The sequence below is a fragment of the Oryzias latipes genome, chromosome 7 (genome assembly GCF_053564925.1).
Source record: "Oryzias latipes strain Hd-rR chromosome 7, Olatipes_Hd-rR_3.1".
NCBI lineage: Eukaryota > Metazoa > Chordata > Actinopteri > Beloniformes > Adrianichthyidae > Oryzias > Oryzias latipes.
Window position 1 is genome coordinate 5208060 of NC_136243.1, and position 60948 is coordinate 5269007.

The 60948-nt window shown below is 41.0% G+C and overlaps 1 protein-coding gene across 3 annotated transcripts; it reads right to left on the reverse strand.

Annotated features, from left to right (window-relative positions):
• Positions 1 to 5066: 5066 nt before the first annotated feature.
• myt1a (myelin transcription factor 1a) lies at positions 5067 to 47315 on the reverse strand. 3 transcript variants are annotated; one of them, XM_011473018.4, is made up of 22 exons: positions 47023 to 47315; positions 42775 to 42859; positions 39642 to 39684; positions 36357 to 36422; positions 33260 to 33468; positions 32062 to 33051; positions 27106 to 27225; positions 25960 to 26050; positions 22951 to 23064; positions 22663 to 22880; positions 18554 to 18753; positions 18193 to 18405; positions 17912 to 18060; positions 15832 to 15894; positions 12083 to 12151; positions 11821 to 11883; positions 11238 to 11321; positions 10428 to 10649; positions 9914 to 10005; positions 9096 to 9199; positions 7296 to 7439; positions 5067 to 6035 (listed from the first exon to the last, which is right to left on the reverse strand). In XM_011473018.4, the coding sequence occupies exons 2-22, from the start codon at positions 42827 to 42829 to the stop codon at positions 5895 to 5897; spliced, it is 3450 nt and encodes a 1149-aa protein (XP_011471320.1). In that variant the 5' UTR covers positions 42830 to 42859; positions 47023 to 47315; the 3' UTR covers positions 5067 to 5894. The 3 variants fall into 3 exon arrangements, with proteins under 3 accessions (XP_011471320.1, XP_011471319.1, XP_011471321.1); XM_011473017.4 differs by having other exon boundaries at positions 5067 to 6038; XM_011473019.4 differs by lacking the exon at positions 12083 to 12151 and having other exon boundaries at positions 5067 to 6038.
• Positions 47316 to 60948: the final 13633 nt, after the last annotated feature.

Below are 60948 nucleotides of genomic sequence, written 5' to 3' on the forward strand. Positions count from 1 at the left end.
GTCAGGTAATAAGGTTGACCCAACAAACCAACGTGCCGCCCTGTTTTTATATATTCGCATTCAAAATCTCTGTGTACTTAGCTTCTGAAACCCTTAAACTAACCCAGGGTTTAGTGTGGTGACATGTATCTGTACCTAACAAGATATTCAGTGAATCCAAAGCTAAATGTCAGGTCAGATAATGCTTTAAGGACCTTGAAAGATCCACACCATCTATTTAAGTGAATTTGGATAAGTGGGGGGAAACCGAAGCCCTCGGAGAAAACCCACACAGACACGGGTCTGTCAGGACACAAAGTCGACCCAACAAACCAACGTGCCGCCCTGTTTTTTTCAACCACCCCCCCACCCCCAAAGTGAACAGTCTTTTTTTTTCTTTCCCCCCCGCAGTTTTATCATATATAATATTCTAAAAAGTGATCCAGAGGACCAGGATGGAGCAGGACTGATTTACAGTATTTTCAAAGTACACACCTTTCTTTGCAGCCCTAAAAGTCTCAAACCCTAACCAATCGTTGGGTTGTAACCATGACAACCCAACTATTTACATCAAAATGACCTACTGTCATTTTCAACGCTAATACCCCTGTAACCATGACAACCCAACTATTTACATCCCAATGACATACTGTCATTTTCAACGCTAATACCCCTGTAACCATGACAACCCAACTATTTATATCCCAATGACTTCCCACCTCCTTCTCTCAGTCTCTGCTGTTGAGCTTCTTTAGCAGGAAAACTCAGCCTAAGCTGAAACCATCCAGATGTTTGCTGAGCTCAGTTACTTGCTCTTGTAGCAATTTTGTTTCCTTTTCCTGCAGCTTCAACTTGGTTTTCAGGTCCAGATTGGATATCACCAACTCATCAAGTTGTGATTTTAGATTCTTTAATTCTTCAACTTCCCCAAAGTCATCAAGCTCATTCAAACACAGAATTTTCTGTCCTTTCTTGAGTTTGGATTGAGTAGGTTGAACTTCTTTAGTAAATTCAACCTCATGACTCTGGAAATCACCAATGACCTGTTTATGTTTGGAGATTTCCTTATCCAAAACCTGCCCACGTTCATGCTCCACCTGGAACTCTTTTTCCATCTGTGCCAATACTGGAATGTACAGGTCCAAATCTGTCTGAGCTGAACTTCTCCTCTGTTCTTCCAGATCCAGAAACATTTCCTTCTTCTGCAGTTTTTCTTTCAATGTCTCGATCTGTTTTAGGAGGTCACTTTCTGTTTCCATTTTCTTCTGAGGCTGATGTACCTCTTTTTTGGTCCAATAATCCACATATTTAGTGTTGTTTTTGGTGTAGTGATTGCTCCTCTCTGGGGCTGTCCTGAGCAAGTTCCTGTCCTCAGATGTTGACATGAAACTATACACTACTTTATTGGCGTTATTGAAGACCTTTTTCTTCTTTTTGACCTCTCCGTTATTGACCTGGGTTGGAACATTGGCGTCTGTCTTTTTTGGAGACCAATTTTCCACTCGTTCAGTCTTTTGAACGGACACCTTAGGTTTCACCTTTTTGAAATCTGTGTTCACAGACATTGTTTGTGATTGATATGGTGTCTTAAAGTGGGTGTTGATGAAGACCAGACTCTGTATTGCCTCTCCGTTTTTGGAAAGTTGGCGGCTGTCTATGTTGTGTGGTTGGAAATCTTTGTGCTCTCGTCCAGCTTTTTCAACGTGCGCGTTCAGAACAGTTAGAAGCTTGAAAGCACACGTATACAAGAGTTTTCTTGGAAGCCTTCTGACTTCAAATGATGTCATTGTGTGATGTCAAATGACATCATGACATCTGATGACATCAGATGCCATCAGATGTCATGATGTCAAATGAAATCATGACATCGGATGACATCATGACATCATGATGACATCATTCATGTTAACAGAGTCCACTGGTTTATTTTCTGGGAGCAATGACATCATTCACCAGTTCAGCTCACTAGTCATGACATCATTTAATAATGCTTATTTTTTTAAATTAAGCCTATTTTAAATGTTATTCTTGGTTTATACATTGTTCTTATATTTTTTCTATATCCTAACATGTATATATATATACCATAATTTCCTGACTTTAAGCCGCTACTTTTGTCATGCGCTTACAGCCCTGTGGCTTATTCAGTAACGCGGCTAATTTATGGATTTATTTGCAGGCCGCCTTGAGGGTTCTATTGCTCTCGGAGTGGAGACTGGATGCGTGATTCAACTTCGAGCAGCAATCTAAATTGTTTTCAACATACCTATAAGCAGCCAAACAGCATGGACTTGACTTCAGGTCTTAGACACTTCACTCATGGTTCAACAAAAAGAAACACCCATGCCCAGCCGCATCCCACAATCCTTAGGTGCCATTAGACCCAACGTGCACGTGATCGCCACTACAATATGACACGGCTTTCAAGCTAAAAGCAACGTGAAAAAATCCACCATCACTAACGGGTTTGGAAAAGCCGGTCTGCTGCGTGACGGAGAGAACAGCGCATGCTCAGGAGTGAATTTACCTCTGAGTCACAGTGACACTAGCCCATCTTTTTAGCAGCTCCGTAATATTCGAGATGATCTTTTAAACGTGCTTTTATTATTGTTATGGTTTTTATGAAGCGCCTGTTCGCTCATCATTTTATTTTTAATCGGTGTGGTCAGTGCTTTTTTGTGGCACATGAAGCCGGAAGAAGGGTTAATTAGGAGGTGAAGGCTAACATGCGCTGACAAACAACATTTAGCCTTTAATGAACATAAATCGATACGGGAAATGCCGTAATCTGCAGCTTGGCTGCACGTAAATATGTGGGAATAACATCAGCTTTTATTTTGTCGGGACACGACTGGAAACACAGATCCATGTGATCGTTTGAACAGTTTCTAAGGACTGAGCGGAACTTTGCTTTGAAAAGCAAAGCTCCTCCCTGGCGCCCCCTTCACGAGGGGTGTCGGAGAAGATAGGAAGGGAGAGACAAGTAGCCCGCGGGGCAAGGGCGGAGCGCAGAGGCGTCCGCGGAGCAACAGTGTGTCACTGTTGTGGAAGGAAACTTCTGGCGCACGCGCTGCGCAGAGGCGTGCATATCGTGCTGAGGCGCCCCCTTTTCAGTCGCCGCTGCTTTCTTTTACTGGTATGTTTTTTTAACCAGCCCTGTTACTACCATATTGCCGACACGACACAAGCGGAAGGAGAGGAGACCTGCTCCCCTGTTCTCCCCTCTATCCACCGCTGCTCCTTGCTCATTCTTAAACACGCACAACAGTGTGGCGACCCGGGGGTTAGCCTCGCCTTAAGGCCCTAAGACTCATAGGAAATGGGGAATCGCGGGTGTAAATTTCCTCATCATAACTGAGGGATGTAATGTTGATTTTATGGTTACTGTTTGTAATTTTATGCATGATACCTCAATTGTCAATAAGTTAAAAAAAAAAAAAAAAAAAAAAAAAACATAACTGAGGAACTTGTGAACAGAAGTCAGTTGCATGCTGTTTGGCAGATGTGGGTACGTTCATATGCATGGGCTGACGCAATGCTGACTCCTCCGACAGTGAGAACGAAACTGTCTCAAGACTGTGAGTCAGGATATTCAGTGTCAGGCTGATCGTGTTGGTCTACAACATGCAGCTCTTAGAATGGTGCGGTTTATGTATGAAAGACGTACACATTTTACTTGAAGTCAAGTGGGTGCGGCTTGTAATCAGGTGCGCTCTATAACCCGGAAATTACGGTATATATATATCTTAAATAACATGCATTAAATGAATCAGAACTTTTTAGAGAAATTGAATGTTTGTTTTTAAAAATCAACTGTAAAGAAGATATTGCCTTTGAATTTTTAGCTGGAGGCCACAAAGACAGACTCCAATAAAAATGGTGTTTTGGTGTTTTAACATGTTTTAGGAGCCTTTTACTCCTGATGGAGGACATATATAAAAGGATTTTAGATGAAAACTATATTTCTGAGTATTTCTTTATTCATGACGGAACAGGAGATGATGAAAAACCTGCGGTTAGAAAAAGCTCGGGCTTGTGACACATTAACTGCCACAGGCGGGCCAAAGTTTCCCTTCTCTGCTCCATTCCAAGGCATCCACTTGCAGACAAATAGATCCATCAACGCTTTTGTTTTCCTCGTCTGAGCTGGAATTTACGGTGGCCCAGAAGGGTCACAACACAACACAATAACTCACAACACAACACATTAACTTACCCCACAACACATTAACTCACAACACAACACAATAACTCACAACACAACACATTAACTCACAACACAGCACAATAACTCACAACACAACACAATAACTCACAACACAACACATTAACTCACAACGGAAGTAAAGCTGCAATGGAAGTGCTTTTATTCTGAAATTTTAACTGGCTGAGCGGCTAACTGCTTAACAGAAAGTAACGTCACAGCTCACTGTGACGTCTACAAAGGAAGCTAGCAGCAGTGTTGCCAGTTTGGGCGGTTTTGGGTCTAAATTTGCGGTCAAAATGCATAATTTGGGCTGTGTGCTCTCACCTCCCGTGGATCAAAGATGATCTCCTTGGTCTTTTTCTGAATAAATACAAGACGATAGTTATCACACCAGATTTTAACCCTTGTGCTATCCTATGGGGTCAAGATGACCATTGACGTGTTCTACCATGACAAAGGTGGATAAAGGTGGAAAGATTTCATGTAATCCATGGACACCAGTGAAGATCACAAATCATTGAAGAAAAAAAAGGTTCAGAGCACTGTCTAGTGGGTCTAGATGACCCAACTCCCAATGTTAAAGTGCCTAGGATAGCACAAGGGATAATGGAGGAGATTTCATCTATGTAGAGAGAAGGAGGGTCATCTCTGAGCAAGAATCACAGGATCATCTGAGAAATTGTTATGTAATTGTTAGGCTCACTACTCCTACAGTTGTTTGTGTACAATGTGTAAAGAAAGGGAGAGCTAACACAGCCCTGAGGAATACCAGCACTACAGAACTTGACCTTGAAATGTTGTTAACTTTGACCTGCTGAGGCCTGCAAAGGCTAATCCTGGGGACACACAAGTCACATGTACCAAAAGAGAAAAACAACGGTTCTTGTGGGTTAACCTTTATTTTAAGTCTAATGTGTTCACAACCATTGTAATACAGAAACAATGCAAAAGTAATATCTAAGCCAAATAAGTACCATGTACATGCAGAAAGTTTTTCGCATGGTGTAAAATTGTACTTAAGGGGGAAGGGAAGCAAAATCCTGTAAAACAAATGTCACAAAAAATCTTTACAAAATTATTTAAAAATTTGTGTTACAAAACATTTGCGCATAAAAAGATTCCAGTACTTTAAATAAACAATAAATATATAAAATAATTTTTAGCTGATATCCTAAAATATTTAGTCTTGCTCAACAGTGCAGAGGAAATTATTTTTTGTTGATTATCCAAAATCTGAAGTAGAATTATTCAGTAATACTTAAACAAGAAAATAACCAATAATAAATAGTTCACATAATATAATAAGACAGACATAAATAAGTTAGTTATTAAAGTAACAATTGCACTTTACTGAAAATATTACACATCAATTATAAGAACCTACAAGCTAATGAAGGTGCAACAACAAGATGCTCATGTGCACTAATGACATTTATGGGTGAAAATGGGATATGCTCCTTTACTAAGAATCTATTTAGTCCAGGCTCAGAACTGCACTCCATGCTTTTGTCAGTATTTACTCCTCACAGTGAGTCTGCACACACTCCACTTTTAAAAATGACAAAAGTAACATGCAAACAGAAAAAAAGAATCCAAATAACAGGACAAAGCTCCAGCATCGAGGAATTCATTGTAGCATCTAAAAGGTTTGGATCAAAAAACAAAGGGCTGTCATCTAGAGGTGGTCCCAGGACTTGTTAGTCCGTCATCACACTTCAATGCCCTTTACTGCCTGGTTGATGGACTCCAGCAGCGCCCGGTTTTCAGGGTTCTGGTAGCAGTCTTTGTTGGTGAACATCTGGGTCAGCGTGTCCACGTAGCTGTCAAAGTTCTGCTCTGTCATTGGCTCCTGCTGAACAGACAGGTTTGCAGCCATCAGATGCCATAGAACTCACATCTGTGCAAAGATCTTGTGTTTACGCCTTCCTTTCATGAGGTGTACCACAATACATTAGCACATTCATTGCATCATGAGTCCACACATCTTCATGACTGGAAAGGAGCAGTGACAAGAAAGAAATTCTTCCTTTATTTTTGCCCCTAAATAAAACCTCACCTTCACCGTCTGACACACTAAGTCTACAGAACAGATTCCTCAAGTTTTCTTTTTAACAAACATCTAAAGGTTGCAGGATAGCAATTATGGAATGGTGTTTTTTTCTCTTGGGCAGATTAGGTTAACATTTTGATAACCTGAAAGTCTGCAGTGATGAGACCTGAAAAGATTACAATATTTAGGTTTTGTCTTCTTTAAAGTCCCACTCCGATCATCTTTTGATCAATTGTAAAAGTTTACCCAGTGGTCTTTTAATTATACTGTAATTATATATTTGTAGCCAAAATAAAAAAATGAAGTTTTGTTCTCTTAACCCTTGCGCTATCTTAAATGACCCCCCCCCTTCCATTGACGTGTTCTCCCTGCCATGACAAAGGTGGATAAAGGTGGAAAGATTTCATGTAATCCATGGACACCAGTGAAGATCACAAATCATTGAAGAAAAAAGGTTCAGAGCACTGTTTAGTGGGTCTAGATGACCCAACTCCCAACGTTAAAGCGCCTAGGATAGCACAAGGGTTATACATAATTTCTGCAGAGCAGGACTTCGTCAGAAATTCACCTCTGAATTGTGGGCGGGACTGTTGGCGCAGAGTTAGCCCTCCCCCATTTCCCATCACCCATCTGTCAAGACCTTCTCCTGCTAGCTAACAGCCCCTCACACCCCCAACCTAACATTACTGGTGAAACAAAAATGGTGAGTAACATTGGACTTTATGTGATTTTTCATGTACAGAAATTGTTTAGAAATGGCAAATTTTTGGCAATTTTGAAAAAATTATTTAAAATATTTTTGACTGCACAATAAGAAATGCTTTTTCCTTTTTTTTCTAATGTTTATGATAACATGATTTTGTCTTTTTAAGGAGAAAGTTAGGCAAAAGTGCAGACCTTTTAAATTCAAGTTTTTATTCATTTCAAGTATTTGAATTGACATCTTTGTAAAGTGATGGTTTTACTGTAATTCAAAACATTTCTTTTAAACAGGTTCAGACGGCGAAAAGGTAGAAACAGTTGTTATCAAAAACAGAAAATCCTCAAAACAGAACTTACCATGGTGGGCAGGTGAATATTAGCCAAGCTGTGGATCAAAGCCTGACTAAGGCCAGATAGTTCCAGGAACAAGGCCTCATTTTTCTCCTCCATCTGTTCGTTCTCTTCCTCAAGACTCTTTAGGTTCTTCTCCATTGAAGATATCTGAAGCAGAAAAAAACCCAGGGTCCAGTAGCTCAAAGAAAACAGAATCAGTCACTGATTTCAACAGAAATGTTTCAGAAGAAGGTAGTCAACATATTTACTTTGCACTTCATCTTAAAGTTTAGAACTGTGTCACGAAGCTATAGAACTGTCTTAAATCGTGGATTTTTTTTTTTAGGTATAGTGAAGCTTTTCATTTGGAAGATCAACAGCCTTAAATTCTGTCACTTTCACTTTATGACGTTCATCCAAAAATGTTCCCTCTGCTCTGGGTCGTTTGGATCTCGTTTGTCTTTTAAAATGTCCTTCATCTGTAACACAAACTATTGTCTGTTCGTCCTCCTCCAGGCTGCCTTGCACAGCTCTATCGACACGTCACCAACCTTTTAGCCAAAGTTATCAGCTCCACAGCCTTAGCGACCTCTACCACTCTAGACCACTGGGTCTTTTCTTCAGCTATCAGGGGATCAATTGGACCTTTCCCCTGCTGATGCCTGGGATGAGGGACCGAAGACTGAATTTATCCTCAAAGATAGATTTTCCATGTCCTCTGACTTATCCGGGAGTTGGTTTATTTGCATAATTAGGAAAAATAAGGACATTTCTAGAATTTGGATAAAGTTTTGCGCATATGTGTGATGGAACCCCAACTATTGAGACATTTGAAGGACAGAGATATTTTCTACCACCTTGCTGTGGTGATGAATTACGTCTGTCCATCTATGTTCCAAGTTTCTGTTGTTTCGATTATCAACTGCTATTTAGGCCAGTGCAATAATCTAGAACTTTCCGGCAGCATTCTGTATGTGACTGGAACTTGTGTTGTAGGTGTCCATCATCACTTTTTAACGGACACCCTCGGCCAGTGAGAATGGAGTATTTACCCAGACCTTGATATAAAATATGGTACTGTAGCCCATATATAGTAATAGTCAGTGTTTTATTCTCACTAAGTTTTAAAGACACTTTCAGACACTTCTTCTGTCTGTTGTCTGACCGGCACACATTCTAATCAATTCAGCTAATTCCTGTCTGTTCTCTGCCTTAATCTGCTGTCATTGTGTTCATTTCCTGTTGCTGAAATGACTCGATCACAGTGTGTTGATTTTAAATGAGCTAGCATAAAACTGAAATGCATAAAGCCCTCATTAGTATTGGACGAGAAAACTTCTATTAATTGTTTCCTTGGAAGCATTTTTGTTGTTGCTCCTGTAATGCAGCCGTGTTTGCAGCAGCACTTTGTTGTGAAGTAGTTTTGGCACATCCTCCATGTTTGACCACAGTTAGTGAGAGCTCACATACTGTAGTTTCACAGCCACAAGAGATTATCGCAATCAGCTCTAATAAGAGACCATTCATGTTTGTGTAGCTTAAAGTGTTAACATGTACCAAAAGGTTGTGTTTGACATGCTTTTATACTTTTGCTATGGGTTTTAATACAGTTTCTGTTTGTGGAAATGCTAAGTACAGCGGTTTAGGTAAGGTTCTTCCCATCATTTTGGCGTGCTGTACATTAGGATTGGACAAAAGGAGCCCGCACACAGTTTTTTTTTCCAAATGCAACAAAATTCATAGTTTCCTTTCGATGTGGTTGCAGAAAATGTCGAAACACTCTAAGCGGATGAAAGCTCCCCTTTCTTGTGGAGCCGAACTCACCTGAGTGTGCAGATGCAGCATGTCAGCCTCCATTTCTGAGTTGGACTCGTTTAACTCACTGATCTCCTTGTTGAGCTGCTTGATGTCTTCATCGTTGTCCAGAACTGAGTGACAGTAAAAGCAGTGAGATATCTGTCTACCCTGACATTGTCTTCCATAGCTTCCCAAGCTAGCAAAGTTAACAAAAAAGAGTTCCTTTTGGCAGAAAAGAGCCAATGAGGAAACAGAAGAAGAGTCGTCGATTACACAATACATGAATACAAGAAATACAAGAAATCAGACAAAAACCAGGAGTCTTTAGACAGTTGGTCCCACAGATCATAAGAAAAATGCAAAATATTCATTAACCAGCTGTCCAATGTTACGAGGATGCTGCTAATAAAGTCGTTCAAATTTCACGTTTATGATTATTTTTAGAAAATGGCAGATTTTGGGGCTTTTTTTTTGTTTTTATCCATTGCACCTTTAAAGTAAGCGTCTGATTTTTCCACTTTGACAGTTATGGTTTGGGAGGAAATCTACGTTACCTTTTAACGGTTCCTAGATGAAATGTAGTGTACATATAACGTTTAAAGTAGCTGGAGATACTTTACAGAGGACGAAGATAAACATTACCCTCAAAAGGAAAGGGAAACTGGAAGCTAAATAAAAAACGTCCACTTTAGCCTCGTACAGCCAGTCGGTGAAAAAATGTCTGAAAAATAAACCGGTCTGTGACCTGAAAAAGTTTGCAGACCTCTGCTCTAGAGTCTCTGCAGGTTCATGAACTCAGCTTCCTTGAGTACACAAACTACACTGGACACAATCCCATTACTTACCATCACTTGCTCTGAATTTTGCAGTAATATACTCATCTCCAGGGAGTTTTGTCTTCTTTTTATTGGCCGATGCCCTGGGACATCCTGACAGACTGTAATCCCACAGAACAGAACAGAAAAATAAATCCTTGAAGAACCATCATCAACATGAAACATTTTAGTTATAAATTGCAGTCATCATTTAGGTTCTAATGTTTTTGTTTTTTTCTCCTCATGCCCACCTTAACCCCAAATGATCAGAGCAGATGGTCACCCTCATCAAGTTTAGTTCTGTTATAAATTTGTATTTCTACTCTCTGTTCATGGAGTTTCTCACTACAGGGGACTACGTCAACAAATATGTAATGTAATTATTGGAATGGTCTCAACTAAAATTAATTACTAGCATTATTGAATTAATTTCATTTAGTGTCTTATATTTTGTTCATCCATGTTAGAGCATGTCTTAATGGTCTTCAGTAGGAACAGGATAAAAGTCCTGCAGCCTTACAGATGTATTTATAAAGATCTTCACCTGCGGTGTGTCAGGAAACTGCCATTAGCATGGCCAGAGCCGTCACAACCTGGTGTTGGGCAAGTTGGGCCCTCCGTCTTGAAGGCCTTCCAAGAAAAAGGAGTGCCATTAAGGAGTCCTTCCTTTTGCCGACGAGCTGCCAGTGGACAGCCGTAGGCACTGCGGTGGGTAGCATACTTCCCACTGATGTGGCCCAGACTATCACAGCCAGGAACAGGACACCTGAAGAGAAGCAGACAATGGCGTGATCTGCTGGTTTGGTTCGCATGTTACAGTTATCACCACCGTGCATCCCTTAACATCTACAGGCGAAGGGGATAGTGTTAAACCCGAAGCAACTTGTTGCCCTTTCTGTTTGTAACCTTCCTCTATTCTAAGTCTTTCTGTTTCCGCCTCCATCTACTTCATCCTCTGTTCCTCACGTTACCCTACCTCACCCACCTCCCTCTTATTCTCTTTTCTGCAGGGTCCAAAATGAAATACACACAAACATAATATGAATAAAGTTTAGCCTAAAATACAAAAGGGGTTTATCTAAATATACACCACATGTGTCTGAAGCTACATAACTCCCTATTGTAACTGTAAAACCGATCCAACAGAAGAGACCCTCAGCTCTTTTTGCTCAGTGGCTGAACAGGACAAGTAACAAAAATTATTTTTATTAGCTTTGTCCAATCTCAATGTGTCTCCTAAAGTTTATTTTCTTCTTAGGTTGTTTTTTTTTCTTTTGGTAGCAAAAAAAAAGTTACATAATGAAAAGCACTATATAAGCTACTAAGATGTTTGTCAAAACAGACACAGACTCACTTCAGTAGCTCTGAGTCATCTTTGTCATCCTTGGTTGGTGTTGTTTTCACTCCACCTTTCTTTGCTCTTGGACATCCAGAAAGACTGGCAAAGAAATACAGTGCAAAATCAGCACCCATTATCTGGGAAACAGTACTCAAAGACTATGGCAATGAGAAGTGAAACTTCTCTACTTTGTTTTCAAATCAAGATGGCTCATCCTGCTTTTCAAAAGATCCCTTTGTGTTAAAATGTCAGCCAACCTTCCAGTTCAAGCTCTCCTACACATCACATGTAGTTTTTATTATTTACAATTCCTGTCATTTAACCCTTGTGCTATCTTAGATGACCCCACCCTTCCATTGACGTGTTCTCCCTACCATGACAAATGTGGATAAAGGTGGAAAGATTTCATGTAATCCATGGACACCAGTGAAGATCACAAATCATTGAAGAAAAAAGGTTCAGAGCACTGTCTAGTGGGTCTAGATGACCCAACTCCCAACGTTAAAGACTCTAGGATAGCACAAGGGTTAAGTAGACTGTGGATATGACACAAACTAAAAATGGAGCTTGACAAGCAAGACTAGACAAAGGCTCCCACCTTCTGTGTGAGGCGTAGTTCCCAGTAATGTGGCCTGATCCATCACAACCTGGAGTTGGACATCTGAGGCAAATACAGACAACCGCACATCACTTGCAAAGTGTTGCATGTTATGTGCTTTTGCTTTGATGTGGACAAAACACGTTTTAGCATATTTATTTATTATATGTTGACATATTTGAAATGTTTAACATGGACAGAGTTGAAGCTGCAGATTAGTCAGAGATCAGGTAGAAGATAAGATTCACCAGAAAACACATACTTTAGTTCAGCGGAATGGGCAGCCATGAGGGTCCGCAGAGATTTATCAGCAAGAGGACAGCCTGACAGACTGGAAGATTAGAAAGGGAATGTCAGAAAACCAGAGGGAATTCAGAGTGTCATGTCAAGTATTTGACATGAAATGGGTGTTTTACTGAAAGACGGAGAGAAATTGAACAAAAAGCAGACAAGAAGAAGAGCTGTGAGAGCATTTGATGTCATTTTGACATACAGTGGTTCCTCGCTAAATCGCGGTTCACCTTTCACGGTCTCACTGTTTTGCAGATTTTTTCGCTGCAATTTTTCTTTTTTTTAAACAGACAATGGATCTGCGTGTTCTGCGTCCTGATTGGCTGTAAATCTTGTCAATCAATCTCCTCCGTGCCGTGTCTCCTGTACAGAATGTGTTCAGCTTTCCAGATCCTCATAAATCTCTGATCGTGATCAGATCTTTGTTTTCATTCTCAAATATTGGACGTATTGTTTTATGAAGGTTGGAACTTTGAGAGTTTAAACAAGAGAGAAAAGTCTGAAAATGTTCACGTCTGTTTGAGAAAAGTGGATAATGTATGTGGTGAAGTGTTTTGCAGCCTAAAACATCTGCTATCTCACTTCACAGATTTCACCTATTGCAGGTTATTCAGAAAGTAACTTTTGTGATAACCACTGTATTTACCTTTTCAGAAGTGGAAAGTGTGAGCATTATTGATCTTTGAGAAATTACAGTACTCATAATATATGATTGTGCGTATTGTCTGCAGACCAGGGAGTGTCCTAGTTGTCAGTCATGGCTTCTACTGAAGGTAAGAAGAATTCCCTGATTTTATCTGATTGACTATTATTTAGGTGTTCAAAGAGCTCTAATTTCTGCAATTTCCTACTCTTCCTCTGCTGTTCTTTCATTTTTAGGAGCTTTTCCTCCTGACTCTTTTCTAGTAAAGTATCTTATTGACTTTTGCATCTTAGTTCTTACTTCCATGTGTAGAGACTAATGAAGTAATTTAGTTTGAATGTGGACCCCTGATTGGATAGGTATTATAGGAATAAATAAGTACAGAACAGATATGGAAAAAGTCCAGAAAAAAAAGTTTCACTTCATATCTTCTCTGGATCAGGAAATAAGAAAAGCCACAGCACATTTGGCCTTTTGAATGTAAGCAAAAGGTCCTTGAAGATAGATGCACATCGGACTTGATCATGTGTGTTCAAGAACCCGCGTTTAGCACAAGGTGTGCAGACAGGACTGTTGTTACACATGTGCTCACAGTTGGAAGGAGCTTGGTGTTCATTTCCAACATTTACACTTTAAAAAACATGTTCCAGTTAACTAACAAGACATTTTGCTCTTCTGAGGACTGTGTAGAGCCTTGTCTTGTTCACCCTAAAGAGGCATGAATTCTTTTCCTAAACTGTTGCAGCTCTCATCCAGAAGGACAAACTGACCTACAGAGAAGAGGAAAGTGGGTGTTGGACTTCACTGTTGGCTTCTTAAAATCAACATCAAGGCAGTTGAGATGGTAAGTCTTGGTATCCAAGCATCCATTAAAGACATCACAAGGTTATCCTACCAAACTGTTCCCAGCCGCAATAGAATTACAGCTCACCGCTCCCTCAGGAAATGGTCAAATGTCAAGAGCAAGTTTCCTGAGTGACAACTGGTGAGTGACAACTAATTAGAATTTAAAGACACAGAAGCAACTGTGCAGGACTGTGTAGGATGAGACCCTCCACTAAACCTGACCACAGAGGCAATATGGAGATAATTCTAAAAGTTGCATCGCAATGTAATGTGGAGGCAACTCTGGCTCTACATCAGGGGTCGGGAACCTATGGCTCGCGAGCCATATATGGCTCTTTTGATGGTCACATGTGGCTCGCAGACAAATCTTTAATTATACTTTTTTTTTTTCATTAGACCAGTCCTTCTCGGGCGCGATGCGATGCCAGAGGCGCGCAGTAGTAGCGGTGCTTGGAGAGAAAAATCTGCGCCAGCGCTATAAGTTTACAATTATCTATAATTTCACAGAGTTTGTACCATCTGGAAACCTGTGAACTGCCGTGCCTAAAACTGCGCGCTCCCGTCTCTGAGAAAGAGCGCGGAGTTGCGGGGACGGGATGTGTGAGGGAGAAAGCAGAGGGTGGGGCTGAGGTGTTGTGGGGACAGGCAGCAGGTGAATCGCGCAGGGATTGTAAAAACGTAAAACCCGCTTCCCGTCACTCACTGCAGCGTGTGAGTGTGTGTTTGGCTCCAGGTCTGCATGTGAGCAGTCTGTCTCACATCTAAAGAACATTCAGACCTACGATCACGTTTAAAGTCTCAACGCCTGCATGAAGCAGAAACTCACCACGGATCAACCAGACTAGACCATCAGCAAAACTACCACGAGAAATACTCATTTATCAGCAACAGAATAACAATGTTACTAAAAAAGAATCCACAGACTTATTGTACTTTAAAAATGTTGAAATTACATCAAATGCACACATTCACTTGTATATTTAGTTTTAAACATATTGTCGCGGACTGAGTTGGATGGCTGTTGGGCCGCGTTAAAAGTTCTGGAGTTCATTGACCGCATCAAGCAGAGATCTGATTGGCTCTCAGTTCTGTCGCTCAGGTGGTTGTTAGGTAGTTTGGACCAATGGGGTTCAGCTATGGGCCGAATAAGGGAAATGGGAGGGCTGGAGCGGGAGCAGGGGAATATAAAGTTGGTAGAAGCGCTCTCTCTCGTCTCGTGTAGACAGGAGAGATTCAGGAGTTGCTGAATTAATTGTACGGCGTTCGTTGCGGTCTGCTGTAACCAGAATAAAGAACCTTAAAAGAGGTTAAGTCTCCGTGCCTCAGTGTGGGAAAGGGACGCTACATTATTGTATGGCTCTTTCGAAATTACATTTAAAAATATGTGGCGTTTATGGCTCTCTTGGCCAAAAAGGTTCCCGACCCCTGATCTACATTGAAATATTTGAATAAAGTAGTCTCTGGTTGTGTCCGAATTCCTTCCCTACTGACTACATAGTGCACTATATAGCGCGTTCGCCATTTTGTGGGGCTGTCCGAATCTACAATTCCAAAATCGAGTGCCCTGGAAATTTCCCATAAGTCTCTGTGAAAAACCAGAGTGCATCAATGCTCACTAGATCGGTGAATTAACCCACAATGCATTGCGTCGAAACAATTTTTGCCAAAAAAAATGTATTTAAATGGTGTTTTTTTTATAAACCATCAACGTTTTCCTCTTCAGAAGACAATGAACTCATAAATAATCATCATAAAACGCTCATATCAATTAGATTTTAACTTTAAATTGATGCCGTCATCTCCGCTGTTAGGGGTTAGGGTAGGAATTCAGACATAGCATTTGAAACATATCATCAGAATCTGGACACTGCTCGCCAACACTGTGTATCTAATGCTAAGAATAGCAATAAGGATTCCGTACTCACCAACTGTAACCTGTTCAACATAAAAGAGATTCTGCAGCAATTGGAGCAGGGCCACCAGATTCTGGTAACTATTTCTTACCAGATTTTAATATTTCAATTACAGTGTATTTCTTTGCTAGATAAATTGTCATCCATGTCTGTCCATAGTGCACACTGTTTTATTTAACTCCTTTGTAATCACGCGCTTTTTGTGCTACATATAGGTTGTGTTTATCAAAAAGGGACGCCAAACACTTTTGTGATGCCAAATGCTGGTAAGCCTGAAAGTATCTGCCATAAAGTTTTCCTCTTCTGTGGAAACCTTACCTTCGATGTGATGCATAGTTGCCAGTAATGTGTCCACTACCATCACAGCCCGGGGTTGGGCACCTGGGACAAGGAATGCACCCATAGATTAATGTGAAGCAAAACATAATTTCCAAACATGTTTTTTAATCAAAGCATTCAGTTGTCATAGGAGGCCTACTGTCTCCATTGTGGCCCCTAAATTCCCCCTGTGGTTTCCTACTTGCACACCTGCTGCAAGGTTGTAATAGTCTGGCACTAGATATTAAATGAAAACTCTCTTAAACAATGAGGTTGGTTAATGAAACCTGTCAGGATGCTGTTGGCAACAACAGCCTCATACCTGGAGCATTGTTCTCCTCCATTAGAGGATGCCTCCCCTTGTAGGTTTTAGGGGTTTCTACCTAGGAGTGTGGTTCACTGACGGTTGCCCTGATCAACTTTCCTTCAGTCAGTCCTTTGCTCGTTTCTAATTAAATCCTAAAATTCACCTTCTGGTTCCAAACTGGATGAGGCAGCAATAGCAAAGGCACAGTTTAAGTTATTTAAAAAGTCGCTCTGCTTCCCTTGACATCACATGGCTTTCTGCAACTCATTGCTTTCTTCTTTCAGCATGTCAAATTCCCAGGCACACAACATGTCACTGCTGACTCCTTTCCGTTTGAACTTCAGGCTGTCAAGAACCTTTGTCAGGAAAGTGTGCTATTGTTGGCTTCCAAAGAAGTGAGGGCACCCTCAAGTCATAGGAAGAACTGATTCCCATTTTTGTCCCTATGCTGCCATGCTAAATATCTATAAATATGAAACTCCAACTCACCTCTGTCCCCACTTTATCTCATCCTCCACCAAGTTATGTTTTTTATGACACATAAAACTAATTCTCATTAGCATCAGCCTGATTCTGAGAATTATTAAGCCCATTCATTTCCTATAGAAGCAGCTACGTCTAAAACCATACAAGACATTTCTTCAGCCTCTCTCTCAGCTGCCTACACCTCTGACATCCAAACCAACACTCATCTTTGCTGCTCAAAACTCCCTGAAACCGTGATAACTTGTGATAAATTTCATATAGCTGATGGTGGTTGTGCATTTCATGTGTCTCCCATGGTCAGGCTGTGTCTGCTCATTATATCATCATAAGCATTGTTGTTTTGTGATTTGCTTCATGATCCAGACTTATCAGAAAGGTTCCAACTGCTGCCAATTATGGCTCATATCAAATTGTCGGCGTGGGTCCATTTGGCTGCTGGGTAACGCTATGCTTATCGCTTTCATTACATCGTATTGTGAATCTGTAAGACCATGGCTCCCAAAAACCCAAATGTAGGTTTGTTTGGCTCCTGGGCACTGCTAAAGCGTGGATCGATCCCCTACACAATGCCAGATCTACTTATGTTCATTCTCTGTTCCTGCCTACCTTGCTACCCACACTCTCAGTTACAGTCCAGGTCTTCAATCTGAATCTCCAGTCCTGATCTCCAGCTTTCCTTTCCAGCGCCTGAAATTACAAGCCAGCCTGTGCTCCTGCCAGTCAGCCCCTGCCCAGTCCAGCCTCTTCACCTGATTAGGACTTCTGGTCTCAATAAACAGTCCAAACCCCCGTCTGCTGCCTGCTACTTTGATCCACCAGTCCCTCACAACAATCCCTCTGCATTCCAGTTGGTCTTGCCAGCAGTCCTCCATCCCATTCCCCATAAGTGGTAAAGCCTTTGCATGATCTGTGCCTTACCAATAATTAGCTTCTTGGCTCTGGGGTTTATTTATCTCTTTATCTTTTGGCTCCAACCAAATGAAGTCAATTCAGTTGCCATTTTTTTGTGATACAGACGTCGCCATGTCGGAGCTTATCCCAAGTGCACAAGACATCATTGCCCCAGAACCTAACCACCAATAATATATGGACATTTTGGGTCTGCACATCTTTCTGTATCACAAAAATTATTACTCATATTCCCAAGATCTCTTCTAACTGAAATCTGTAGTCTATCCTCAGCTATCCCCCAAAGAAATACAAACTTTTTGAAAAACAAATCAGCAATAAATCGATATCTTGACCAAAGTTCCTCAAGTGAAGAGGAATTCAAGAACAGTGACTTACACAATAATGTCTTTTTTGCTGTCTTTGGGCTGAAACTTAACTTTGAAGTTAGTGGTTGTAACTTCACCAGGGTACTTCCTGTCCCCCAGGCTCTCCTGATCATCTTCCTCACCTTCAGATGAGGAATACGAAAGAGCAGTGTAGTCCATCTGAAGAGAGTTGGTAACAGAACACACTTTAAGCCAGCTACAAAATTGTAAGATGTACACCACATCGATGTGCTGATTACACTGATCTGTTCTAATGGAGATGCATGGTGTCCATGTGGGTGTGTTCACCACCTCTTCTTCATCTTCTTCCTTGACTTCAGTTGATTTTGTGAAATCTAGAGGCCCCTCCCAGTCATCATGAGTATGTTCCTGAGATGTCACTCCCACTGGTTGAGAGGAAGTGTATGAGGATGATGAAGGTTCCGGAGACGGTGTGTCATCTGTCTTAGCCTTCTTCATGCTGAGGTCTAAGGTGCCATTCTCGTCTACCTCAATGTCTGACTCCTGCAAGATTTTAATCCGGTTAGGCTGTTCCATCCACAGATAAGCCACTCTCTGCTGGGTGTTGCTGTTGGTGCAGTCTACTAATGTAGTAAATAATGTTTTAATGATGTTATAATGTTCTTTTGAGTGCAGGGAGAGGCTGGATCACCTTGGCGTAGGGATTCTGGGGTTTGGTGCTGAGCGTCTCTGGCCTCTCCCAACAGCGTGTTGATAAGTTGAGGATAGCAGTTGCTGCCATGTGGGCTGCCTCTGCCTCTTGGCTGTAGTCATAACCACTGGAGGACAGGGCGGTCTTAGGAAAACTCTCTGAGACAGCATGAGTCGGTGAGGAAGCCTTGGGAAGTGAAGCTGTGTAAAGAATAAAACAGTTTCATTTTAAATTGAACAATGTGAAAGAAACAGAGCTGAAATATGAAAAGACTAAGGCCCCATTTACACTGCATGGTTCAAGTGACCCAATTCCGATTTTTTCCTCTCATGTGGCTCAGATCAAATATGACCGGTGAACGTGTAAGCAGGACAAAAGCGCATGGATTCCGATTTTCTCAGATCGGATTCAGGCCTCACTCATATGTGGAAATAAATCAGATGTGAATCGGATACGTGCATTTGCGTGTGTCATGTAAGCAGACAAATCGGATATTCCCCAGTAAATGCGAGTCGTACGTCAGTGACGTCAACGCAGGACACCACCAACTGAGATCACATGACTTATTAAGGTGCTTTTGTGCGCTTATTTTGATGTTCGAGTACAGCTGGAGCCCCATCAGCGTGTTACCTTTCAGCCTCAGGCTTCAGACCATAGTCGGAAACCGCTGTTATTTCCGGTCCGGTCCCGGTCGGGACGCAAACGGTAACTAATGAAGCGGGACACCGTTGCTATGGAACAGGCCAGAAGCCGTTTATTTCTTTGCTTGGATCAAACTGTTAGCACAACGTCTGCAAACACTTCCTCATTCAAAACTCAGAGAGAGCACATAAGCCGGCCTCCTTTTTCCTCTCATCCAGGGGCATCCAGGCTACCTCCTTCCGTCGCTGTGTTGCCTCCATGACAACCGCAGTCACACAAAAGAAACACAACTAAAAGGGGCGGGGGGAGCTTTGCTTGTTTCTTTTTCGCCATGCTAAACGTTTGCCGTTTGGACCAACATGCATCTTCTAAATGTGCTTTTATTACTGTTATGATTATTATTGAGAGCCTGCTCGCTCATAATTTTTTTAATCCGTGCGGTCAGTGCTTTGTACTTGGCTGCAAGGACCGCGAAGAAGGATTATCATTAGGCTAATAATACATGCTAAAAACATTAGCCTTGGAGGTACTTAAAACTCTGTGCGGGCAATGCCGCAATGAGCATCTTGGATGTAATCATGTGGGAATTACATCAGCCTTTGTTTTGTCTGGACACCACTGGAAACAAATATTCTTACAATGGTTTAGAGTTTCTCAGATCTATGTAGCAGCACTTCTGCCTTCAGCTATCCGGCTGCCGGTCTGACGACAAAGCTAGTCCCGGGGAAAGTTTCGACGAACTGCTGTGCGTCCGAAGGAGGACCGCAGAAGGCGGAAATGCTGCTACCTAGTCCTCAGAACGTCTACGTTCTGAGGACTAGGGCGGCCATGGTGCAGCGGTAGGGCGGTCGACCCATGATCGTAAGATTGCAGGTTCGATACCCGCCTTGCACGCCCATGAGTCGAAGTGTCCTTGGGCAAGACACTGAACCCCACCTTGCCTCTGGTGGGAGTTTGGCGCCAGTGTTCGGCAGCGGAGCCGCCGCCAGTGTGTGAATGTGTGTGTGAATGTGTGTGTGCATGGGTGAATGGGACTGTGACTAAAGCGCTTTGGGCCTTCGTAAGAAGGTAGAAAGCGCTATATAGGTATACGCCATTTACCATTTACGTTTGATGGTTTCAGCATTGTATGGTGTAAATGCAAAGATAGGATACGGGTCACTTTTAAAAGATGATGTAAGCGGGTCGTCAAAAAAATCGGATATAGTCAGAAAATCGGATATGGGCATCAAGACCTGCAGTGTAAATGCAGCCTAAAAGATTAAAATAGAAATTAGTTTCCATTGAAAATTTCCCCCAAAAAACAACTTCCTATCTGTGCTCAGATAAAAATAAAGTGGAACTCTTTGATATAAATGCTATTCGCTGTGTTTGGAGGGACAGGAGCTGCATCCCAAGAACACCAGATGCACTGTGAAGCATGGGGGTGGAAACATCATGCTTTGGGGCAGATTCTCTTTAAAGGGGACAGGAGGACTGATCGGTTTTAAGCAAAGGATGAATAGATCCCAGGTAAGGTTTTAGATAAAAACCTCCTTCCATCACAGAGAGTGTTGAAGATGAAACACGTCTGGATCTTCCAGCTTGACAATGATCCTAAACACACTGTCCAGTCAATGAAGGTGGGCCTTCGTGTCAGTGTCTAGCTAGTTTCTCGACTTCAACAGAGAATCTGTGGGGGGAGTTTGACAGTCTGTGTTGCTCAGCAACAGCCACAAAACATTAAAACTTCAGTTACATTATAAAGTATTGAGATGAATCTTTGCTGGTTGCTGCTAAATATTACATCACTTATTTGTGAGACTGGGAATTTCTGGATTCTTCTTTACATTCTGTCAGAACAGACCAAACTCAGCATTTGAAGTGGAAAAACTTCAAACTTTGATGTGACTGTACAATACTTACTTGCCACACATACAGTATGCCTGTACATTCACGGTCACCACAGGATCACTGAATTGCTCCAATGCATCCGTCTGAGTGTTATTATTTGATTACGTAATGAAAATAACTTTTTTGTAGAGACGTTTTAAATCACATTAGGTTTACACTACTGTCTGCAGTTTTAATAGTGCAGTTAAATTGAACATGGTCAGGTACAAGGTCCAATGTAATCAAGTTCAAATTCACAGCATTTATGTAATTTATGTGCTATCCTAGGCACTTTACCATTGGGAGTTGGGTCATCTAGACCCACTAGACAGTGCCCTGAACCTTTTTTCTTCAATGATTTGTGATCTTCACTGGTGTCCATGGATTACATGAAATCTTTCCACCTTTATCCACCTTTGTCATGGTAGGGAGAACACGTCAATGGAAGGGTGGGGTCATCTAAGATAGCACAAGGGTTACATGTGTGTTTACTGCATTTAATTGACTTTTGCAGTGATTTTGATGCTTGTGATGCTTTATGTACACACTTTTTATTGTTTGGTCTTCTTTATCTGGACAGTTACATTTAGTGACCTGAAAGGCACTTTAAATGTAAGTTATTATTATTATTATGACACAAATTTTTTTTTAAAAGGTCAGATTTCTATGCTCTAATGTTAAACTATTGCCCTCAGATTAAAATTTTTTATTTTTTTATTTTTTAAATGGCTTGATTAAAGGTTTTTTTGTCTGTTTAAAGTAAACATAATCTGTTCAAGAAGGGGGATTGAGTATTGAGGATTGAGTAGCCATGTTGTCATCACCATTGGTGGTCCTAACTGCATTACATGTCACTTTGGTGAGTTTGACCATAAATGCAGCCGATCCCGCCCTTCTAGGATGGCAGCACAGCCTAAGTTCCGTCTCAGTACACTGGTTATAAAAAGCCAAATTTCATAGGTTTACAAAAACAGGAGTTTGCTAGTGACAATTCACAACAGAACATTGTCAACGGACCACTGCAAGCAAGAAAACCACATCATGGAGTGGGAAAAGGCCAAAGTCCTCCACACTAAAGACAGCAGACATCGCAGATGGATCATGGAGATCCGAAAGCGAGCCCACACTTCCATGAACCGGGATGAGGGGGCCTTCCTGCTCTCTCACACCTGGAGCAAGATCCTCCAGCAGCAAACAGACAACAAGGGACAGGTGACTCCGCCTCAGTCACAATTATCTGTTTTTATATACGTCACATCACTACTATCTGATGAGGAAATCTGATGAAGACGGAAGACGTCCGCCGAAACATGACAGGTGTGTGAAAAAACACAACCGTGTCTGATAACAGAAGAACCAAGAAGTCAGAACGTTGTCAATTTGTGGAGTGTGTTAAAAAAAAGTATAAATGTGAAAGAATCCTACCCTGCAGAACATAGTCATCCCAGTTGAAGAGTTGATGAGTTTTATAGCACGTGCAGAAAATCTGCATCAACTATTGAGCTACTGTGAAGCTTCCATGACAAGGTATCAGCAGAAAGACGATTTCTCATGCTTAACTCAGAGTGAAAGGATAGTGAGTCTGTAGCCCTTACCCTTTGAGGCTTTGGCTGAGGTGTCAGTGATACCAACTGTTTTCGGAATAATCATACGCTTCCCAAATACTTGGACATCAAAGCTTGCATAGTCAAAGGACACCTTGGAGTACTTCTCTAGCTCCTTGGCCAGGTTGGCGCGAGGTGTTGTTGTTGCTGTGTTTGGTCGATAGTTTCCATACTGAGGGATTTCCAGCTGTTTCACAAAACACATTGGCCTGGGGAGAAAAAAAAAAGGCTTCAGAGTCCGTTAAGAACTATGAGGGAGACGGAAAAAGCCTTTATTACCTGAGAACTCTGTCAGAGTTAGAGGATGGCTCTGATGCTGCAGCCTGTAAATGAACTGGTTTGTCCTGCTGCTTGATCAGTTTAGAAGATGCTGCAATCGGGCAGCCAGACAAACTGATAGAGGACACAATCACAGACAGATTAATGGAAAAACTTCTCACAAATGAGCAGAAATTGTATGTGCTGAAAAACTCAGTTATATGCCTACAGTGTGTGTTTAGATTGATTGAATACGGTTTCTAAGCTATCTCTACAAATTTGGTAAATTTGAAAAGTGGTAATTTGAGCATAAAACTAATCAACCAACAGTTTATACTGTATATATTTTGCATTTCACTGTTAAAACACTTTAATATTTGATTGACAGGGAGGCCTTGGAGGAGCCATCGCCTGTGATGGGCCCACTGTTTTCCCTGTCATATTTCACATTTGATCATTTTTGATCATCTAGTTCCTAACTGGATTTGCTGTCTACCGAAAATTCTTTTCAGATGTGTTTTATTTTTTTCAAATTGTTTGATAAAATGTCATGAACTAAGATGATGTTGTTCTGAGTTAAATGTGAAATTACTATTGTTTTGAGAAAAAAGGGAGGTCAAGAGGATAATGGGTCCAGATTTAGACCAGATTAATCACAACTATTAAGAACTAAGAGGCAGAGGTATAGTTGTGCTAATTGTTTTAACTCTGGAAAAAACAATTTCTTCTGGGCTTTTTAAGTCAATTTGACAATTTTTTTTATTGTTTATTCATTTTGGGTAGCAGCAATTAAGGGAAGCAGCCAAATAAAAAAAAAGAATAACTAACATTACAATAATTTTGAAGAAATAAAAAAACTGCTGGCAAATTTGACCCTGTGGGTTCTTCAGGGTTGTGCAATACTTTTGGTATATAAATCAATACTAAGAAGTTAAAAGAGCATCATTGGAATACTTATTACCCTTTAGTTTCTTTCCAACAGAACACTTTCTGTTTTTTTCTTTACTATTGTGATTTTCGCAGCTCAAATTTGCCCTCAGATTATCTTCTGTTGAATGTTCGAAGCTTTTGATCGACAGATTTGTCTGTGTGTCCAAATAATAGTGCGGGATTATGTAGTGAACTGGATTTTAAAAGCAATTCGGAACCCATGCTCAGTACGTTGTTTTTTTTAAACAGCGAACATGAGGTCATCGATTTCGTGAAGCCGAAATCGTCCACTGTCTTCTGTCTTTAAAGACGTTGATAGTCTATTAAAAAAATAGATTTAAATACATTTGGGCAAAAATTAGACACAATGCATATTTGCCAATCTAGTGAGCATCGATGCACACTGGTTTGACTCAGAGACATCTGAGAAATTTCAAGGGCACTCGATGTTGGAATTGTAGATTCGGACAGCTACAAAAAGGCGAACGCACTAAAAAGTGCACTATATAGTGAGTAGGGAAGGAATTAGGACACAGCCTTTCTGTTGCCCGCTACATAAAGGTGTGGCTTTCCAACAAGCTCACTCCTGATTGGTGAGAGTGGTTCCAATAGAAACAATGACTTGGACCAATCATTGCTTACTGATGTCATTTGGCTCCACATTTGAAATGAATGGAGACTGAATTGACTTCATTTTGCTGGAGCCAGAAGTGAACCGTTTTCTATGGATGACATCACACAGACTCACTCAGTCAATGGTTGGTAGCAGTCTAAGCAAAGCAGATGCCACATATCTGGAAGTCTGGATTTCTACAAAACCTAAATGGTGGGAAATAATTCCATATTTGTTTAAATTGAACAGGTTCTGTAAAAATCAAAGGGATGCCTATCAAAGGCCTTTTCCAATATTTATTTGAGTTAGTTGCTCTTGTTTCCAGGTTATCTAATAAAAACAGACAAGACCGTTTTATATGAGTATAATCAAGAGAATGAAACATCCCAAGACCCCAAATGACTTCAGGAAAATAAAGTCACAGAGCAAAAGTACACGTGAACTAATCTGTTGGTCTCCTTCTGTTAATGAAGGAAACGCTCACAAAGGTCGAAGAAACAACTTGAATGTGACAAAAATAATAATAAATGGAAATTCGATGAAATTTAACTACTGAAAGTCAGGCATAGCTTTTCAGCCATGCTTCAACAGAAGTATTTACAAGAATAAAATCATAAAACATGCCAATACAGCCTCTGCTCTGCTCAGAATGCCAGCACCAACACAAATGATTCCCAGTATCATGTTATGTCTGAGTCACTGACCTGTCACTCAAAAATATATAGTCAGTGGTGAGAAATGCTGCAGAAACTCCTCCCACCTGTGACAACTAGGTCAGATTTTCAACTGCAAAAACCAGGAAACGAGAGCAGATGATGCAACAGACAATCTGAGGGCAAGCTTAGGCAGTGAAAATCAAACCGGTGAAGCTGAGAACAGAACAGATTCTGTTGGAAAGACACTGAGCAGCAATGCTTCATGCTATGATACATACATTATCTTTGCAAATTCAATGGCTGCATGTGCAGAAACAAATACTCTTTTCCCCACTGGAGAGTTTTCTCTTTTGACTTCTTAATTTAGATTGATATACCTTAAGGATGGCTCAAAAGATTTGGCACAAATATGACTTTATTCACTGTGTTCAGTCCTCACCTCTTCATTTGCGTGTTTTTTATAGAAAAATGTTTTCAGAACAGCTTACAATACTTTACTGATGTCCATACACCTCTAAGTGCATAGAATCTACGGCGCCGTTGCATCAGCCATATATGGAGGTAGATAGGTTTTTTTATGGTGTGCATCAGTGCATGTTTCACACATGTGTAATGTGGAAGTCGACCTTGCAAATTTATTTAGTGTATTTTTACTATAACTCACATATAAACTTAGTTTTAGGCCAAAGCAGTTATAGACATTCATTCATTTAAGTTTTGTTTGGTTGGTGTTACCTCTGATGTCACAGTGACAAACCCACACATATGATGTGGGTGTGTGTGTGTGTGTGCGTGTGTATGTGTGTGTGTGCTCTGGGGTGCTTTGTTAACCTGCGATGCGTATTGCGGTTACTGTTCACGTGGCCTTGGCCTGAGCAGCCAGGAGTGGGACACTTCAAGACATTCTCATGCATGGCCAGGACTACAGACACACAGCACATGTAAACTCATGTCAGTATGTTTAATGTGTTCTGATGGTTTAATAGCAGTGGTAGCAGCATTAAAGGAGGCATATAAAACCATTATTCATTTAGAGTTTTTTAAATGACAGCAGACAAAAGAAGCTGCAGGGTTTTGTGTGACTTCCAAACAGAGACTGTTGGTTTTATCAACATCCTGCTTGAATAAAGACCCACTCTGATCATTTGTTGGTCTCTATTTAAAGTCTTCCCAGAGGTCTTTTAATAATCATTATGTCGTTTTTATGCTAAATCAGAAAACCTGGGTTGTTTTCTAGGGCATAGTTTCTGCAGAGCAGCAGGAGTTCATTAGAAAGTCACCTCTGAGTTGTGGGCGGGACTGTTGGTGTGGAGTTAAGCCTGCCGCCCCCCTCCCTGCCCCACTGCATAAATACTGTATTTTCCAAAGATTTTTTTTTCATGTGCTCCGGATTCACAATGATTTGAATAAAGAAATACTCAGAAATGCTACTTTAAGCCTAATTTTCTTTATAAATGTCATCCATCATGAGAAAATTGTCACAAGATCAAGTTAAAAAATAGCAAAATCACAATGTTTATCAGAGTGGGTTTTTAACATTATGTCACAAAACTGTAATATCACTTTAAACAGAAGTACACTTTGCAGAAAAGGAAGATGGAGCTGGAGGAGTTGAAATACTCCTACTCTTTCATCTTATTTGACAGAAACAGAGCAATAACATCATTCTTTAGACAAAGGCCTAATTGGACTGCCTGTCTGCAGTGAACAAAAGCAAGTTACAAACAGACCTAAGGAATCGGAGTCAACTGATAGAAACATTCCATATGTCTCCTATAGGGCAGCTGCAATGCAAAAGTGTTCTGGAGTAGCCATATTAATGTTGGTGTTAGTAGTTATCAGTAACACGAGTTTGCAGCAGTGACAGGATTTGTAGTACTGGTGGGACCAGCACATCTGTCCATGTAACAAAAGTGACTGAGCAGGCACAAGGTTAGGGTTTGATTTTGAAAGGCCATTGCTTTACAGTAAACTCACTTTCTGGAGGGATGCGGTCTTTGTGAGGACATCCGGACAGACTGCGGTGATGGGGATATAAACCAGTCACATGGCCTGTTCCATCACAACCCGGTGTGGGACACTTCACTTCTTTTTTTTCTGGGTAAAGCAGAGTGAAAAGTTTACCAGCAAAAATATGAAGTAGCAAATTAAAATATTAAATATGTGTTTATTTGCTATTAACTTCTTTTTCCATTTCGAAAAATGGTTTTGCATTTGCAACACAAATGTTTTCACATGCTTTGTGTCTCGTCTCGTCATGCTGCCTCATCATCACACTTTAATATTTCTGGAAAGAATTTGTGTTTTCTTTCCCCGTATATTTTTTAAGAACCATTCAGGCTCCTGAACTGTTTACAAAATACTGGAGAAGCTCTATTAAGCAATGTTGAAAATAAAAAGCATTTTATTTCCCCAATAGAAACTTATTGGTTAAGGCACATTCATTCTATTTACTGAATTTACTGAATTCTTATACTAAAATATATTTTGTTGTGGACATCAAAAAAAATCTGGCTGTCCCTTTTACATAGTTTAAGTTACCAAAATAAAAGCACTATGAATTTGCTTGAGTAAAAGCAACTTATATTTGAGATACAGTTGGAGTGCTTAACACTGTGATCAGTAAATAAAATGAAATTTAACATTTTATTACAATGATAGACGTTTTACAATAATATTTAGGTAGTTTTTTTTCTAAGTCATACCTTTAAAAAAAATTGTTGTGGCACAATATATATTGCGATATGTATTGTATCATGAGACGTGTATCAAGATAGGTATTGTGTCGCCAGACTTGCCAATGCACACCCCTAGTACACAGTTCAATTCTAATCTGATCTTTGATCCGCTCAAAGACGTTTTGCACATGTAATCGCAGCTTCTGACTGTGGATCGGTTCTGCAGTCTTCAACCATTCTGGTCTCTAAAAAGAAAACCCAGAATAAGCGGCAAAGCCACCAAAATAAAACAGGCTTTTGTATTTATTTCTTTTCGTGTAGCGACCTGCGTGTTTAAAATGTCCGCAGCAAAAAAAAATTTTTTGAGTTCCGACTCCGTCAAGCCGAAGGTTACATTTTATTACGATAAAGATTTTTATATAAAATATTGTTTTATTTTTAATCAATAAATGTTGAAATATAAAGAGAAAATAGCATTTTTTCATGAGTAATTTTACTTAATTTTTTTTTTCCTTTGGACAAAAGCACACAAGTTCTTCCAAAATAGGATGCGGAGAAAATGAACATAAAAGTTAAAAATGCTTCTTCTTTTAAAAACATTGAGTCTGCTTTGGTGAGCCGTCATTCTTTTACTTATTACTGCGGTTAATCTGTTCCAAAACACGTGTGCAGCCTAAAATAATATGTGCTTTAAACCTTTTTTTTGTTTTGTTTTAACAGATCTTAAAGAACTTTTTACCAATAATTTGCTCTGCAGGATTCACAGATCACCCACAGGCCTGTTGATTTAATGTCAGCAGATAAACTATACAGTTTCAGGAAATTCTCAGCCATAAATTCACAAATCTGACTAAATAGAAAATAATCAATCCTAAAAAAAAAAAAAAGAAAGAAAGAAAGTATGAATTATTTTCAAAATGATGAAAAATGAATTGTTCTTCAGTCTAAGAGACAAAATCCAGGGTAAAAAGAGCCGCTTCGGTTTCTGAGTCTCGGCAGCAGAGACCATGCTACACAAATATGGTGATTTGATTGGGTAGAATCTGGACCAATCAGCAGCTGTTTGATAGCAGCTTTGTTACGCTAGACTCAAACTTAAGAAAGAATAATCAAAGCAAGGGAGAAAGCGAGAGGAGACACATCAGATGTGAAAGCATTTATGTTGCAAACCCAAAACTATTTTCTGAAAGCAAAAAGTGTTTTAAAAAGACAACATTAAATATTTTCATTTGCTACTTAGGAAGTTTTGTTTGCAAGATGGTGGCATAAATATCACTTCAAACAAAAAAGGCTTAAAAAAAAAACTGCAGCAAAAGGTAAAGTAGTAATGAAGCTAAAAGTATAAGTGAAAAATGAAAGGACAACAAATGTACAAATAAAGTGAAAAGCATTGAACTTGTTTCACTCCTTTCCTGAGAATCTTCCTCAAATATTTCTAATAGTCGAGACAATAACTTTGTAACAAAGAAAAAAAGAGTATTGTCACCAATTTCACCGGTATCAGCTCATTTCAGCTTCCCAGCACTGTGGCTTATTTATTTGTATGTTCAAGAAGCTCATAATAATAAAGAATTAAGCTGTAAAAAAACGGAATACACTGGGTGAAATTAGATGCACTCAAACACTGTGCTTTATAAAACAACCGAGTTTCTTTAATGACACATAAGAGAATAACCAGCTTATTGGATCAGAAATATTCCTCTTCTGATGGTCTTTGAATCTTTTAATTTTAAATGTAATACTTTAATGTTTAGCAAAGATTAACATGGTGAGCCTATTGAAAATGAATAGGGTAGGATTTTAAATTGATACCCTATCGTACGATCAACACGTGACGCAAACAAAAATCTTTGTAGAGATTAAATTTAGCTAAAGCTTTTTCCCATCTGTTGTTTTTTGAGTTTTGTCTAAAAGTATTTTATTTTTGATCGTACTCTCAGTTATAAATAGAAACAGAATGACTTTTTTTGTAAAATATTCAACGCACAACAGAAATAAATGATTTAGTCTCCAGTTAGAATTAGAGGGAAGATATTGAGAAAACTAAAATCTAAAACTGAGCAGAAACAAGCTACTAAGAGACATCATGAGAATCAGATAACTGTATTTGATCTTACTGACAGTCATTATCTGGTAAAAGCTTAGTGCTGAAATTGGTGCAACATCACATTGTTAAGTTATAAAAATAAACATTCTGTGGATCTCAGATGGCTAGTTTGGGCTGAACATCACAAAGGGACAACACTTTTTAGCCGATCACGGGCTGCTGCTGACAGTCGCAGTTCATTCTGAACAGGTCCTACCCTAAAACAAAATGCAGGAAGGGGCTCTGCAAGTGGGGCTGAGTGGGCTCTTGGAAACGTAAGTGACTTTAGACCCACGGATGAGACTGAACACAAGCCCTGAAGTTTGCCTTTTTCATAGGAAAGAAGGAGAGATGGTTTGATTAGATGCTGGTTCTCCTTCCTCTGTCAGACTGACTCCTCAATTGAAACCATCACTGAAAGAAATCCACAGCAAACCCATCTCTTCAGCTGGAACAAAGTCCAGGCCTCGAGGGCCGCATTCCTGCATGATTTCTAACATACCCTGCTCTGGCATGTTCTAATTGCCTGGACACACCTAAGCCAGGTAATCAGTCATGAGTAGGACTTGGAAATCCAGAAATCATGCTGACACAGCGGCCCTCAAGGCCTGTAGTTGCCCATCCCTAAATGTAGACTTTAGCTCACAAACAAAACGGATTCTGTGTGTTAATCCTTTATCTGAGTAGCTGTGGGGAAGGGACTTTAAGGGTTAGAGCAACGTAGAACAAAGCTCCTACTGAGATATTAGTTGTTGTTGTTCCCCTTTTGGCACATCTCTTCATGGGTCGCCACAGTGAATCAGCTTTCTCTGATTCGCACAGGTGTTTGGCAGAGACTTTTACACCAGATGCCCTTCCGGACACAACCCTGTATTTAATCCAGACTGGGGACCGGCACAGGGAGACCCAGACTTGGGCCCACTTGTGGCAACATAGTTACGCTGTAGCGCCTAACTACATAAGGACCTACACTGGATGAAGCTCATCACGCCCCTGGAAAAAGCACCCTGGTTTCCTATGTGCCAGTCCTGCGCTTAACCAACGGCGCTATTGAGTGAATTGTCCCTCCATCTAAGCCTTTATCACATCTACCCATCCGGCTTTTGTGGGTTTTTGGGTTGTCCGGGTCTGTGGAGGGTCTTAGAGAGGAGCACCTACATCCTAAGGTGTGTCTTATAGTTCCTTTGAGGCTGTCCTGAAAGGAACTGAGAGGTCCTGAGGGACGCCGTGAAAATGGAACGTTCCATTGCCGTGCGTATTGTAAATGTATCGTGAAATATTTGTAAGGACAATGTAAGTTACACGCAGTTATGATGTACGGGTGAAACTGTTGAACGGTGTCCTTAAGCTGCAATATAATCATCAGTGAGGTGGCTCCTTACTGATCACGCACAAACGCTGCAAACACAGGGTGTGCACGTGATGCGTAAGTGCCTGTAGGATGTCCACACAAGCAACACTCTCTAATTTCATAAATTATAACAGTCAACCAAGGAGCACCTGCACTAGAACAATACTAACGGGCTCCTTGTGCAGTTTGCAGGGTTTGGGTCTGCATGACAAGCCTGTATCTCTCCTACTTCAACACCATTTACTCTTTTGTGTTGTTTAACCCTTGTGCTATCTTAGATGACCCCCCCTTCCATTGACGTGTTCTCCCTACCATGACAAAGGTGGATGAAGGTGGAAAGATTTCATGTAATCCATGGACACCAGTGAAGATCACAAATCATTGAAGAAAAAAGGTTCAGAGCACTGTCTAGTGGGTCTAGATGACCCAACTCCCAATGGTAAAGTGCCTAGGATAGCACAAGGGTTAAGTGTTTACTATGTCCCGCCACCTGCAGAATGACTGTAGAAATACACGTGCATGAACGTTTTCTCTCTATTGGTTCACTGAACGATCGATGATCTTGATATTTCGTGAGTTAATTGTGTTCTCCGTACAGGTTTGGCCATTTTCCACCAGCAGACAGCCCGTACCCACCCCGTATCCCCCCTCAAGGGCAATTGTGACTAAGGCTTTACTGGGGTAAAAACATCCACAGGGTTTTTGATGAAAATCAAAATCTAATTAGAAATGCTTCTCATCTGTTTTTAGACTTTTAACATAAAGGTAGCCCGTTATTTATCTGTGTCCACAGCTCAGATGAATGCCAGTGTGAGTACCTTTGTTGAAGTAGCTGCTGCGGCGGGCGGCTGCAGCGCTTTCTGAGGCCTTAATGGAGCTGCCGTGTGGTTGGTAGTCTGAGGAGCTGAAGCTCTCTGAACCTCCCTGCACCTCCTCCGCCTTCAGGGCAATGGCCTGCTCCAACAGCCCAAGGTTGCCCCGGGTCATGTCCCAGTTCTCAGAGTCATCTGTAATTCCTGAGCCCACCGAGGCGTGTTCATGCTCCTCTTCTTCCTCTTCCTCCTCTTCTTCATCTTCCTCCTCATCTTCATCATCTTCTTCTTCCTCTTCCTCATCCTCAGATGGAACTTCTACTACCAATGTACCAGGAGAAGCGTTGCCTGAGTCATGGTCTCCCTCTTCATCTTCATCTTCCACCTGATTTGGACTCTTCTCCTGCTTCTCCTCATCATCTTCCTCATCCCCTTCATCATAACCCTGTTTACTTGCCACAAGGGAGATGACTGTTTGGTCCCTGAGTAATATCTCTGAATCAGTTCCCTGAGTGGCTGGAACAGCTGCTTCCGGCTCGGTTCTTCCTCCCTCCTCGTCTTCCTCTGCTTGTTCTTCTGCCTCGTCGTCGTCCCTCTCTGGTTCTTCCTGTTGGGATTCTTTGACCTGAAAGTTGTAATCTCCAGTAGAATACTGGTGATCAGAGTTTTGCTGCCTCATCATGGGTCTGGTTACCTTTCTCTTATCTAATGCGTTACATTGAATTTCCTCTTTCTCTTCCCTTTCCTCCTCCTCGATTTCTGTTTCATGAAGCTCAGCAGCAGCAGTTTTCTCTGTGGGTAGATCTGATTCCTCACATTCTTCCACATCCATGACACCTTTGTTGTCATGGAGATAATCAGTCATTACCAGTTTTACCTCCTCACTGATCCCATGACTCTCAGCTTTGAATTCGGAAGCAATGGTTATTTCCCTTAGATCATCGTGCAGAGACTGTGGTGTTTTGGCATCCTCTGCTATCACCATTGAGCTGTCCTCTGTGGACGACAAGCAGAGATACACGTTCATAGTAACTGGATGATCATCCTATTCAGCATTAAAAGTAAAGTGTTTTGTGGGAATCAGTCATTGAAGAAATTCCTATGACTAAACACAAGATGAATCAAAACAAATGGACAGTGGCTCAGTGTTTTACCTAAATAACAGAGATGTTGTAGTTATTTTTTCTGGTTTGGCTTCACTCACCTTGTGTCACTTCAGTTTTTGCTTTAATTGTGTCTTTGATTACATCTTCTCCTACTTCCTCATTGCCTATCCGCTCTTCTTCCTCTGCTGTGTCGCTTTCTTCTTCAGGCCTTTTTGTTGGCAGGTTTCTCTGTTTGGATGCAGGCTGGTTCTCCTCAGCTTCAGCCTCTTCTAGCTTCCGTTTCTTTACAATTGGACAGCCCAGAACACTGGATGGAGGGAAATGTGTTCACACATGTTTCACACTCCAGTTGTTAGACATACACAGATATGTCACTAACCCAAGTTCTCTAAAGATAAGTTACCGTTACTAATATCTAAAGGTGCGGAAACACAAAGAATGACAAATGTGAACAGTGACTCGTTTTCCTGGTGCAGTGGGTGGAGCTGGACAATTATTTTACACAACAATTTAATATCTGAGACAAAAAAGCCACTTATATGAATGTATACGGAAACCCCGGACAAACTTTGTCCACAGTTCACTGTTAGTTTTATCAGGCTAATGTAGCAGCTGGGTAGCTCTGTTGGTAAGGTGAAAGGCTACCATGCAGGAATCCAGGGTTCCATTCCCAGAGGGGAATGAACAGTGGTACTGGGGGCAATTACCATATCAATTGTGAGCAATTAACATCACCCAGTGAGGACCCTTAGGCAAGACCCTTAACACTACTGCCTCCCAAGTGCAGATAACTCCCTCAGGGGATGGGTCAAATGCAGAGAAGAATTTCCCCATTGTGAAATAAATAATCTATTAATATTAAAAACTTTGGGCCACAGAGAAACAAATAGTTTTCATTTTATTATTACATTTTGCCCCCCCCCCCCCCCCCAAAATAGCGAAATATGAGTAAAAAGTGACAAAAAAAATATTACTTGTAGAAATGTGCACTAAACCTGTGTTTTTCAACCAGTGTGCCACTGCACACTAGTGTGCCGTGGGAAATTGCCCTCATTAACTGATCTAAAAACATTTCCCATCTCCAGGATATCAGTTCTGTGTTCATCCAAACAGGCCCTGATAAAACACTGAGTAGTTAGGAATATAAAAGATCATAAAAAAAACTTTTTTCTTTGTGTTTATTTGATTCTATTAAAGACATTTTGATAAGAATGACGGTACCGCGATTTAGCTGCAGTATTAACTGTTTTAGGGAAAGTCCCGCCCCTTTAACTGTCTCCGCCAATCATTCTTGGAGGCTTAATCACACGTCATCAGTCTGACCAATTAGAAGTGATTAAAGTCTTCACTTCCTTGTTCAGATTCTGCTCATAAAGTCTCTCAGTTCCAACAAAAATACCAGCTAAAGCTCGTCTTCAGTGGTGTAGCTTTCCACAGAATCCGGTGTCAGACCGTGGAACAAGTGGACAAAACCATGAAGCTCAGAGACGCTAGTCTGTTAGTGTTCGGCGGCTGTTTGCACTACATCTCCCATGATGCATTGGGTTAAAGTGATAGCGTCTCGGTGCACAAGGAGTCTCTCCTATTAAAGTCTTGAAACAACGAACACACATCAAACAGTTCTTAAATCTTCTAACTTAACTTTTATTACATCTTTTAGAAAAACAGCTGCAACTTCCAGCTTTTTCTGCCACAATTATCACAAAAATACATGTGAGATTGCGGAGGGGCTGTAAATCAAAATAGACTATGAGTTTCTCCTTTTTTTCTTTTTTTTTTGGATGCTGGTGTGCCGCGGGATTTTTGTCAAGGTTAAAATGAGCCATGCCTCAAAAAAGGTTGAAAAACACTGCACCAAACAATGTGTTAGTACTGTAGCAAGTAAGGGTTAATGGCCGACTAAGTGTGCGTTATTACTTTTTAACGCACGCCGTGGAAGCCTGAACCGTCTGACGCGAGAAGTGCGTTAAAAAGTAATAACGCACACTTCGTCGGCCATTACCCCGCTTATACCATGGTCACTTACAAAAGCAATACATATTAACCAGTTTGCAGTCCTTAATTCTTGTTTTTTTTTATTCCGATTTGGATCGCTTATCTCACAAAAAGCATCGCGCCTACATCACGTGACAAATAGTCCGCGTCCATCGCACCACCGCTGCAGTCAAGATTCGCCGATATATATATGCTGATCTTTTCGATGGGTTGAATAAAGCATCAGTTCAGAGAGAAAGTTCCCCTCTTATGAAGCAAAATGATGAAGCACAAGGTTATTTTAAAGAAGCAGGCGCAGTGATACAAAACATTTAAGCTAGGACACCGGAACTTCTTTTTTCACTGTGCGGTTATCAGGTTTTAATGCATACCCAGCAGCCAATCAGAATCGAGCATTCACCCGGACCATGGTATAAATTCTATTAACCTCATACATAACAGGTTCATCCGTTAATCACTACAACTGTGAAAACCTAGAAGATGGAGAGGCGTCTTTTCAGAATGATGGCCCTGGTTTATGGAACAGTCTGCCGGAGGACCTGAGGGCCGCAGAGCACAGATGCTTGTAAGAAAAGGCTTAAGACCTTTTAGCTCATTTTATTATTTCTGTTTATTTTGGATCTATTCATTTTATCATATTTTAGGATTTTACACTGGACTATTAATAATTCATTTGAATTCTCTTTATGGTCATGTTTTATTATTTTATTGCTTTTATCAAATGTTTACTCTGTATTTTCCCTTTTATGTTCATTTTTGGTTCCAGCGCTTCCTCAGTTGGATCCTCTACCTGGGACAGAGGATCTCTGGGAACCTAGTGAACCTGATGGGAACCTGGATTGCCGGATTTTCTGTGGTGAGGCTGTTCGCCGCACCTGGCTGGCTATGCAGCCGCTCCCAGAAGAAGAAGTCACACCCATGAGCGTTTCAGCTTTTTCTGTGCTCTATTCTAATGTTTGTCTCCATTGGTTGGGGGGGCGAAGGGGATGTGGGTCCGGGGGAAGGGCGGAGGGGGGGGGCACAATTTATATATATATATGTTTTTATATTATTTGTTGGCTTTTGGTATAAAGCAATTTGTGTTTCATATGAAAAGTGCTATGAAAGAAAAGTTGGATTGGATTGGATAATAGTGACAAGCGTGTCAAAACATTTGACTGCATTTGTTGATCCACAGGAAGGTTTATAAGTGTGACCTACCTTCTGTGTCTGGAGTATCTGCCACTGACATGCCCTTTGCCATCACATCCTGGGGTGGGACAGGTGCTGCAGGATCACAAACATTAATAGCCACATGTTGCTGACACTAATTTTCTGCAAAAAAAAGTGTTACAGCAGGGCAAAAGGGTGATATTTGTAACAAACCCATTCTGTTGTCCCATTAAAAAAGCGGAGATGTCTAAAGAATCCAGGAAATCAATTTATTTTTAGTTTTTAAAGAGCTCATGTTGCAGAAAAATGATTTGGCACCCACAAGCAATGATTCACCTGAATACTTTGTAATGTAACCCAGGTTTCAATAACAGAGGTCAAAACTTTCCAGTTGGTCTTCACCAGTTTTGGACAGTAGCTGCTAATTTGGTCCATTCTTCCATATAGATCTTCTCTAGAGCTGTGATGTTTTCTGCTGGAAAACACAGGCTTTCATCTTTCTCATTAGATTGGATAGAGGTCCAGAGACTGGCTAGAACCTTGAAGCGCTTCTAATGTTGCTACTCCTTTGGTGCCTTTACAATGTGCTTGTTATCATTGTCATGCTGGAACATCAAGGCATGTTTCATCCTCAGTGCTCTCACTGATGGATGGAAGGAGGTTTTTGACCAGAATCTCTCCAGATATGTCCCCATTAACCAGCTCTGTGCCCTTGTGGTAGAGTGTCCACCTGGAAGGTTGTGAGTTCAAATCCAGGTCGTGTCATACCAAAGACTTTAAAAAAAATGGGACCCAATGCCTCCCTGCTGGAACTCAGCATTATTGTCTTTCCAGTCCCAGCTCTCATCAGGTCACTGACCAGTTTTCCAGTGTACTGCCAGGCTGTTTCCTCACCGTTCTTCAGATCAATTGCTCTCCACCAGGTGAGATGGAGCCCCAGATGGAGGGAGATGGAGGTAAACAATCTTTTCCCTGGTTTTCTTTGACAGCTCTTTGGTCATGGTGGGAAGGTTGCAGTGTGACCGTTTAAGGGTGTGGACAGGTGTCTGTACAGCTAACCAATTTAACACTAGAACGCCCAGGATTTTTCACTCCCCCTGCAGCGTCCAGAGCACAGCCAAATGGCTGGGTGGCTCGAAATGACTAATTCAACAGCCTTCAATTAGCCACTTTTCATTTGTAAATGCAGCACCAACTACCTGATCATCTGGATGAAGACATGTCCTAGCTAACCACATTCTTTACTCAGATCAGGGTGGGGGAGGTTTTTCTCCTTCAAAAGAGCCTCCAAGCTCTGACAAACTTTGACTCCCAGTTTGTCAACTGAAAAACCAAGATGCCTTATTTTTACTGCCCTGAGCAGACATTGAAAATGATCCTGGAGCAATTCAACCCATTTGACTCTGAAGGAGAAGAGATAGTCCTTTAGCTGGACTCAGGCTGATATTTCTTTTGATAAGATTTCATGAACATCTTGTTCTCATTTGCTGATTCTAGCAGTTGTCTATCCCTTTATTTTCTGTGCCTGCTCATCTTGGTCAGGATCACAGGGGTCTGCTGGAGCACATCCCAGCTAGTCACAAGCAACTGGGGAGGGGTACACCCTGGATGGGTCACCAGTCCATTGCAGGGCCACATAGATAAATAACCATGCACACTCACATACACACCTATGAGAAATTTAGTCATTTAATTTAACCACATGTTTCTTGGACTGGGGAGGCAAAGGAGGCCTATTTGACATGTTTTGGAATTTATAGTTTCAACTAGAATTCAACAAAAAACAAAAAAAATTAAAATAAACAAGTGAAACAACATATATCTTTACATTGCTGAAGGTTTTCATTGCTCAGATCTCAGAAATCAGATCACAGATGAGGAGATTTCATTGCCATCAGAAAAGAGAGGACGACAGAGAGGAGACACACTGTGCCAACAGAAAAAGCAAAAGATGGCACGATGTGGCATTCAGAAAAGGTTGGGAGGCCTCTCCATCACAGCCCAATTGAATGTTACACTGCTGAGGAAGAGCCAACTGCTTTGGTCAGAAGTACGGTGTCGACTCGCTTACAGAGTTTCCTGTTTCCTCACTCTGAACATGCTTCAGACTATTCGGGACTGTGTTGTTCAGCATGAACGTCAGACAGAAGATGACAGCTGGTTCATGGCCCTCCCTGAACTAATGGGGTTCATTGCCATCCTACTTGTGAGGAGGGGATAAAACTTCCATCCATGCAAAACGCAAGATGCAAGATGGTTGGTGAAAATGGGAAATCCACTGATCTAAAAAAACTATGGTCAGAAACCACTTCAAAGATATCATGCTGCATTTACACTTTGATGTCAAGGGCACGCGCATGGAACAAGTTGGGACTGACAGGTTTCCTGCAATCTCCAATGTTTGTGGGTTTGTTGTAGCCAACTGCATCAAACTTTCAACCCAAGAGAAATTCACTGGGAGCTTCCAGAATCAGTAAAAACCCTTGCACAGGTACATGCGGGAGCTGAGAAGGCGAAAAAGGAATACCGTGTTTGGTGACAAGCTCCCATACCTGGCAAAGGGAAACGGGCAATATGCCAGGTGAATAGTCAGTACAAGAACAATAATGACAGAGTGTGCTTTGTTGATTGCTACAAGTATACCATGTGGCAAATGCAGAAAGGAGATTTTGGGGCAGTACCAAGTATGCGCAGACAAGTAGTGGGTTGAAGATATGACTTTGACCACATGATTTCTTTGCTTGAACATTTCAGTATTATGTCGGTAAAGAGGTGTCTCTTGTGCATGAACAATAAATCTCAGCCAAAAAAGAAAAACCAAACTGTGGTGACCTCTTACTAGAAGTGACAGAGGTGAGGGGAAATAGTGAAAACTTGCGCAGCCACTTGGCTTGTGCTTTTTGCATGCCAAAAGAACAACCTAATGGCTGTGCTGTTCATGTGCAAAATATGTTGAAGGCTGCTCTTTGGGCATGTAAATTTGAATTAATCCAGCCACTTGGCTGTCCCTTGGACATTGTAGGTAGAAAAGCCAAATGGCTGCCCTACGGACGTTCTAGTGTTAAACAGGTGACATTAATACAGAATGTTTGTTTGTTTGTAGGAGATACATTCTTATTTTCTGCTACGTTACAAGGTACAGCTAGATATTTTAACAATCAAACAATAAGACTTCCTGGATTCTTTTGTCACATTCTGTCTCTCACAGTCGAAATGTTTCCATGATGAAAATTAAAGACCAAACTCATCTCTTAAGTGGGAATATTCGCAGAATCTGTGACAGACAAAAACTTTTTTTGCCCTACTGAATCTTGAAGCAGAAAAGGACATTACCTTAGCTCCAATTTCATCTCTTGTTTTTCTGGTTCTGTTGACCCTGTGAGAGAGAAAAAACTGTCAATATACAGAACTTTATATCTATGCTCTGAAGTTATACAATTGCCAATGCAGACTACAGCTCTTTAAAAATACAGAGTCACAGTGATAAAGTCATTTGGCAAAAATATCTAGTATTAGATTTTTAAACAAACAAAGTTTCTGTAGTTACTACAAATGTGTACAAACTGGTGGAACCGTGCTGTTAATGAAAGCACATCTAGTAATGATCAGAAAGTAATTTGAATCTTAAAATAGGAAATTACTAAAAAAATCAATTAATCACGATCAGGAGTCAATGCAAAAGTCACAATTTTGAGTAAGTTTGAGATTTTGTTACACTTTCCTATGAAATATGTTAACCAGAGCTGAGCAGCAATGGGTTACTGGCAGTAATTTATAGTTTACTTGTTTAATGTTTGCCAGCTTCTTTATTTTATATAATTCCGGTTCTTTTCTAATATATTATTAATCAGCTTAATCAGCTTAGATCAATATCTTATTTTCTTTCATCTGTATTTTGTGTTCCCTGCTTCATTCAGTATCTATGACCTCCTATTGCGGCACCTTTAGATTGTTTGTCCTTGCTTTATGTGTCTTCTACTCTAGCTTTGTTTTTTGAATTCAGGTAATCAGGCTGCCAACCCTAACCTTGTTCTGTTGTGAGCACTCTTTTAAAACTTTAAGACTCCTCTAAAATCTCACCTAATTTAAATCAACATGTGTTTTTTAAATGTAGGTTTAGCTCAAGTGTTCAGGTATACATTGTCTATTTCCTCCAGTCGAAACAAGTCAGGCCATAAACCTGCATGTCTGGGCTATTTTTAGTCTGGACTTTTGAGAATGACTTAAAACCTGTAGTGTGTCCAGCAGTAGTCAGGAACCATGAACTGGTTTTCATGTTTTCTTTAAATGCACCATAGAGAGCTGCCATCGTTCTGTTTTGTTTTGTTTTTCAGTGCTGCATCTGAGCGTTCACGGATGATTTACAGAGGAGAAGAGACCTTCACTTTGGCAGTTTTCATGAGGTTGAAATCACAACATTAAACAACATGCAACCAAATTTGGGAAAAAAAGAAAAGAAAAGTAAAGTAAAATGAAAAAGGACTGCGACAGACTGGCAACCTGTCCAGGCTGTACCCCGCCTTTGCCCAAGAGTAGCCGGTACAGGCTCCGGCAACCCGGTGACCCCAAAAAGGATAAAAAGCGGGTTTAGAAAAAGATTAATGGAACTGCATTTATCACTGGCCCTCCTGGAACTAATTACCAACCTCTATTTCCACTCTGATTTTTCCTTAATTGCCCCTGATCTTTTTCGGGGTGTTTCTTCTTGCTCACTTTCCTGCCTCCTATTGCCGTCCTAACCATCCTCCTTTTTTTTCATATTTCATGGCGCTTCCAATACGTAGGACTCTTACGCTAAACGTGATTCGAGCGTAAAGTCGGCATTGGATGCCTCTCCTTTTACTTTTATCACGTTTGCTGCTCGACGTGTGTCCAAAAATGTGTTCATGAACTTGACGCTCCAGACACGTGTGGGAGGAGCTACTCCCTAAAGTTTCTGGCCTCATGGCCACATGGAAGCATTGTCTGTATATCTCATTTAAGTTAAAATAAGAAATAATCTTATTTTATCTTAAAATAAGATAAGGCAATAAGAAAGTATGAGAGCATTAAAGGAGTTAAAACAAAACATACTCATTATAAAATAAGTCTTTCTGCAGATGACATGTTACTTTTTTCCTTAAATACACAATCTTCTATTTGTAAAACTATGACAATTGTCAATGAATTATTCTCTATCTTAGACAATTCAATTAACTGAAACAGGTTTGTTTTACTATCACTGAAGACTAATAATGAACAAACACTTCCTATACCAGTTAAATCAAGCAGTGTGAAGTATCTTGACATCATTTTCTCCCCTAGATTATCAGAGCAAATTTAGCTAAGCTACACTCCATCACTAAAAACCACAAAGGAGGATCTAACCTGTTGGGTAAAGTAGCTGCAAGAAAATGAAAGTTCTGCCTAATTGATGTTTGAATGGTTAAAAATCAAGAAGCATGCAGAAGATAAACGTGGGCCAAAACAGAAGAGAAGAATAAGAATCCAGAACTCGATGGAGTGAATTTCTAGTGGAAATCTGCTTGATTCTGTTATTAATGAAAGCTGTTGTAGCTAATGCTGAACTATCAATCTGTTGGCAAAAACTCCAAATGCTGACAGAATCCCAAGAAAAAGAAAAAGATGATTAGCAATTGAATTGGTTAGTTCAAAAGGGGCCCAAGTCGACAATTTTTCAAAATAAAGATATTATATGTTCTATGGTCTTCAAAGGAAAAGCTATCTGATTATGTGCAAAAAACTCCTAAGTCCGTTGTAATGTATTGACTATGCTTGACATTAAAATGCATTAAGTGCAAATTCCTGGACTCTGGCCTCTCTTGCATGGGTTTTGCTTAATCCCATAGATGGCAGCACTAGTTATCCAATATGGCAGCACCCCTGTTTAATTCAATAAGGGCCCAAGTCCAGACACTTTAGTTTGCTAGTCCTCTGAAATGATAAAAGTGAGGTGTTTCATATTATAGCATTTGTAAGCTATGAACTGGTGCTAAATCTGGGTAAAGTATTAATCATTTGGTGTAGCCTCCCTTTAAGCTATGCAATTATAATCATTTTCCTAGAAAAACAAACCTCTTGGACTTGGGCCCCTTTTGAACTAACCGATTCAATTGTCATCCCAATATCTTAAACATATTATAAGGCTAATAACAAATTAGATTAGAAAAATAGGAAACATTTTTGAAATTGGCTCTACAAGCTGATTAAAAATGTTGGAGATCACACATGTGTTCAAGATTGTGTGTCTGTGTCTGTGTGGGTTTCTGTGCATGAGTGGGAAAGCACAATAATAGAATGATGACAATGTACCGGTACTCTTTTAGGGTCACATATGCCAATCTTTGACAGGGCAAAACTTGACAAAGTCTGTTATTGTCTATGCAGGACACAAACCTTTTCGCATTAGGTTATTGAATTTCAGCTGTGTATTACATCTGCATCCATCTTCATGTCTTACACTTACCTTTGATGCCTTTGGAGCGGGTTCTTGTTCGAACCTCAGTCGTCTCTTGACTCATCTGGATATGGACAGAATACCATGTGAGAAGCTGCAGCAAGGACAAAGAAACACACAAACACAAAGGACATTAACTTTTGTAACTACCTCCTGGTCCATCTAAGCAACACAAAGCTACATTGTTCTGCTCTGTGATCCCACAACAACAACATGAGCTCAATGAATTGCTGTCCCTTACATTGAAAAGTAGGAATTCAAGCACAACAAATAAACCAATGAGCTCGACTGAAGCTTTTTTTTTCTTTTTCTTTCCTGGTCTGAAAGAGCACTACCTGGAAGCAAATATCCATTTGTTCACATTATAGAATTGGCCAAATTAACCTAGAATATGAAAAAAGGAATTTTTCTGTAAATATGAAACCTTGAATTTTTTTTTAACTTGTCCTTGTTCTTGTTGGCTGCACGGTGGCGCAGTGGTTAGCGCTCTTGCCTCACAGCAAGAAGGCCTCCGGTTCAAGTCCCGGCTGGGGGACATGAAAAAACCTACATCAACAGGGGACCTATCTGTGTGGAGTTTGCATGTTCTCCCCGTGCATCCGTGGGTTCTCTCCGGGGTCTCCGGCTTCCTCCCACTGTCCAAAAACATGCTTTATAGGTTAACTGGCAACTCTAAAGTGTCCCTAGGTGTGAGAGTGAATGGGTGTGTGTTTGTGGACATTCTACCCTGCAACAGACTGGCGACCTGTCCAGGTTGTCCCCTGCCTTTGCCCACAAGTGGCCGGGATAGGCTCCGGCAGCCCCGTGACCCCGAAAGGGATAAACGGTCAAGAAAATGAATGAAAAAAAATTGTCCTGTCCAACAGCGGAGCAAACAGATCAGAATTGAAGGCCTCTTGAGTTGGACATATTTTACTGTTTCAATAGTGGGTTATGGATCATCTGACACATAAGGTGCACAATTGAATCGGTTAGTTCAAAAGGGGCCCAAGTCCACAATTTTTCAAAATAGACATATTATATGTTCTATGGTCTTCTAGGGAAAAGCTATCTGATTATGTGCAAAAACATCCCAAGTCCGTTGTAATGTATTGACTATGCTTGAGACCCCTGTTTAATTCAAGAAGGGCCCAAGTCCAGAGACTTTAGTTTGCTAGTCCTCTGAAATGATAAAAGTGAGGTGCTTCATATAATAGCATTTGTAAGCTATGAACTGGTGCTAAATCTGAGTAAAGTATTAATCATTTGGTGTAGCCTCCCTTTAAGCTATGCATTTATAATCATTTTCATAGAAAAACAAACCTCTTGGACTTGGGCCCCTTTTGAACTAACCGATTCAATTGTATAAACCCCTTTTGTATTTGAGGCTAAACTTTATTTATATTAATTATGTTTGTATACATTTCTTGTTGGACCAAGAAGAAAAAAGAAGAGAGAAGGACAGAGAGGGATGTTAGAGAGGGTAAAAAAAGAAAATGTAACAAGCAAAAGGAGAGGTTAAAGAAGTTGGAAGAGTAGAAAACAAGTTGCTACAGTCAGGTGTAGTTGTGGATCCAAAAAAGCCAGATCTGTCCCCAGACACACTCAAATGTTACAAAAATACCTACAAGCAAAGCGCCGTACACAAACATGTCAACATGTACATAACACAACTACAGCTCTCATACTTATGCATACAAACCAACACATGTCAAGTATACATGATTCCATCATGCATACCTGTGCTGAAGTGAGTGTCTGTGTTCTACTACGGAACACTCATAATTTATGGAAATGTATAATTATTCTGAAAAACACTTGTCCATCCATCCATCCATCCTTCTTCCTCCGCTTATCCAGGACCGGGTCGCGGGGGGCAGCAGTCTAAGGATAGATGCCCAGACTTCCCTCACCCCAGCCACTTCCTCCAGCTCCTCTGGGGGGACCCTGAGGCGTTCCCAGGCCAGCCGAGAGATGTAGTCTCTCCAGTGTGTCCTGGGTCTTCCCCGGGGCCTCCGCCCAGTGGGACATGCCCGGAACACCTCTCCAGGGAGGCGTCCAGGTAATAAAGGTTGAATTTTTGTTCAGTTTTTTTTATTCTAGGTAAATTTTCTGTATGCTTTGGCAGTTGCTACAGGCAGGTAGCTGCTTTATCTATATTTTTTAAGCTCTTGTATTTAACAATATCATTAGGACAATGTTATTATTGACGTATTTTAGCACTGTGGAGTTTAAGAGCTTGTTTATTCCAGGGGTAAAAGACTAGCAATGACATGAGCTTTGCCTTCATGGCAAAATAACATATGGTTTTATATTTGAACTGAATTTTTAAAAAGTTGGGTTACCTAGTAAAAGAAAGAACAATCACAATTCTAATACACTTTACGACATGATGACTGACTGTAAAAAAAGTTCCCTTGATTTTTATGAATAAAAGATTCTAACTTAATTGTGTAAGGTCCTTCTCTGATCATCTTCTGATCTGTTGTAAAAGTGTTTCCAGTGGTCCTGTAATCATGATTGTGCTGTTTTTTTGTTTTGTTTTTTTTGCCAAAATCATGAAAACCTGTGTCGACAGTTTCTGCAGAGCGGCAGTTATAAATTAGAAATCCACCTCAAAGTTGCAGACGAGACTATGCTCATTTCCCATCATCCATCTGTTTACACTGTCTTCCACTATAGCTTACAACCCCTCACACCCCCAACCTAACATTATGGAAGCAGGAGAGCTGCTTCCATCATCAAGGACCCCACCCACCGACAACCAGGTCTGTTCTCGGTCCTCCCCTCGGGACGGAGGTACAGGAGTGTGGAGTGCAGGACCACCAGACTCAGGAACTCTTTCTTTCCCTCTGCCATCAGACTCCTTAACAGCTGACAGGAGTCTGGAACAACAACAGCACCTCACACATCCTCATTGTTCATTATTGTTTATTATTACTGTTCTTGCACATTTAGAATTTGCACAACATCTTTTTTTTTCCATAGTTATATTTTTATTTATGTTACGTGTGAATGTTCAGTTTCCTGTATATATCCTACTCCTGTCTTTATTTTATTTAACTTAACCTCGGCTTTCGAAGCAGACAACAAAGTAAAAATTTCATTGTGCAGGGAAACCCGTTTCTTACTGTGCACATGACAATAAACCCTTTGAATCTTGAATCTATAGGTGCAACAAAAATAGTGATCAATATCAGATCTGTCCAGCGGTACAGTTTCGATCCAGATTCCAGTTCATATTAGGAAAACAAAGACGTTCATGGATCTATTTGTCTGCAGGTGGATGATCAGAATGGAGCAGAGCTGGGAGCTTGTGGCTTCTCGCAGTAGCTTTGACATCACACCTACAAGCTTTTTCAAATTGCATTTTTTCATCTGCCCCTTATTTGACAATGAATGAAATAAATAAATAAACTCAGAAACTTAATTTTGAGCTATCGTCTATACAAATGTCCTCCAGCATTAGTGAACGCTACAAGAACATGTTAAGACCACAGCACAATCTTACTTCATACTCTGCAGAAACTATGTCCTAGAGAAAATAGCCAATTTTTACTTAAAGTTCGGTCTAAAAACAGCATCATAATTAAAAGACCCCTGGGAACACTTAGAAATTGGATCAAAAACCGATGGAAGTGTGCTTTTACCTTTTCTCGGTGCCTTAGACGGACTTCAAATGAGTTTTTTTTGTGTGTGGATCCGTTGAATTCGATATGCTTCTCGTGAATATTTGATGTCTTAAGACTGATCCGCGCTGTTTGCTTAGCGGAGTGATCATGAAAACTGAGGTGAAAACAAAAGGTTTTAGCAAAAAGCCTTTGGTTTGTTGTGTTTGATCAGCTTCGACAGTCCTGACTGCTCCCTCGCTGTCACCTACAGCCCGTCTCCCGAGCAGAACCACGAGGGTTCTGCTCGGAACACCGGGGCTGGTGCTGTAAACACAAACACCACTGACTGCGTGCACATTGGGAGACGGGCTCAGATGGAAGCTCCGGGAACACTTGGTTCCGGTTTCACAGAACCCACCCCGCTCATCGAGCTGGTGATGAAAGGCCTGGGAGAAGCTACCGCGCTCCGTCCAATAATAATCAGCTTAGGATCACAGCCACGCGCGGTTTGACGGCGCTCTTGTACGCTTCACAAAAGCGTCATGTGCTGCTCGTGGCGGAAGCTCCACGGACTTCAATGAAAGCTGAGGCTTTCTTCTTTCTGGGTCTGAGGCCTGAGCGAAGCGGCGGCGCCAGCAGGTCTTTGTCAGAAGGCGGAGAGCCGTACCTCAGTGCGCTCCCCTCCCCCTCCGCTTCCACATCCCGTCGAAACGCGCTGGCGGCCGCGCGGCCCCGTCACAGACACCGCAACACACCGCAGGAACCCGCAAGATCCACCCGCAAAGTCAGTGGAACAGCATCGCAGCCGGCTGGATGGATCCCTGAGCACCACGGACAGAGCCGAATCTTCAGCACCATGGATAGAGGATGCGCAGCCTCCTGGCGGCGCACAGGGGTACTGCACGCTAAACCGGAGGTAACTGTGTCATGGGGGCCGAGGGAGTTGCAGCACCCCCACCTGGCACGAGGAGAAAACTGCAGGGAAACATGGGATTGATTCAAGACCCACTCCGGTGAAAACTACGGTGTTTCTAACATGTTCTTGTAGCATGTTTCTCATGATGGAGGACATATATAAAGACAACTAAGATTACAATTGCCCTTGTGTCTATTTTTATATTTAAGTCGTGGTTAAATATTCAAGGACAGATGAAAAAATGCTGTTTGAAAAAGAGCATATTTGTGATGTAGGAAATATGGTGAGCTGGCCACAAGCTCCCTGTTCCACTGTTTTTGTGTCCACTTGCAGTAACTAGATCCAAGTTGGGGTTGCCAGAGTTTGGCTAGAGTTTTTATCTGTAAATTCCGTCTCAATAATCAGAAATGCACACAACCTGTTTCACAAATACACACGCTCTGATTCACAACTGTAATTTTACGCAAACGTGCAATATTCATTTGGAAATGCACACGTTGTGTTTCACACATGCACCATAAGTGTTTCTCACAAATGTGCACACTGTATTTAAAAAAAAAAAAAAAGTGGCATTTTGCATAAATAACTCATTGGTTGCGTTACCCCTAAAGTTATAACAGTTACAATACTGACTTTAATCATAATGTTTGATTTTGCTGAATATTTATAATCAGTACAGTGAGGTTCAGATGTACTACAAGTCTATAAGAGCGGGGTCTGTCCACACACACTCAATTGTTATAAACATACCTTTTGGCTCCAAAAATGTTCACATGTCAACATGTACGCAATACAAATATTGTTCCCACACGCATACTTATGCATTCAGAACAACTAGTGTGAAACCTTTCATTCAATCGCACAAAATACTTTTTTGGCCCCCAGAGCCAGAGAGCAGTTGTCATTATTATTAAATCTAAATGCTCCTTCTTTTAAATGAGAAGAGACCATTTTAAAGTGCTGCTGCTAAAGTTTCTGCTTGAATTTCTTTGCAGGATGTCAGAATAGCCTCCCAGAACTGCTGTTTGGATGTGAACCGCCCCCCAGCCTCAGAGATATTTTGCTTTAGGATGTTCCAGAGGTTCTCAATAGGGTTGAGGTCAGAGGAGGACGGGAGCCTCAGTTAATCTCCTTTTATGCCCATAGCAGCTCATGATGCAGAGGTATTCCTTGCAGCATGAGATGGAGCAATGTCATGCATGAAGATGACTTTGTCACAGAAAACACTGTTCTTCCTTTTGTACCACAAACAAAAGTGGTCAGTCAGAAACTCCACCTACGTTTTAGAGGTCTTTTTCACATCTTCAGGGACCCTAAAGGGGCCGACCAGCTCAGTCCCCATGATTCTGGTCCAAAACATGACTCCATCACTTCCTTGCTAATGTGGCAGCCTTGTTGGGCCATGGTGGCCATCCACCCACTACTCCATCTGGACCATGCAGGGTTGCACGGCGCTCATCAGTGAACAAGACTGTTTGAAAATGTATGTCTGTTCCTGGATGTGAGTGTTGTTTAGGGGGGGGCTGAATACAAGGTTTACATAGAACTGCAAGCCTCTGGAGGATCCTACACCTTGATGTTGGTGGGACTCCAGAGACACCAGCAGCTTCAAATGTGTTGCTCTGTGCTGCTTTGTAATGGTAGTTTAGCAGCTGCTCTCTTAATCCTCGGACGTGTTTGTCTGTCAGAAACCTTCCTTATTCTGCCTTCATCTGCACCAACCTGTGTGTGCTCTGAATCAACCACAAATACCTTCATAGTACGATGATCACATTTACGTTGTTGTGAAATATCCTAGGTTTTTATACATTGTCCGAGGCATTTAACCATTTCACACTTTTCAGTAGAGATCCTTTTTCTTTTGCTTGAAAATGTTGTTCTGCTTAACCCTTGTGCTATCCTAGACACTTTAACAGTGGGATTTGGGTCATCTAGACCCACTAGACCCACTAGACAGTGCTCTGAACCTTTTTTCTTCAGTGATTTGTGATCTTCACTGGTGTCCATGGATTACATGAAATCTTTCCACCTTTATCCACCTTTGTCATGGTAGGGAGAACACGTTAATGTAAGGGTGGGGTCATAAGATAGCACAAGGGTTAATAATGTGGAACGTCTAGTAGTTTTTCCTTTAATTGAACTTACCTGGTAAATTATCACAGGTCTCTGACATTGACGATGATCAAAAAAGCCCCCTGACACAAAATCATCCATGAGTTTAAGTTTAAAAAAAACTTTTTTTTTTTGCAATAGGTGGCACTAGAATCTATTTCAACATGTTCCCCCTTATATCTCCAAAAGTAATTGACCTACATAAAAGAAAACTGATGTGCAGTTTGGACAGAAGGTCTTTAATAGCAACAGCTTTCAAATGGTTAAAAGCAACATTGCGTTCAGCAATCAGATGCAATTTCTTTCAGGAATTGCAAATCTTTTTTTTTTTATAACTTTATTTTTATTAGTTTTTGTTACATGAACACAAATCTCAAACAACATCACAAAAAAACAAGAGAGAAAAGAAAAAGGTCAAGTCTAGGTGTTCCCCATGTCTATCTGTTGTACAGTGTCCATTTTTTCCACTTTCGGTGTAATTGTGCCTCTTGCAGCTTCAGTCTGTATGTTATTAATTCCATTGAATATATGTTGTTGATTGTTGAAGTCCATTGCTCCTTTGAAGGGATCTCCGTAGTGCCCCAGTTTCTGGTTATTGTTTTTTTGGCGGCTAGTGACATGACTTTAAATAAATATTTGTCACTTTGGTGGATTAGGTTTCCTGAAAACATGTACAGATAAAACAGTTCTGGCAACAAAGGAATTTTGTATCCCAGCACTTTGCATGTGAGATCGCCCACCATCTTCCAAAAACCTGTTACATTCTGACATTTCCAAAATACATGAGAGTGGTCAACATTTATTTCTCCACATCCGCGCCAACAGCTCTGATTTGTTTTCAAATGTTTGTTCTTCAGTTTAGGTGTTATGAAAAATCTAATAAGGTTCTTCCAGGCAAACTCTCTCCACGTTCGAGATCCAATGGTGGTATGGTGGTGTCTCCACATATCTAACCAGTCCTGTTCAGTTATCCTTATGTTTAATTCTCTTTCCCAGTTATCTTTTACTTTCAAAGTTGTGTTTTCGTCATATTCCATCAATGATTTATATAGCATACTAATCCATTTAGTATTGTTGTCTTTATATGTCTTTGTTATTGTGTGAACTATCCCGCCTTCATCCCCAGAGGAGTCTCTCTGTATTGCTTTCTTATGGTAGTTTCTCATTTGTAAGTATCTGAAAAAATCCTGTTTTTCAAGGTGAAATTGTTTAGTTAAGTTCTCAAAACTCTCCAGCTGTCCGTCCTTTTCTAGCAAGCACCATGCTGTTATTCCTTTTGTAGTCCAATATTTAAAGGTCTGATCATATTCTGCTGGTTTAAATTGCCTGTCATATGCTACCCATTTTAATTTTTTTGTACTATTTAAGATTTTGTATTTTTGGAGTAGTTTGAACCATATAGTTAGTGTATGATTTGTTATGGGATCTAAATGCCTTTTCTTTGTTTCATATAACTCTTTATCACCAATAATGTTTTGAATAGGTTCTTGTAAAGTTTCACATTCAATATTTTTCTATTTTCCAGTATAATGGGGGTTACACCAACAGCATAAGTACCGTAATTGTGAGGCGATGTAGTACTCTTTTAGCTTTGGTAAAGCCATACCTCCTTTGTTCTTTGGAAGCTGGAGGGTGCCATATTTTATTCTGGATCTTTTATTGTCCCATATGAATCTGGATATTGTTTTATCCCACGTTGCAAATTGAGTGTTGGAGACCTGTGCTGGTAGAGCTTGAAATAAAAATAAAAACCGCGGCAATATATACATTTTCACTATTTCGATTCTAGAGCTGAAATCTAGTGGGAGTGTTGACCATCTTTCTATGTCTTTTTTTATCTTGTCTTGTACTTCTGAATAATTTTTAATGTTTATATGTTGAAAGTCTTGTGTTATTTCTACTCCTAAGTATTTAATACTTTTCATATTCCAATTGAATTTAAAGTTGTTTCTAATGTATTCAGAGGGAACATAGTTGAATGTTAGAGTCTGAGTTTTTGAAATATTAATTTTATATCCCGATAAATTTTCAAATGTTCCCAACAGTTTCATAAACTGTGGAATTGATGATTCTGGTTGTTCGAGGTACGCTATTAGGTCATCAGCAAACAATCCTATTTTATGTTCAACGCCATTCATTGAAACTCCTTTAATTTCAGGTTTTTCTCGGATTGCCTGTGCCAGAGGCTCAATAAAAAGAGCAAACAGAGTTGGGGAGAGTCCACAACCCTGCCTAGTGAGGAATTGCAAATCTAGTGTTTGTATTCCTTTTTTCTGTTGGACCGGATAGAAAAGAAGAAGAGAGAGGAAGAAAGTGGGATGTTAGGGATGAGGTACTAAAGAAAGGGGAGAAAAAAGAGGTTAAGGAAGTTGGAGGATGATTACAAAAGTGGGGGGAGGGGGTTGGAAAAACAAGGCAACAGGATGCTGGAAGTTTCTCATCAGTACTGTCAGATGTTAGTCTAAAAGGGGCGGGGCCTGTCCACACACACAGTCAGATGTTATTAACATACCGGTTGGCTCCAAAAATCTTCACACACAAACATGTCAACATGTACACAAAACAAATACAGTTGACACGGACCAGTTCATGTAAAGCATTTCATTCTGTCACGCATCCTATTTCAGTCAGACAACTCATGCAGTAAAGAAATATTTATTCCAGATTTCTTTTAGTTTGGCATAGCCGTTCAGATACATAAAACAAAGATCTCTTTGGGTATTAAACTATCCTAACGGAGCTCACAGGTGGAAGCCAGGGAGGAGGGTGGGGTGACGAACGCAGAGCTCGCAGAAATGAAAGAAGATGATTGGACCACACCTGGAACTTAAGTAGGACGCTGAACAGGTGAGTTGATTAGACTGAACCGCCCGCAGGGAGGAGCACTGCTGAGATGCCTTCCTGAAATACTCCCAAGGTTGTTCATTTGTGCAAAGGTGAGATAGCACCTGTGTTTAGGTGAGTGTTTATGTTCTGCTGAGGTGGATGATGGAATGTAAAAACAGGGAGGATGCCTGTTCACCCCACACTGAGACCCCTGCTGAAGCACCAGCAGCAGCCAGGCCCCCTGACACCCACACAGGATAGCAGATAGAGGAAATCCACCCGCTGGGCAATCACACCAGCCACCCAGACCAGGGCCAGCAGGATTGCCAAAGGTACCCCTGACGCCAGATAGCAGGGTGGCACAGGAGCAAGAAAGTGCAAGCTTGACTGGGAGAAAAACACTAATCAATGGGACACCAGTCCAACTGCACTTTAATGGAAATTTCAAATCAGCCAATCGCATGGCAGAAACTCAATGCATTTAGGTATGTAGACATAATCAGGGCGATCTGCTGCAGTTCAAACCAAGCATCAGAACGGAGAAGAAAGGGGATTGAAGTGACTTTGAATGTGGCATGGTTGTTGGTGCCAGATGGCCTGGTCTGAGGATTTCCGAATCTGCTGATCTACTGGGATTTTCACCCACAACCATCTCTAGGTTTTACAGAGGATGGTCTAAAAAAGAGAAAGTATCCAGTGAGCAGCAGTTCTGAGGGTGGAAATGCCTTGTTGATGACAGAGAGCAGAGAAGAATGGTCAGACTGGTTCCAGCTAATAGAAAGACAACAGGAACTCAAAGAACCACTGGTTCCAACCGCTGTTGTCATATTCAGGCAAGCAGGAGGAAATCCAGATGTGGGGATTACCACAAACACATTTATAGCGACGTCCAAAGATTTGAATCACAAAATACATCATTAAACAGAGTAATAGGGATCAGCAAACAAGCCAGTGAGCAGAACGAGCCTGGCGGAGTTCTTTAAATTCACAGAGACGGATTAGAGAAGTGAAGGCAGCTGTGACTACGTAACAGGTTTTACAGGGGAATGGCTTAACCCTTGTGTTATCTTAGATGACCCCATCCTTACATTGCCGTGTTCTCCCTAACATGAAAAAGGTGGACAAAGGTGGAAAGATTTCATGTAATCCATGGACACCAGTGAAGATCACAAATCATTGAAGAAAAAAGGTTCAATGCACTGTCTAGTGGGTCTAGATGACCCAACTCCCAATGTTAAAGTGCCTAGGATAGAACAAGGGTTAAGGTCATTGCCAACCTGCACAGAATCAAAAAGGACTTAAAAAGAAAACAACACAAGCAGAAGATGACAGAGGAATGCAGAAGGGTAACTCTGAAAGTACAACACATTTAGCCTTGAGGCAGGTGGGCTCCAGCAGCTCAAGACCAAAGGACACGACGGGGGTAGCTAAACTGAGGCTACAATTCAAACAGGCTCATCAAATTTAAACAAGATAAGGTTGGAACAAAGTTGATGAGTCTTCATTTCTGCTGCAACATTTGGATGGTAGGGTCAGAATTTGGCTTCAACAACATGAAAGCGTGAATCCATCCTGCCTTGTATCAGAATGTCCAGACTGGTGGTGGTGTCATGGTATGGGAGATATTTTCTTGGCACACTTTGGGCCCCTTGGTACCAACTTAGCATGGTTCCAACACTACAGCCTTCCTGAATATTGTTTCTGACCATGTCCATCCCTTAATGACCACAGTGAACCATCTTCTGATGGCTACTTCCAGCAGGATAAGGCGCCATGTCATAAAGCTGAAATCATCTCAGACTGGTTTCTTGAGCATAAAAACGAGTTAACTGGACTCAAATGGTCTCCACAGTCACCAGATATCAACCCAACTGAGAACCTTTGGAATGTGGTGGAACAGGAGATCAGCATCATGGATGTGCAGCCCACAAATCTGCAGCTACTGTGTGATGCTGTCATGTCAATGTGGACCAAACTCTCTGAGGAATGTTTCTGGTACCTTGTTGAATCTGTGCCACTGAGGATTAAGGCAGTTCTGAAGGCAAAAGGGGGTCCAACTCACTACTAGCAAGGTGGACCTGATTAAGTGACAGATGAGTGTAGATTTGATGAAATTCTAAATTCTTGAATGGAATTATGGAAAAACACTTCTATGATATTCTAATTTTTGGAAAGGGCTTGTATGTCCTAAAAACACTGGCAGTAATTTTGTTAAAGTATTCCTCGTATGCTGCTGTTTCAGATAAATTTATAATGTATGTAGGGTGTTCGGCCTCACAGTACCCATAGTTAGGAAGTGATAAAAATATATAGCATTAACACAAGGCCAATGAATGCTGTGTATCACATTAAAGACTGTTTGACATAAATTGGTTGTCCTGACTCATCAATAATACAGTTGGTTAAGAGATGCTGAGGTTGGAGCCGTGGTTTGCTTCTCAATTTATAGCCAAATATCATGCATTACAACTGTTTATTTTGTTATGGATTATATGGAGTTACATCTGATCAAATTAAAAAGTAGAACTGTCTTGAACTGTAAACTCACAGCCACGACCTGTTGTCTGTCCAAATGATGATAATCCGCTTGCTCACTTCTACCCACAAGAGCGGAATGATGATACTGCAGGGAGGGGTGAATAAATGTCAATGTGTATCAAATCAAAGTAAAGTCTTGGTTCTAAAAAGTGATCAGGCCGTGCGTACAGCCTGATTTCTTTCATGCTTATGTTTGTGTTAAAAGTGTTTCCATTCACGGAGAACAACAAACATTAGCCTGGATGTTAGCATCATGCTAACATTGCATTATTTTAACTATGCTAGTGTTTAGATATATATGTGCTCCTGAGGCTTAAAATTAATCTGCAAATTTCTTTTTTTTTCACACTTTATGGTTGCAGAGCCCAACATTTTATGTATAAACTTCAAAATGTTCAGCTGGACACTGAATGGAATCGTACCCCAACCTGCAAAAACAGGCATACCATTACCACGGGGGTATTCCAGAAAGCACGTTTAAGCTACCCTGACTTTAACTCTGAACTCTGGCTGAAATCCGCCTGAACTTGCTTACTCTGGGTATGTCGGTTCCAAAAGACCAGGGGGGTATTCCAGAAAGCAGGTAATGCTAGCTCCCACAGTGAGTTTGAGGCTAAAGAAGTGTACAACCACCGCTTTTAAGTGACATTAAAATTTACATATTTATCTAACTAAATGTCATATTACTCGAATTCAATTAAATGTTTTTCCATCTTAATTTATTGTACTTCTTGAACTCTCATATGTCTAAGTTTGAGCCTGTAGATATTCTCATTCATATAACAATAAAATGATTGAAATAAAATGGATTCTCTATATGAAACACAACCTCATTTACCATACCTCAGATATTAACATTGCTCTTTAAAGCACTAGAGGTGCTAAACAAACTCATCATCCTCTCCCTCCCTCTCACTCATGGTGCTGAAAGAATTAAACATAACAGGACAAATAACTAGACAAAATACAGTAAAACAGCTACAACTAAACACATTTGGTCAAAAACCCACACTTAAACCCAAATCCGTCCAGACAGGCAAAGGGAATGGTATCCCACAATTCCTTGCGGTGCCAATCCAACAGTAGCACTTTAATTGAATCAATTTGAATGAAAGTAAAATAAATGTCTTATAACTAAGTGTTATTTTTAAGCTGACTTAACTAAAAAAAAAAGATTTATCTTAACTGAAGCAAATAATTAAGTTAGATCAATGTAAAAAGTTTATCTTTCCTTTTTTATTCATCTTATTTCATTGTTATTTTTTCATTCTTGGATTGTTATTTTATTGCTATTTTTTATTATTGCTGCTTTCTTGCGCTGTCATGCTAGTAAGAAACAACATCCCGTCTCACCTGTGTATTTCTCTGCAAATACTGTGTGGAATGACAATAAAGCATATCATGAATCTTGAACATCCATACATGGTCTTATCACCCTCTCACGGTGGAAAAAGTACTATCTGAGATCCTTCATCCACTAAATCATCTTCAAATGGACACGCCATGCTCCTTCACCTCTCTGAAAACAAACTAACCTTCAACTAAACCTGCTCCCGACCAGGGGGGTATTCCAGAAAGCAGGTTATGCTAGCTCCCACGATAAGTTTGAGGCTAAGAAAGTTGATAACCTCAGCTTTCGGTTCCAGAAATGGAGGTATGTTTCAGGGTAGGTCAAGTTACCATGGCAACTCATGCTCTGAACATAACCTGGTCCGGAGCAGGTTTAGTTGAAGCTTAGTTTGTTTACAGAGAGGTCAAGCAGCATGGCGTGTCCATTTGAAGATGATTTAGTGGATGAAGAAGCTCAGATAATACTTTTTCCACCATGAGAGGATGATAAGACCACATATGGATGTTGGAAAGATAAACTTTTTTACTTTGATCTAACGTAATTATTTGCTTCAGTTAAGATAAATCATTTTTTTTGTTAGAAATGTTTTTGTTAAAAATAACACGTAGTTTTCAGACAGTTATTTTCCTTTCGTTCAAATTAATTCAATTAAGTAGGTGTAACTTTGATGCTGCTGTTAGATCGGCACCGCAAGGGATTCTGGGATATCATTCCCTTTGCCTGTCTGGACGGATTTGGGTTTAAGTGTGGGTTTTTTACAAAATGTGTTTAGTTGTATAGCTGGTTTACTGTGTTTCACCGTATTTGGCCGAGCTATTTTGTCCTACTATGCTTACGTCTCTGCGAGACAGATGAGAGACAGAGATGGGAAGGACGTGCAACAGATAAGGGTGATTAAGGACAGAGATGGAAAGGTGCTAACAACCCAAGAGAGTGTACAGAAAAGATGGAAGGAGTATTTTGAGGAGCTGATGAACGAGGAAAATGACAGGGAAAGAAGGGAGGAAGATGTGGTTGTTGTGGAGCAGGAAGTAGCAGAGATTGGAAAGGATGAGGTTAGGAAGGCTCTGAAAAGGATGAAGAGCGGAAAGGCCGTTGGTCCTGATGACGTACCTGTGGAGGTATGGAAGTGCCTAGGAGAGACAGCAGTGGAATTTCTAACAAGGTTGTTCAATAGGATTTTAGAGAGTGAGAAGATGCCTGAGGAATGGAGGAGAAGCGTTCTGGTCCCGATCTTTAAGAACAAGGGTGACACGCAGAACTGCAGCAACTATAGAGGAATAAAGTTGATGAGCCACACAATGAAGCTGTGGGAAAGAGTAGTGGAAGCCAGGCTTAGGAAGAAGGTGGAGATTTGTGAGCAGCAGTATGGTTTCATGCCCCGTAAGAGCACCACTGATGCCATTTTTGCTTTGAGAATGTTGATGGAAAAGTACAGAGAAGGTCAGAAGGAGCTGCATTGTGTGTTCGTAGATTTAGAGAAGGCGTATGACAGGGTGCCGAGGGAGGAGCTGTGGTACTGTATGAGGTCGTCTGGAGTGGCAGAGAAGTATGTCAGAGTAGTTCAGGACATGTATGAGAGAAGTATGACGGTGGTGAGATGTGCTGTAGGTCAGACAGAGGAGTTCAAGGTGGAGGTGGGACTACACCAAGGATCAGCTTTGAGTCCTTTTTTGTTTGCTATGCTGATGGACAGGCTGACAGACGAGGTAAGACAGGAATCTCCCTGGACAATGATGTTTGCGGATGACATTGTAATTTGCAGTGAGAGTAGAGAGCAGGTGGAGGAACAGCTAGAGAGGTGGAGGTTTGCTCTGGAAAGAAGAGGTATGAAGGTCAGTCGTAGTAAGACAGAATACATGTGTCTGAACGAGAGGGATCAAGGTAGAAGCGTTAGGTTACAGGGGACTGAGGTGAAGAAGGTGCAGGAGTTTAAGTACTTGGGGTCAACAGTTCAGTGTGATGGGGATTGTGGAAAAGAGGTGAAGAGGCGAGTGCAGGCAGGTTGGAGCGGGTGGAGGAAAGTGTCAGGAGTGTTGTGTGACAGAAGAGTGCCAGCAAGACTCAAAGGAAAGGTGTACAAGACAGTGGTGAGACCAGCTCTGCTCTATGGGTTAGAGACGGTAGCAGTGAGACAGAGACAAGAGGCTGAGATGGAGGTAGCGGAGATGAAGATGTTGAGGTTCTCCTTAGGAGTGACCAGGTTAGACAGGATAAGGAACGAGTACATCAGAGGGACGGCTCACGTTGCCTGTGTTAGCAACAAAGTCAGAGAAGCCAGACTGAGATGGTTTGGACATGTTCAGAGGAGGGATAGTGGATATATTGGTAGAAGGATGTTGGAGATGGAGCTGCCTGGCAGGAGGGCAAGAGGACGGCCAAAGAGGAGATACATGGATGTCTCAACAGAGGACATGAAGTTGGCTAACGTTAGGGTAGAAGATGTTCATGATAGAGTGAGGTGGAAAAGGATGATTCGCTGTGGCGACCCCTGATGGGAAAAGCCGAAAGAGAAAGAAGATGCTTACGTCTCTGCACCATGAGTGAAAGTGAAGGAGAGGATGATGAGTTTATATAGCACCCCTACCACTTAGTACTGTTATGACAGTAATGGAAAATTCTTAAGTGAGGTTTTGCACTTGGTGCATTTTTTTCCGTTCTTTTTATTGTTGTAAAGATGAGCATATCTGCCGGCTCAAACTTAGACAAGTTCAAGAAATATAAGTAATTAAGATGGAAAAAAGATTAATGGAGTAATGTGACATTTAGTTAGATAAATACGTAAATTTGAGTTGTGTAAACAATTATTGAGTTTGAATAAATTTAACTAAATTATTTAAATTATTTTTCATCCGTGTTACTTTTTTGATGGACTTATAATTTTTAACCGCCGTCATTAAAATCTCAGACTCCGTCTCACTTCCGTCTCAAGTGTCGCACTTTCTTTTTTTTTCTCCACGCGTTTCCATGGTGACTCCAGAAATCGGCGATCTATTGAGAATGTCTTTATGTACCGTGCGTTAACCCAGGGTTACCAAGTCGAGCGTAATTACGCCAACTCATATCCGGTCTTTTGGAACCGACATACCCAGAGTAAGCAAGTTCAGGCGGATTTCAGCCAGAGTTCAGGCTCAAAGTCAGGCTAGTTTAAACATGCTTCCTGGAATACCCCCCTGGTTATGTTCAGAACATGAGTTACCATAACAACTTGACATACACTGAAACATACCTCCATTTCTGGAACCAAAAGCTGAGGTTATCCGCTTCCTTAACCTCAAAGTTACCGTAGTAACTAGCATAACCTGCTATCTGGAATGCCCCCTTGGTTCATCCTGCCCCTGACCGTCTTCTGCCCTGTTTACCTGGTTGGCCTACAGTTTTGTTTTGTTTTTCCATTTTTTGTAGGGATGGAAATAGAAGCCCAATGAAGCTTTCTTAGGGGTTCATGTAATTGTGCTGGAAAAATGAATCACCCATTCAGGGCTTTGAAACCACTCAGAACAGCAGCATCTGGTGGCGGACTGGACGTATACCATATGCTTCAACTAAGCTCCTTGTAACACTTCAATGACTTTTCTGATGAGCTAACTCTATAACGATAGTGAGTTGTTGCCATCATATATTCGTAAAAGTATTTTCTTTATAAGTAACGTTCATAGTTTATTGTAGCGACCCTCAGTTCTTAAGACTCATATGAAGTGGGGAATCTTGGGTGAAAAACCATGAGTGAGAGGGCTGGAAGCAGAAGTGACCTCTGTGCTGTTTAGCGGTTAATGGTGTGGTTAAATAAATGGGTGTTCATGCTGGATAGGAGATTTTGTTTCTTTGCCTACTTAGTTCTCTCTGAGACGTTGTGGAGTTTTGTGGAATATGGGACATGGACAGCTCTCCGATGCAAATGTTTAATTAGCAGCTCAGTCTTACTTCCCCACTAAAGTGATGTTCCAGCTGGGTCATTACAATATTGTCTTATTAGTAGAAACTGTGTTGAAAGGGGAGCCAGTTTAGCTCGTGCTGGTATACGGCGCCTTCCGTCCGTGAAACGAGGATTCAAATCCAGGCTGCTCCCTATTCCCTTCTCTGCTTCTGTGCCGGTCCCAAGCCCAGTTGGATTGAGAGGGTTGTGTCAGGAAGGGCATCCGGCGTAAAACATTGCCAAGTTAACCATGCATCTCATCCTCAAAAGAGGGGTTGTTTCGCTGTGGCGACCCCTGATGGGAAAAGTCGAAGGAGAACAAGTACAAACTGTGTTGAAAAGATCCTGGGCCACAGCATGTGCTTTTACAAGGAGCCATGGTAAAGTACAATGAACTGACGCTGATTCCAATTCAGGGGAAACAATAGAATTTGTCGGGAAATGTTCAGGATTCATTTCATATTTATAGAGAATAGCACGCCCAACTGTTCAAACACAAATGACATCTGAACCGTGGTTCGACCAAACGATGCATTTGGCGCTTCATACGTCATCAACCTCGTGATCTGCTCTAGTTGATACACGCCCCGAAACATTGTGCAGAACCACTCTGTTTCATGAAGGTGAAACAAGCGCTGCAGCACCCGTGTCAAACGGGCTATCCTTAGTTTTTTGTTTCCCTGTTCGGCAGCGCTTTCTGTAATGATAATAAACTCCTTGCCTTGGAACCGTGTGCCTCCCGTCTCTGCATTTTAGGTCCTTCATCAAGTCTCGTACCTGAGAGAATGGACCAGCCATACTTTTCCTGGACCAAGCAGAGCAGGACATGCAGCTTCTGGAGGCCTACTGCCCAGAAGCAGAGAGGACCATATTGGTCCTGCTCCAGTCCCCCGCTCTTCAGGGAGGAGCCGTCATCACTGCCACCGCCACCCTC

Bases quoted from the DNA above. Each gene is read 5' to 3' on its own strand.
- myt1a (XM_011473017.4), bottom strand. From the start codon at position 42,829: ATGAGTCAAGAGACGACTGAGGTTCGAACAAGAACCCGCTCCAAAGGC. The intron at 15,895-17,911 runs GTAAGTCACTGT...TCCTTGTCCCAG, and splicing joins AGCAAAAAAGACATTATTGT to GTGCCCAACCCCGGGCTGTG. The intron at 6,039-7,295 runs GTAAGTTCTGTT...CTGTCTGTTCAG, and splicing joins ATATTCACCTGCCCACCATG to CAGGAGCCAATGACAGAGCA.